Source organism: Cibotium barometz, chromosome 6 (genome assembly GCF_041138505.1).
Source record: "Cibotium barometz isolate CiBa-2024 chromosome 6, ASM4113850v1, whole genome shotgun sequence".
In the NCBI taxonomy this organism is placed as follows: domain Eukaryota; kingdom Viridiplantae; phylum Streptophyta; class Polypodiopsida; order Cyatheales; family Cibotiaceae; genus Cibotium; species Cibotium barometz.
Window position 1 is genome coordinate 35,643,808 of NC_141051.1, and position 72,089 is coordinate 35,715,896.

The 72,089-nt window shown below is 42.2% G+C and overlaps 1 protein-coding gene across 1 annotated transcript; it reads left to right on the forward strand.

Moving 5' to 3' along the window:
• The first annotated feature begins 26,187 nt into the window (after positions 1-26,187).
• On the forward strand, positions 26,188-30,096 carry LOC147637682 (G2/mitotic-specific cyclin S13-7-like). Its single transcript, XM_086799512.1, has 12 exons — positions 26,188-26,670; positions 26,789-26,855; positions 27,066-27,204; positions 27,294-27,353; positions 27,469-27,523; positions 27,635-27,904; positions 28,310-28,447; positions 28,561-28,650; positions 28,774-28,995; positions 29,099-29,197; positions 29,589-29,767; positions 29,873-30,096. Exons 1-12 carry the CDS (start codon positions 26,656-26,658, stop codon positions 30,003-30,005), a joined length of 1,467 nt encoding a protein of 488 aa, XP_086655638.1. The 5' UTR covers positions 26,188-26,655; the 3' UTR covers positions 30,006-30,096.
• The last annotated feature ends 41,993 nt before the right edge of the window (positions 30,097-72,089 follow it).

Below are 72,089 nucleotides of genomic sequence, written 5' to 3' on the forward strand. Positions count from 1 at the left end.
CCAATTCCTCCGACTTTCTTTTTGCCTTTATCCATAGCACTACTCTCAGTGCTTACACTCTCATGCCTCAAACGTCCTGACCATGGACGTACACTGCTGCTATCAGCTTCTGCTGGCCCAGACATAGTAGTAGAACTAGAACTTGCTTGTGATGGCAAGTTCACAGGCACATCAGCCTCAAGTGACTCAATAACACCTTCATCTTTTGCCTTGTACCAACTAGCAAGCTCATCAAACACCACATCACGTGAGATGACCACTTGTCTAGTTTGTGGATTATAACACTTGTAGGCCTTTCGATCCTGTGCATATCCAACAAATACACATTTCTCTGCTTTAGGATCCAACTTCCTTCTTCTTTCATCAGGCACATGCACATAAGCTATGCATCCAAAAACTTTAAGATGTCCAATGTCTGGCCTGTAACCTGTAAGCCGCATCTCTGGCGTGCTTCCATGAATGGCTGCTGTAGGTGTTTTGTTCAATATATAAACTGCAGTAGCACATGCTTCTGCCCAATAGTAATCTGGCATGCTCTTTTCATTAAGCATTGCCCTTGCCACTTCACATATAACTCTATTCTTTCTCTCAGCCACACCATTCTGCTGAGGTGTATACCTGCATGTCAACTGTCTTCTTATTCCATGCTTCCTCAAGAAATGCTCAAAAGCTTTTGAGGTGTATTCACCACCTCCATCTGTCCTCAGACATTTAATCCAACAGCCATACTGCTTTTCTGCAAAAGCTTTGAAATCCATGAATTTTTCCAACACTTCACTCTTCTCTTTCAGAAAGTATATCCATGTCATCCTGCTGAAATCATCTATGAATGTAACATAGTATAAATTGCCTTTGATAGATGGGTTTTGTGCAGGACCCCATACATCACTGTGTACTATCTCAAGTGGCCTGTTACTCATATTTCCTTCTCTAGGGAACCTCAACCTTGCCTGCTTCCCAAACTGACAGGCTTCACAAACATGCATATGTCCATCATATTTGAACCTAGGCAAACCATTGACAATGCCTCTTGTTTGCATGTTCTTTAATCTCTGTATATTGACATGGCCAATCCTCTTGTGCCACATATCAATGTCCTGTACCACATTCCTGCTCTTTGAGAACATGGCTGATTTTAGCTCAGGAATTCCAGCATCCACCTTAAACAATCTTCCTTCTTTCTTGCCTTTAGCAATCACTCTACATCAATGTTTAAAATCTTCAACGAAGCATCCATGCTCATTGAATCTAACCTGTAATCCTTGTTCTACCATTTGACCAAGCTTTTAGTGATCGAAGGCACATACAGCACATCTGACATAGACTTTGTCTGACCATTATGCATGACCAATGGTACACTTCCAACATGTGTAATGACATGCTGGGTATCATCACCTGTTTCCACATAGCCTTTGACATCCATTGGCTTCATGTGCTCAAACCATTCACCATGACATGTCATATGGTTTGATGCTCCTGATTCCATATACCATGTATCTTCATTCTCAGCATTTGTCGTCATAGAACCCACAACATGCTTCATGGCAAACAAATGATTTGCGGTTCCATCATTGCTACTTGATGCATAGTTACCACCATGTTGTGCATAGTTTCCACCATAATGACCACCACGTTGTGCTCTTCCCCCTCTCAAATCATTCTGTTTGCGGAAACAATCTCTCGCCATATGACCATATTTGCCACAATAATGGCATTCCACATCTTGCATAGAATTTTGTTGGCCTTGCCAACGTCCTCGACCACGGGGGTTACCACGACCTCTTTGAGGTGCATATACACGACCACCTCGAGCACCATAAGAAGGCTGAAAATTCTGTTGTGGAGGCCTATCCTGCCATCCATGACCATTACCACCACGTCCACGTGATGCAAATCTCCCCCTGCCTCTAAAGCCTCTCTGCGAGTAGAAGGCCTGATTTCTGCCATCATCATGGCTAGTAGATGCATCCAGAAATGAATCACTGAGCTTGATTTCCTCAACCAACAAGAGTGAAACCAACTCATCGAAGTCGGGTAGACCTGTACTCCTCACTGAGATAGATGTATCAAAGGATTTGTATTCCTTGCCAAGACCACGCAAGGTAATATCCACCAAATCATCATCAGGCATGGGGGCATTTATTGTGGCCAATGCATCTGCAAACTTCTTGATTTCTTGCACATAATCATGTATGCTCCTTTTATTCCTTTTCACATTGTGTATCTGCTGTCGCAATTGAGACTTGCGAGCACTCGTATCTGTATCAAACATCTTGACCAAAGTATCCCATGCATCTTTGGGATTCTCAGCATCCTGCATGTGTATGAGCATAGCATCAGAAATGCATATAGACAAATAATGCAGCACTTTGAATGCTCTCTCTGACCATTGCTTATGAGCAATAAGCTGCTGTTGTGTAGGTTGCCGAGGTAGCTCAGGCTCTGGCTCAACACCTGTAATGAGATTCCAAAATCCTTTCCCTTTCAAGAAACTCTTTATCCTGTACTTCCATGCCTGGAAGTTCTTCCTATCCAGCTTTTCACCAACAATCTGAACTGGATTGTCCGACATGTTGCTCAATGCGTACACCTTCCGCACACTTCAAATCTGTAAATGAGCCTTCCTCAGCTCAACCACACTCCAATGAATGTTCCAGATACTCCAAGATAGCCAACAAACTCCAAATTTGATGTAGAAAATCAACCTGTAATCATCCAAGATGAACTGACTCACGCAGTGTGGGATACCCTGTATTGACACGCCTTCCAAGGCTCCAAAATCGCAATGTAATGGTGCAATCAAGTCTAGGCAACTTGCATTGACACCTAATGAGCCTCAATGTTGAGTATCAACTCCATCTGACATGTGTAATTATCAATTTTTGAAAACCCCTTTTTCTGTTTTTGGAAAAACCAGAAAAACCAGTAATGATTTGGCTCTAATTTCTTCAATATTTAACCAAATTGAGCAACCAGGCATTCATTGGCTTAGCAATAGTGTCCATCAACTCCATGTAAGAGGAATTTGTCCAATTGTAAAACACCAAAGATTAATTGCTCGATTCAAATGCTCTGTTTCTCTGCAACCAGTGGACAGCCTGTTTTAATCAGCTCATTCCCAGCTCAATTAGGCATCATTGACCAAACAAATCACATAGCCCTCTTCTCCAAGATGTAAAGCATCCAATTGCTAAAACAATTGTGGAAGTAATCAAGCACATAACTGAAATTTGACCTCCTTGTGTGAAAAATACCAGAAAACTGCCCTGTTTCCTCTGTCTGGCTGTGCCGCCTGCTGTAGAGCTCTTTGGGAGTGGTTGTAATGCTCGATGATGAGGTAATCAAGTCCCCAACACTCCTAGGTATGTGTGCAATCCACCAATGCTTTGATTTTTACCAAATACATGCTCCAAATGATTCAATTTTGGGCTTCTTTTTCACTGTTTTGTGAGAGCTCAAAAACCAGAGTTTTCCACTCAATTAAATGCATTCAAATTGCTCCAAAAATTGTTCAAGGCTTGCACATGGGTTGCTAATACATCCCTCTTTGACAAATGCATATGTCTTTTGCCAGAATCACACGTATTTCCACCATACATCAATGTTGTCAAGCTTTAATGGAAAGCTTCAAAAACCAGAATTTTGCTTTGCTTTGATTTGCTCTAAAATGCTTTGCTTTTGCGTGTTTCACCTGCAATCCGCTCAAGGATGTTTAGAAGACCTTACCCGGTAGGCCAAGCTCTTAGATGTGATAAGATTCGGTGTGCTCCAAGCTTCACAGCTCCAATGGCAAGCTTCACAGCTTCTTTTCACAGCTTCTTCTTTTCCCTCTTCACTCACTCACTCATAAACCCTAATAAACAGCACAAGGCTCTGATACCATGTTGAAAGATCGGTAGAGGAGGAGGAGACACACACACAGGAGCAAACCCTAATGTATATTGCAAACCCTAACCATAGAGGGAAGCCATGTCCACACTCACACAAAGCATAATGCACTAATCCATAATCCACACAACACACAATGAGTTGTGTCCACACTCTACTAACCCTAGCTAATGTCCACACACTATGACCAGCTGGACGCGCGGTCATTTATGTCTCACACATGTTCCTACCTAATCTGCCAGCACATAGCATAGCTGGCTCACACTGACATCGAGCTTGAATCTCAACATGTTTCAGGTGAATTGTTGAGATTCAAGCTCGATGTCAGTGTGAGCCAGCTATGCTATGTGCTGGCAGATTAGGTAGGAACATGTGTGAGACATAAATGACCGCGTGTCCAGCTGGTCATAGTGTGTGGACATTAGCTAGGGTTAGTAGAGTGTGGACACAACTCATTGTGTGTTGTGTGGATTATGGATTAGTGCATTATGCTTTGTGTGAGAGTGGACATGGCTTCCCTCTATGGTTAGGGTTTGCAATATACATTAGGGTTTGCTCCTGTGTGTGTGTCTCCTCCCCCTCTACCGTTCTTTCAACATGGTATCAGAGCCTTGTGCTGTTTATTAGGGTTTATGAGTGAGTGAGTGAAGAGGGAAGAGAAGAAGCTGTGAAGCTGCCATTGGAGCTGTGAAGCTTGGAGCACACCAAATACTATCAGATCTGAAAGCTTGGCCTACCGGGTAAGGTCCTCTAAACATCCTTGAGCGGATTGCAGGTGAAACAGGCAAAAGCAAAGCATTTTAGAGCAAATCAAAGCAAAGAAAAATTCTGGTTTTTGAAGCTTTCCATTAAAGCTTGGGAACATTGATGTATGGTGGAAATACGCGTGATTCTGGCAAAAGACATATGCATTTGTCAAAGAGGGATGTATTGGCAACCCATGTGCAGCCTTGAACAAAGTTTGGAGCAATTTGGATGTATTTGATTGAGTGAAAATTCTGGCTTTTTGAGCTCTCACAAAACAGTGAAAAAGAAGCCCAAATTTGAAGCATTTGGAGTGAGTTTTTTGCAAAAAATCCAAGCATTGATGGGTCACACATATGCCTAGGTGTCTTGGGGACTATTATCCATCATCAATTAACCCTACAACCACTCCCAAACCCCTGATTTGCAGGCGGCGCAGCCCATACAGAGAAAACAGGACAGTTTTCTGGTATTTTTCACACGAGGAGGTCAAATTTCACTTATGTGCTTGATTACTTCCACAATTGTTTTAGCAATTGGATGCTTTACACATTGGAGAAGAGGGCTATGTGATTTGTTTGGTCAATGATGCTTAATTGAGCTGGGAATGAGCTGATTAAAACAGGCTGTCCACTGGTTGCAGAGAAACAGAGCATTTTAATTGAGCAATTAATCTTTGGTGTTTGACAATTGGACAAATTCCTCTTACATGGACTTGATGGACACTATTGCTAAGCCAATGAATGCCTGGTTGCTCAATTTGGTGAAATATTGAAGAAATTAGAGCCAAATCATTACTGGTTTTTCTGGTTTTTCTGGTTTTTCCAAAAACAGAAAAAGGGGTTTTCGAAAATTGATAATTACACATGTCAGATGGAGTTGATACTCAACATTGAGGTTCATTAGGTGTCAATGCAAGTTGCCTAGACTTGATTGCACCATTACATTGCGATTTGGAGCCTTGGAAGGCGTGTCAATTCAGGGTATCCCGCACTGAGTGAGTCAGTTCATATTGGATTACAGGTTGATTTTCTACATCAAATTTGGAGTTTGTTGGCTATCTTGGAGTATCTGGAACATTCATTGGAGTGTGGTTGAGCTGAGGAAGGCTCATTTACAGATTTGAAGTGTGCGGAAGGTGTACGCATTGAGCAACATGTCGGACAATCCAGTTCAGATTGTTGGTGAAAAGCTGGATAGGAAGAACTTCCAGGCATGGAAGTACAGGATAAAGAGTTTCTTGAAAGGAAAAGGATTTTGGAATCTCATTACAGGTGCTGAGCCTGAGCCTGAGCCTGAGCTACCTCGGCAACCTACACAGCAGCAGCTTATTGCTCATAAGCAATGGTCAGAGAGAGCATTCAAAGTGCTGCATTATTTGTCTATATGCATTTCTGATGCTATGCTCATACACATTCAGGATGCTGAGAATCCCAAAGATGCATGGGATACTTTGGTCAAGATGTTTGGTACAGATACGAGTGCTCGCAAGTCTCAATTGCGACAGTAGATACACAATGTAAAAAGGAATAAAAGGAGCATACATGATTATGTGCAAGAAATCAAGAAGTTTGCAGATGCATTGGCCACAATAAATGCCCCCATGCCTGATGATGATTTGGTGGATATTACCTTGCGTGGTCTTGGCAAGGAATACAAATCTTTTGATACATCTATCTCAGTGAGGAGTACAGGTTTACCCGACTTCGATGAGTTGGTTTCACTCTTATTGGTTGAGGAAATCAAGCTCAGTGATTCATTTCTGGATGCATCTACTAGCCATGATGATGGCAGAAATCAGGCTTTCTACTCGCAGAGAGGCTTTAGAGGCAGGGGGAGATTCGCATCACGTGGACGTGGTGGTAATGGTCGTGGATGGCAGGATAGGCCTCCACAACAGAATTTTCAGCCTTCATATGGTGCTCGAGGTGGTCGTGGTTATGCACCTCAGCGAGGCAGAGGTAACCCCCGTGGTCGAGGACGTTGGCAAGGCCAACAAAATGCTATGCAAGATGTGGAATGCCATTATTGTGGCAAATATGGTCATATGGCGAGAGATTGCTTTCGCAAACAGAATGATTTGAGAGGGGGAAGAGCACAACGTGGTGGTCATTATGGTGGAAACTATGCACAACATGGTGGCAACTATGCATCAAGTAGCAATGATGGAACTGCAAATCATTTGTTTGCCATGAAGCATGTTGTGGGTTCTATGACAACAAATGCTGAGAATGATGATACATGGTATATGGACTCAGGAGCATCAAACCATATGACATGTCATGGTGAGCACATGAAGCCAATGGATGTCAAAGGCTATGTGGAAACATGTGATGATACCCAGCATGTCATTACACATGTTGGAAGTGTACCATTGGTCATGCATAATGGTCAGACAAAGTCTATGTCAGATGTGCTGTATGTGCCTTCGATCACTAAAAGCTTGGCCTCAGTTGGTCAAATGGTAGAACAGGGATTACAGGTTAGATTCAATGAGCATGGATGCTTCGTTGAAGACTTTAAACATGGATGTAGAGTGATTGCTAAAGGCAAGAAAGAAGGAAGACTGTTTAAGCTGGATGCTGGAATTCCTGAGCTAAAATCAGCCATGTTCTCAAAGAGCAGGAATGTGGTACAGGATATTGATATGTGGCATAAGAGGATTGGACATGTCAATATACAGAGATTAAAGAACATGCAAACAAGAGGCATTGTCAATGGATTGCCTAGGTTCAAATATGATGGACATATGCATGTTTGTGAAGCCTGTCAGTTTGGGAAGCAGGCAAGGTTGAGATTTCCTAGAGAAGGAAATATGAGTAACAGGCCACTTGAGATCGTACATAGTGATGTATGGGGTCCTGCACAAAACCCATCTATCAAAGGCAGTTTATACTATGTTACATTCATAGATGATTTCAGCAGGATGACATGGATATACTTTCTGAAAGAGAAGAGTGAAGTGTTGGAAAAATTCATGGATTTCAAAGCTTTTGCAGAAAAGCAGTATGGCTGTTGGATTAAATGTCTGAGGACAGATGGAGGTGGTGAATACACCTCAAAAGCTTTTGAGCATTTCTTGAGGAAGCATGGAATAAGAAGACAATTGACCTGCAGGTATACACCTCAGCAGAATGGTGTGGCTGAGAGAAAGAATAGAGTCATATGTGAAGTGGCAAGGGCAATGCTTAATGAAAAGAGCATGCCAGATTACTATTGGGCAGAAGCATGTGCTACTGCAGTTTATATATTGAACAAAACACCTACAGCAGCCATTCATGGAAGCACGCCAGAGATGCGGCTCACAGGTTACAGGCCAGACATTGGACATCTTAAAGTTTTTGGATGCATAGCTTATGTGCATGTGCCTGATGAAAGAAGAAGGAAGTTGGATCCTAAAGCAGAGAAATGTGTATTGTTGGATATGCACAGGATCGAAAGGCCTACAAGTGTTATAATCCACAAACTAGACAAGTGGTCATCTCACGTGATGTGGTGTTTGATGAGCTTGCTAGTTGGTATAAAGCAAAAGATGAGGGTGTTATTGAGTCACTTGAGGCTGATGTACATGTGAACTTGCCATCACAAGCAAGTTCTAGTTCTACTACTATGTCTGGGCCAGCCAGCAGAAGCTGAGAGTAGCAGTGTACGTCCATGGTCAGGACGTTTGAGGCATGAGAGTGTGAGCACTGGGAGTAGTGCTATGGATAAAGGCAAAAAGAAAGTCGAAGGAATTGGAATCACAGGATATGAGTCATCTAGTTCTGAGAGTTTGGATGAGGAGCTTGGCATACCTGTTTTACGCACACCTGGTGCTAGACAGGACAGATATGTGCCACCACATGCTAGAGTTACAGGTGTACAGAGTGACCCGCAGGCATTGCGGAGATCCTAGAGAGTCAGATATCCTGTTGACAGATTGACATATAGAGATTTTGCTATGCACTATGCATACATGACATCTATGGTGAAGCATGTGGAACCTACATGCTATACAGAGGCTATTGGAGAACATGTATGGGAAAAAGCAATGGATGTGGAGATGGACGCATTGGTCCATAATGATACATGGGACTTGGTTGTACTACCAAAGGACAAGAATGTTATTGGATGTAAATGGGTTTACAAAGTGAAGTGCAAATCTGATGGTTCTATTGAAAGACATAAAGCAAGATTGGTAGCAAAGGGTTATGCACAGACCCAAGGATTGGATTATGATGAGACGTTTAGCCCAGTGGCTAAGATGGGCACAGTGAGAGCAGTCATTGCTATGGCTGCAGCTAATGGCTGGGAAATGCATCAGATGGATGTTAAGAATGCATTTCTGAATGGAGATCTACAAGAGGAAGTATACATGGCACAGCCAGAAGGGTATGTACACCCTAGATATCCTACTCACGTATGCAGGTTGAAAAAGGCATTGTATGGTCTAAAGCAAGCACCATGTGCTTGGAGTGATAAGATGAGCAGATATCTTATCTCACTTGGTTTTCAGATTTCTACAGCAGATTCTTCACTCTATGTGAAGAAGACACAGCATGGGATTGTTTTACTAGTCATCTATGTGGATGACTTGATTATCACAGGTGATCATGGTGCAGATGTGATGCATGTCAAGAAAGCTTTGAGTGGGCAATTTGACATGAAAGATCTTGGTGAGTTGAGATACTTCCTTGGAATTGAAGTGGTGAAAGATCATGCAGGTACTTGGTTAGTACAGCGCCAATATGCATTGGATATGTTGGCAAAGTATGGCATGACAGGGTGTAAGCCTATGAGTACACCATTAGAGCAAAATGTGAAGTTGCGGGCTGATTATGGCGAGGAATTGGATGATCCTTCTATGTACAGGAAGATGGTTGGTAGTCTCATATACATGACTATCACACGCCCGGATTTGAGTTATGCGGTGGGGCTAGTTAGCCAGTTTATGCAGAGCCCCAGGAAACCACATTTGGATGCAGTGAGACGCATCATGAGATATGTGAAGACCACAGCACATTATGGTCTATTTTATGAGAGTGGTAAAAGCTTGGACATACATGGCTACACAGATGCTGATTGGGCAGGTAGCGCATATGACAGGAGGTCTACTAGTGGATATGCTTTTACACTTGGAAGTGCCGTGGTGAGTTGGAGTAGCAAAAAGCAACCTACAGTTGCTTTGTCCAGTACAGAGGCTGAGTACAGAGGAGCAGCCATTGCTACTTGTGAGGCTATATGGTTAAAGAGTCTCTTGGCAGATTTATGTGAGCCTCTTGATGGGAAAGTTGTCATTCATTGTGACAACATGAGCAGTATACAGTTGGCAAAGAATCCAGTGTTTCATGCGAGGACCAAACACATAGAGGTCCATTATCACTTTGTCAGAGAGAAGGTGCTGGATGGTACAGTTGATCTTCACTATGTGAAGACTGATGAGCAGGTGGCTGATATCTTCACGAAGCCACTTAGCAGGGAGAAGTTTGAGTACTTCCGGACTATGTTGGGAGTACATGGGATGAGCTTGAGGGGGAGTGTTGAGAGTCTTGATATCCCAAGCTCATCTACATCTTCATCGGCAGTACATCATGAGCTTGAGAGGGGCTGTTGAGATTCAAGCTCGATGTGAGTGTGAGCCAGCTATGCTATGTGCTGGCAGATTAGGTAGGAACATGTGTGAGACATAAATGACCGCGTGTCCAGCTGGTCATAGTGTGTGGACATTAGCTAGGGTTAGTAGAGTGTGGACGCAACTCATTGTGTGTTGTGTGGATTATGGATTAGTGCATTATGCTTTGTGTGAGAGTGGACATGGCTTCCCTCTATGGTTAGGGTTTGCAATATACATTAGGGTTTGCTCCTGTGTGTGTGTCTCCTCCCCCTCTACCGTTCTTTCAACATGAATTAGCTTCCTAGATTCTATGATGGGGATGTAATATTTGAGTTTCCTGCCACCATGGGTTCTGGAGCAGGCATGGATGGCACGGATCATAAAGGACTAGCCAATGAAACTGAACGTTATTTTGTTTTCAAGATGTCTACTAAAGGACCAGTCGCAGGTGTCAAACTCGCAATAGAATGAGGCATTCAGGGAATGATGATCTAAGAACATTTGACCACACTATGAAGCATTCAGGGAATGATGATCTAAGAAGAGCTTGGATCCAATTTGACCACACTAGTCGTATCATGGATTGGGTAACAATGGCTTGTCACATTTATGATCCAGGGTAGTAACAATGGCTTGTCTAGTAATAATGGCTTTTGAAAAAAATAGTTCTTTGTTAATACCTCTTTTAGCATATTGACTTTTAGTTGCATCCTATAGGAGATTCTAACTATTGCAACTTGCAAGAGTGCGAACAAAAATTCATACATGATGGGCAAGCATATCAGAGCAAGTCCAAGCCTTGAAAGGCTAATTGAGAGGGCAAGTTTGCATACTCCAAGCCCAGCAGAAGTGGTAAGGACAGTAAAGAGTACCACTTCAAGTACACCCATGTACAAGGCCCCAACTCCTTTGGCAGGTGATCAAGAATCAGCCCAACACAAGAGATAACAATGTAATGTAATTGATGTGGATGATGATGCTAGTCATAGACCTAAGTACAACGTGCACGTGAGAGATAGGAATTATTGGGAGACGGCGCATGAAAATACAATTTCGAGATGTGTATGGGATGTGCAAAATGTTCTAGGGTATCATTTTATTGAAACAATTTTCGTGGGGTAATTTTATTTGAGCTTGTATCATTTTTTTGGGATGTATCATTTTATTGGAGTAATTTTATTTTTGGGATGTATCATTTTTTTGGGATGTATCATTTTATTGGAGTAATTTTATTTTTCTATCAAGAGAGATAGATAAGAGAGACATAAATAGAGAGAGAGAGAGAGAGAGAGAGAATAAGAGAGAATAAGAGAGAGAGAGAGAGAGAGAGAGAGAGAGAGAGAGAGAGAAATATAGAGAGAGATAAAATGATGTACTACTTGCCATATTTGGGAAATTGCTCGCCCGAATTTTCTCCCCAAAAAAATCCTCCATCGGCCCCTACCTTACAGCACTCTTTAAAGCACAACCAGGAGCTGCAAAGAAGGAGGAGAGCCAAAAGGAGGAGGCAAGCAACAAAGAAGACACAGGGCATAGGGAGGAGACAAAGGTAAGACCCCAGTAGGAAGGGAGTTCTGGATAGTCTGGAAAGAAGAGAATTTTTGAGTTTGAGGAAAAGCAAAAGGGAAAGACAGTAGAAGAGAAAAGTAACAAGAAGCTAAAGGAGGAGTTCACCAATATCAACAAGTCAATTTTTACATAGAAGTTGAAAGAGCAACAGGAAACGGCAGCTTCGGAATGCCCGCATCTTGAATACGCAAAATAGGAGGCCACATACACAGAATTCTTGCAAACTGGGACACGCACAACCCCTGCAAGTGGAAGCACAAGCTGAGCTCCCTGCACCCCATCCTACAAATTTTTCGAAGTCCTTCAACACAAACTCCGTGCAGGGATTCCTCAATTACTTACAAAGGTGTATGGAAAACGGACTAAAGGAGATCACCAAGCTACAAGCAGTGGTGGTCAGGGAACAAGATGGAATCATCCAGGCCATGAGGATCCAGCAGGAGCCTCTGCTACTACTAGAGGAGTTAAATAGAAGAAGGAGAGAAGTAGACAAGATGGAGGAAATGTAGAGACAGTTGTTGAGGCTTCAGAAAGAGGAAGAAGAGACAAAAAGAGAAATGGCAATAATAAAAGGGTATCTATCCAGGAATGAGGAGGCCAACAGGAAGCTAAAAAAAGAGATGGATAGAGCCAAGGAAAGACAAGCTAGGGCTGAGGTCTAGATCCTCTTGATCAGATAAGAGCACATCAGAATCATAAGAGAGGTGCAAGCCAGGGCGGCAGATAGAGACAAAGTGGAGCTAGTTAAGACAGAAGCCCGACTAATAGTGCTTGATGCCGAGGGGTTTCCAAACATCTATGAGCTAGAAGCAGATAAGATGGAACAATGGGAAAGCCACGCCATGGAGGACCTAAAGGAGGTGTGGGGTGAATATCTGAAGAAACTAATAGCACAGCAATGCAACCCCCCACACCTACTACCTACCAAACAGATAGTTCCTTTCCAGAAGCAAGATGAAAATCCGGATGGAGGATCCAAAAATATGGACACAGGAAAGCTGACAGGAGCCAACCTTACAAGAGCCCTGAAGACTGCTGCCCATAGCCAAGGAGACAAGGAGGCAGGACACAGCGGGGCGCAGACACTAGCTAAGAGAAAGAGCTACAAGCGCAAAATGAGCAGCTAAAAGTGGAACTAGAGACATGGAAGAAAATATTTACTCAGCTCAAAGGTGATGGGAAGAAGGTGCAGGAGCAGTCTAAGGGGATGGGGTGTGAAAGATGTAGAAGCAGTTGGGTTGGAAATTCGAGAAGGCCTTTATCCGCGTCGAATTCTATACCTGAGGGTAAGGGGTATATCCCCCTAACCTGAATCGATGCACGGATAGGCAAGCTGACAGGGCCTGAGGCGGAAAAGACGTACGCTTTCCTAGCGAAGCACCCAAAGCTAGCGGCGGCACACTCCACAGGAGGATTGGATGGAGGAGAGGCTGCTAGAGGAGGCTGCCACTCTAGTAGAGGTGGATAGCCTCATAAAAGGGAGAATAGCCCGGCTCTATGAGGAGGCAGAGGAGGCGTGAGTCTATGACCTGGGTCTCCTTGCCAATCTGGCCCCCTCAACCACTATGGCAGGGGCTGGTTTTGTACAAAGGATCATCAATGGATATAATGGGAAGAAGGTGTAAGAGAAGCCTAAGGGGATGGGAAAGGAGTTGGTTTTTTACAAAGGATCATCAATGGATATAATCCCCCATGATAAGCTATGAGAGCATGCCTAGGCCACCATAAAAAAATTGGAAGAGAGGGCTAGCAATGAGGCCGCGCTAAGGGCCCAAATTGAAGAGCTAGAGGGCTTGGTGGAGGAGTTCAAAGAGCAACAAAGACAGGATGGGTTGACAATTAAATCCCTCAAAAAGGAGATTGAATCTACAACCCCTGCCAAGAACACAAGAGGAAAAGGAGGAAAAATGAAGGTCAATGAGCTGAACGTCACCCTAACGATAGCTCATGCCAATCTAAAGAAAAGACAGGATCAGGTGGATGTCACAAGGAGAACACACGCGGAAGAGCTGAAGGCATCTAGATCTAAACTCAGGAAAAGACAAGAGCAAGTGGAGACCATGAGGAGGGCCCATGTTTCCGAAATGCAAAGCAAGGAAAAGATGGTTGAAGATTTCCAAGGGTGGGCCAAAAGGGAGAAGAAGGAAAAAGAAGCCCTATAGCGAAGGCTCCAGGAAGAGAGGACAGTCTAGAAGGAAACAACCCTTGCTCACATGAAAAGCTTGATTCAGGCTGCCAAGCAGGCACGAGTCATGCAACCGTCTAACTAGGATGAGATGATAAAGCCTTTGAATCTTGCCAATGGGTGGTACCCGAGAGAGATACAGAGGATAGAGAAGAGAGTAGAGAAGAGAGTAGAGAAGACAAGTGAGGGTGTGATACGGGATTGTACTTTGGGCTAAGCCTCTGATCTGGTGATACAAGTGATTGTCTATGAAATTATCCATTATCTGTACTATATAAGTCTGTTTTATTCCTCATCTATGTTAAGCTTTTTCTTATTTATGATATGCCTTCTCACTGGGATTTGTACTCAGATTCATTCCTATCTGGACATGACTCCTATCTGGAAACAGGATCACGAGTCACATCACGAATCTTGGACAGACAAAGGAACCTCCCTCGAAGATGGCATGACTGACTCTCTTTAGCCTAGGTAGATTGGCAACGTAACGCATTAGCGTTACGTTAGCTTGTCGCATTGGGCACAGTTGCATTAGTTGCATCGCCTTCGAAGCAAACTACGTGGTCCAGAACCACGCAAGAGGCAGGGTGAGATCTAGTTCAAGAGGATGTACACGTGGACATGGTTGGCATGATAGGCCACCGCAACAACAACAATAGGATTCACAACCATCATTTGATGCACGTGGTGGTAGAGGTTTTTGCCATCATGCTAGAGGGAGATCTGGATCTCGTTGGTGGAGGCCATTGACAACCACAACATCAGAATATGCATGGCATTGGGTGTCATTATTGTGTTATACTTGATTATATGGCTATAGATTTCTACAAAAAACAAAATGATCTTCGTAGTGGTAAAGTGCAACATGGTAACTATGCATCATCTAGCAATGAGAGACATATAGATTATTTGTTTGCTATGAAGCATATGAGGGGTACTATGATGTCACATAAAGAGTGATGAAACATGGTATATGGATTCAAGTGCATCAAACCACATGACTTACCATGGAGAGTGGTTTGATAACATGCCATGGCTACACAAACTCAGGATTATGTTGCTATAGGTGATGATATGCAACATTCTATTACACATGTTTGGTAGTGTACCATTGAGGATGCATGATACACACAGCTATGGATGAGGAGATGGATGCTTTGGCACATAATGATACAAGGGATTTGGTTGAATTACTAAAATGAACGAATGTTATTGGATGTAAATGGGTTTACAAAATCAAATGCAAGTCTAATGGATCTATGGAAAGATATAAGGCAAGGCTGGTCACTAAAGGTTATGTATAGACACATGGTCTTGATAATGATGAGACATTTAGCCCAATGGCTAAAATGGCTATAGTAATATTTATGATTTCATTGGCTATATCTGAAGGTTGGGAATTGCATCAAATGGTTGTTAAGAATACATTCTTGAATGGAGAGCTAAAGAGGAAGTACTTATAGAACAGCCATAGGGTTATGTACACCCAAACTTTTCCATTCAAGAATACATTCTTGAATGAAGAGCTAAAGAGGAAGTACTTATAGAACAGCCATAGGGTTATGTACACCCAAACTTTTCCACATACGTATGCAAATTGCACAAAGCATTATATGGATTGAAGCAAGCACCATGAGCATGGAGTGACAAGATTAGCAAGTATATCTTTTGAGCATTTGATTTCATGTGGGAAATTTAGACTCCTCACTATATGTGAAGAAGATAGATCATGGTATGGTGGTGACTTAATAGTCATGTAGATGATTATGGGAATGATATTTCCAATGTGAAAGTAGCATTAAGCAGCTAGTTTAACATGAAGGATTTGGGAGAGCTGAGATTCTGTCTTAGCATTTAGGTCATCAGGATATCACAAGGTATTTGGTTGGTGTGCAAAGGCACTATGCTTTGGACATGTTGGCAAAGTATGGCATGATAGAATGCAAACCTATGATAGTACCATTGGAGAAAAACATAAAGCTAAGGTCTGATCTTGGTGATGAGCTAGATGATGTTACCATGTACAAGAAGATGGCTAGGACCTTGATTTACTTGACCATTACTAGAGTAAATTTATGTTGTGCAGTGGGACTAGTCAACAGTCGGTTTATACAGAGTCCTAGGAAGCCACATTCAGATGTTGTTAGAGGATCATGAGATATGTGAACACCACCACCCATTATGGTTTATTCTATGAGCTTGGAAAGGATCTGATGATGTATGAATACACATATGCAAATTGGGCAAGTAGTGCTTATGATAGGAGGTTTACTAGTGGGTATGCATTTAGCATGGGAAGTGCTACAGTGCATTGGAAGCAACAAGAAGCAACCCACAATTACTTTTTCTAGCACAAAGGCAGAGTATAGAGGAGCAGCTATGGTTGCATGTAAGGTGATATGGTTGAAAAAGCTACTTGGTGATTTGGGACAGCATCATGATAGATGGAGATATTGTCATACACTATGACAACATGAGCAGTATACACTTGGGTGGTAATCCGGTTTATCATGTGAAGACCAAACACATAGAGGTCCACTATCATTTCATCAAGGAGAAAGTGTTGGATAGACAAATAGGTTTGACATATGTAAAGACTGAAGAGCAGGTTACAGATATCTTTACCAAACCACTTGGTAAAGATAAGTTTGAGTACTTCAGAGATAGACTTGGAGTACATGAGATGGACATGTTGAGCTTGAGGGAGAGTGTTAAGAATGCAAGCTCATCAAGAATTGGTGGATAGCATTAGTGTGTGGACACTTGATGACTAAACTTGCCATATGTGGGTCTATGTATTGAAGAGAAAAGTATAAGTGTTTGCATGTTTTAAGAAATTCTTACCATTGGTTGAAAATGCAAGTGAATCTAAGCTTGTTACCTTATGTACTAAGATTCAGGGGGAGAATACATGTCTCGTGAGTTCACCTCTTTCTTTTCATCACGTGGGATTACTCTTCATCAATGTACTATGCCATACACACCATAGCAAAATGGTGTTGCTCAAAGGCACAACTCTCATGTAGATGGCCAAGTGTATGCTTAAGAGCAAAGATTTGCCCAGTAAGTTTTGGTTAGAGGTAGAAGTTTTGGTTAGAGGTGGTCATGTGTGTAAGCTACATATTGAACCATTTCCATATCAACAATTTGAAATATGTAACTCCGTATAAGGCATGGAATGGTAGGAAACTAGAGTTTTTGGTTCATTGGCTTACATGCGTGTGCTGGAACAAAAATGCCGCAAGTTGGATGGAAAGGCAATAAAATGTATCTCTATTGGGTATAGCAGTGAAGAAAAAGGATATAGATTATTTCATCCTACAACAAACAAGATTCTTGTGTCTTGGGATGTTGCGTTTGATGAGTACGAAAATTGGCCCCTTTTTTCATGCAAAAAATAGCCAACTATTGGCCCATATAATGTGCTCATACTTTGCTGTCTTTATTCCAAAGTGGCCCATATAATGTGCTCATACTTTGCTGCCTTTATTCCAAAGTGGCTCAAATGATATGGAGCCTTTCGTGGCTCATTCACATGCTGAAAATCAGCAAAATTAATACTTGATACATGCTGAAAATCAGAAAAATCACCCACTAGCACATCCTAATGTTAGGAAGCCCATTGATCAAGACACCATACATGATGCATTGACCAATGAGACTACGGTTATTAGAGAGGCAAAATTATCTCCAAAATGGTTGTATAGACTTTACAAGATAACAAAATGTCTAAACCTATGCCTGGTCACACACATGTAGGTTCTCGCCATGCATCGGCGCATATTATGAATCATGCTTCCATTGCCACTGCACGCAATGAAGAGCCACTTTGTTATATTGATGCTCTTGATGCATTCAGAGTTAGATTTTGTCCATAAAAACAACACTTTGCAAGTTATCTGACTTGCCACTTGTTGTTGTGGCAAGCATGGTATCGGTACTAAGTGGGTCTACAAGTTTGATATGGTAGCATTGATTGCTGCAAGGCTCGGCTTGTTTTGTTGCAAAAGGGTATGCCCAATGAGAGGGGATTGACTATGAAGAAGCTTTTGCACCTACTTCATGTATGACTACCATTCATATTATTGTTGCTTTAGAGCAGCTCATCATGGTTAACATGTGCATTAGTTGGATGTCAAAACCGCTTTCTTGAATGGTGAATTGTATCAGGAAGTGTATGGTACACAACCTCTAGGTTTTGTTCCAGGAAGGGTCAAAGAACAAAGTATGCCATTTACGGAAAGCCCTCTATGGTATGAAAAGATACATGCTCATTTGATTTCTCTTGGGTTTCACAATAGTCCGACACAAAGCACACTCTATATTCACAAGAATGGAGATGATTTGTTGATCTTGATTCCTTATGTTAATGATGACATGCTTTGACTAGACCCAATGAGAAGCATATTACAGAATTTAAGGTTGATTTACAATGCTCTTTTGATGTCACTAATCTTGGCCATGTGCAGTATTATCTTGGCATACAGTTTGCTCATGTTGAGGGGGATTGTTATTTTGCGCCAGTTCAAGTACATTGAAATGTTACTTCAATGATTTCAAATGGTTGACTGCAAACTTGTTTCTACTCCTGTAGAAAGCAGGTTTAGGTTTTCACTTGATGATGATGGAGAGTCGTATGATGCTACTCTTTATCATCAGAAGGTTGTTGGATGCTTCATATACTTATGTAATACTCGACCAGATATTCAGTTTGTCGCCTCACAGTTGAGCAGGTTCATGCATTGCCTTGGCACTAAGCATTGGCAAGCATGTAAATGTGTCTTTCAGTACCTTAAAGGCACAATGACTTTGAGATAGTGCATCCCATCTTACCTTGTATGCTTATACAAACATCGACAATTGGGTAGGTTTCACTAACATGTGTGTCAAGTAGCCGTAACTATTTTCTTCTTGGTAATTCATGCATTTTATGACTCGGCAAGAAGCAGCCCTCAGTGGCCACTTCTAGCTATGAACTTGAATATAAGGCACTCTTTATAGCTACAGTCGAATGTGTTTGGCTCAGACACCTATTGTGTAATCTTGGTGTGAGACAACAGTCTCCTACAATTCTCAAGGATAGTCAAAGTGCATTGGCAATTGCGAGAAACCCCATCTTTCATGCTCACACAAAGCACATTAAGGTGTATTATCATTATGTCAGAGAGAGGCTCCATGCTAGAGAGATTGACTTGGCATATGTGCCTATGCAGCATGACAATGTGGCAGATGGTTTTACAAAGCCTCTTACTAGAGAGAGAAGTTTGAATCCTTTCGCCAGACTTTAGGCTTACTTCCATTACATGATTTATCTACTACATCCCTGTTTCCATTCACATCATTCAACACTTATAGTGTTCCTCAAGTAATTTTGGTGTGAATGTTCCCTATACACAGGAACTTTTTACTTTAGTGCTGGCTAGAGGTTTTTCCCTCTTGTGTGACCAACACCCCAATGTGGTGGTACTTAGTACTTAGGGATATCCTTGTACATTCATTCTCATTCACGTATATTGAGATAATGTTCTAGCTTCTCTATGTTTCTTCTCTAAGCCTACACTCTGTGTGTGTGTGTGTGTGTGTGTGAGAGAGAGAGAGAGAGAGAGAGAGAGAGAGAGAGAGAGAGAGAGCTAGAGAGCTAGGAACTTCCTAACCCAACATACTACATGTACTACATAGCACCAAGAGATCTATTGTATTGCATATATACTACCTTATATGTACCATGTAGAAAATTTTTAACGCTTAGATCTCTCCTTGACACACGTCAAAACACGCTTAGATCTCTCCTTGTCACATGCCAAAAAACGCTTAGATCTCTCCTTGACACACGTCAAAACACGCTTAGATCTCTCCTTGACACATGCCAAAATATGCTTAGATCTCTCCTTAACACATGCCAAAACATGCTTATCATTCAAAACCATTTGCACCACTTCAATCTTTCCTTGCGTCCCAAATTACTTAAGCAATCCCAATATATACTCTAAAGTCTTCTCCACACTGTCTTGCTTTAGTGCATTAGAATGACTGGAATCTTCTGCTTCTTTTGCTATTTCAGGACACAACTATTTGAGCCACCTTAATGTGCTTTCACCCAAAAGTGAGGTAATATTAAGACTTTTTTATAAAAGGAGTGAAGTAAGTTATTGTTGTCATGTAATCTCTCGAATGGGCCACCAATACCCTGATTGTAAGATCTTTCGCACAGTTAAGTCTCCTGAGAAGTGACCACCGGCTACACCCATATGTGCCTCTTGCAAAATGTATAGATACTCATCCTCTCGGGCACAACGCCTAAGAACGTCATCCTTTCTATCTCCAATATCACATTGTGGTCATGTAGTCTCTCAAAAAGTTATCATCTCTAGTATTAGAGTGTGGTCATGTCATCTCCAATATCAAATTGTGGTAATCTATCAGCTAAATATTTAAGGAATATCGAAAGAGCCAGAACGTGAATTTAAGTCCTCAAACTTGCCCTAATAAAAGTGAGGGTAATATCATGACTTTTTGATGTGAGGAGTGAAGTACATTATGGTTGTCCATAAGCCTTTTAAAGGACCCACCTCCGAGATAACACAAATAGTTGTTTAAGAGCATAGGGAAAGCATATAAGACCTGGTTAAACCTCAAAAAATTATAGAGGAATGTCACATGAATGATAAAGAACACTTGAGGTTATCATCACATAGCTCTATAAAACATATATTTAAGGTAAAGACTCTAAAGTGATGTGTCGTGAGTAATAGTAGACCCACAAGAAGCATGAAAACTTGTGTGAAAAAGATGTGGTTATAATATGTTTGGAATAGTAAGGTTAGAGGTAGAACAAGCAACATTGAACCTTAGAACTTGAAGGAAAATATGAGCATTGAAAAGCTTGAATGAGTCCTAAGGCTCAAGGAATGGCATATATGAAGAGACTAAATAAGCCCATGTGAAGGAAGATTGAGGAAAAGTAAAAAATTACATTTTTCCTTATTAAAATTAGCTCTCTCTCTAGTTCACGTAATATTTATCTTATAGTAGACTTTAGTGAAATTCCCTACTCTTGTTTTATTGATTCCTTGGGTGTATGTCAAAGCAGTAGTGATACTTTTCGAATACTTACATCTTCTTGGTTACCTAGCCCATTTAGTAAGCATGGTTAAAGTGCTTAAGTTTTCAAAAAGCTCAGAATTAGATCTAGGATTTTTCAACACTTGCAATGAACTTTTAAGCATAGAAATAATAGATGTATGCATTTTGTTATTCTCCTTATCACATGCTAAAACATGCTTAGATCTCTTCTTGACACATGCTAAAACACGCCTAGATCTCTCCTTATTAACAAATGCCAAAACATGCTTATCATTCAAAACATTTTGCACCACTTCAGTCTTTCCTTGCGTGCCAAATTGCTTAAGCACTCCCAAAATATACTCTACAATCTTCTCCACACTTTCTTGCTTTAGCGCATCACTATGACTGGAATCTTGTGCTTCTTTTGCTATTTAAGGACACAACTATTTGAGCCACCTTAATGTGCTTTCACCCAAAAGTGAGATAATATTAAGACTTTTTGATAAAAGGAGTGAAGTAAATTATTGTTGTCATGTAATCTCTCAAAATTATCATCTCCAATATCAGATTGTGGTCATGTAGTCTCTAGAATTGTTAGATATCATCTCTAGTATTAGAGTGTGGTCATGTCATCTCTAGTATCAAATTGTGGTAGTTTATCATCTAAATATTTTAGGAATATCAGAAGAGCTAGAACATGAATTTAAGTCCTCAAACTTGCCCTAATAAAAGTGAGGGTAATATTAGGACTTTTTGATGTAAGGAGTGAAGTACATCGTGGTTGTCCAGAAGTCTTTTAAAGGACCCACCTCCAAGACAACACAAATATTGGTTCAATTCTCAAATATTTATAAGCCAATGAACTATTTCACCACCTTAAAGCATCTGATGAATATCTAACCCTAATAGTTGTTTAAGAGCATGGGGAAAGTATATAAGACTAGGTTAAACCTCAATAAATTATAGAGGAATGTCACATGAATGATAAAGAACACTTGAGGTTATCATCGCTTGTAGCTCTATAAAAACATATATTTAAATTAAAGACTCTAAAGTGATGTGTCGTGAATAATTGTAGACCTATAAGAAGCAAGAAAACTTGTGTGAAAAGATGTGGTTATAATATGCTTGCAATAATAAGGTTAGAGATAGAAGAAGCAACATTGAACCTTATAACTTGAAGGAAAATATGAGCATTGAAAAGCTTGAATGATTCCCAAGGCTCAAGGAATGGCACATATGAAGAGAGTAAATAAGCCCATGTGAAGGAATAAAGAGATTGAGGAAAAGTAAAAAATTGCATTTTTCCTTCTTAAAATTAGCGCTCTTTCTCTAGTTCATGTAATATTTGTCTTATAGTAAGCTTTAGTGAAATTCCCTACTCTTGTTGTATCGATTCCTTGGGTGTATGTCAAGCAGTAGTGATACTCTTCGAATACTTACATCTTCTTGGTTACCGAGCCCATTCATAAGCATGGTTAAAGTGATTCACTTTTAAAAAAGCTCAAAATTAGATCTAGGATTTCTCAACACTTACAATGGACTTTTAAGCATAGAAATAATAGATGTATGCATTTCATTGCTCTCCTTGTCACATGCCAAAACACGCTTAGATCTCTCCTTGACACATGCCAAAACATGCTTATCATTCAAAACATTTTGCACCACTTTAGTCTTTCCTTGCATGCCAAATTGCTTAAGCACTCCTAATATATATTCTATAATATATCCTCCACACTTTCTTGCTTAAGCGCATCAGTAGGACTAGAATCTTGTGCTTCTTTTGCTATTTTAGGACATAACTAGAGTATTAGAGTGTGTTCATGTCATCTCCAATATCAAATTGTGGTAATTTATCATCTAAATATTTAAGGAATATCAGAAGAGCTAGAACGCAAATTTAAGTCCTCAAACTTGCCCTAATAAAAGTGAGGGTAATATTAGGACTTTTTGATGTAAGGAGTGAAGTACATTATGGTTGTCCAGAAGTATTTTAAAGGACCCACCTCCAAGATAACACAAATGTTGGTTTAAACTATTTTAAAGGACCCACCTCCAAGATAACACAAATGTTGGTTCAATTCTCAAATATTTAGAAGCCAACGAATTGTTTCACCACCTTAAAGCATCTGATGAATATCTAACCCTAATAGTTGAGAGCATGGGAAAAGCATATAAGAACAGGTTAAACCTCAATAAATGATAAAGGAATGTCACATGAATGATAAAGAACACTTGAGGTTATCATCGCGCGTAGCTCTATAAAAACATATATTTAAATTAAAGACTCTAAAGTGATGTCATGAGTAATTGTAGACCCGCAACAAGAAGTAGGAAAACTTGTGTGAAAAAGATGTGGTTATAATATGCTTGGAATAGTAAGATTAGAGGTAGAAGAAGCAACATTGAACCTTAGAACTTGAAGGAAAATATGAGCATTGAAAAGCTTGAATGAGTCCTAAGGCTCAAGGAATGGCACATACGAAGAGAGTAAATAACCCCATGTGAAGGAATAAAGAGACTGGGGAAAAGTAAAAAATTACATTTTTCCTTATTAAAATTACCTCTCTCTAGTTCATGTAATATTTCTCTTATAGTAAGCTTTAGTGAAATTCCCTACTCTTATTGTGAACCACAAGATCTCTCCCATTTTGATTAAGCTTTAACAAGGACTACAAATATATAGTTGAGTTTGAATCGATAAATAATCTAAATAGGTGCAAGAATTAGTTAGAGTCTTGATCCTTGTGTTGAGCTAAAGTTAGCATAAGGACCTAACTATTTATAAATAACAAGATCTCCATAAAGGTAGCATACAATGCCCAAATTAGGCATCTTCTCGTAGTCCTTCTTGCAATCGTATTCCTTGAAAGAGATATTAATGGTCTAAGTTATGTTAGCCAATTCAGTAATCTTTGATGGGAGACTAGAAATAGAAACCCTTTATGACTTGAAGGATTGATGTGATGATATTATTTGAAGTTGATTAGCTAAATTAGATCCATGATCTCTGATCTCGGGTCTAATCTTGACCCAGTCAAAGGGAAAATGGACAAAAGGAAGTATCACCTTGAATTAGATAAAGAACAATCTAGTTGTGATGTGGAGATGTTGTTAAGAAAGTTCTCCAGATATTGTCCTTGAAGCTGTTTTGAGTATGGCTTACTTGTCATGATTATGAAATAAGGGAAAGACTCAATACTCTTGTCATTAGATGAGAATCTCGTTTAGAAAAGGAAATGGAAAATATGAAACCTACTTGCAATGGTTTTTTTACGAATTGATGCAATTGCTTGAGAAACATTGCTTATTTTTTACACTAAATACCATGGCCCATGTTATTGGATTACGTTAAGCGCCTCACATGGATGTGAGCGACTTCGGAGGTCGTGACCCTCCACGGAAGGGTGTAGGGTGTGCTCCTAGCATGCTTGGGTGAGGAGCATCAGAGTGGCCTCTAAGTGGACAAGATTGGTGACGATCCATTAAAAAAAGGTGACAGAGAGGTGGACAAGCTCCTTTGTAATCTTGTGAACCCAAACACAGTTATGAGGGAGATATTTTAATGATGATTCCTTTACGACATACTTATTATAAATTTGAAACTGGTCAGGGCCATCCTCGAGAGGCCTAAAGTAATTGGCCGTGATTTTTGGGGCCTAAAGGAACCGGCCATGTGCATGCTATTTTCATATATAATATGATGATGTTTAAAAAAAATATTTTCTTCTTAAAGAGGGATGGGAGTGTAGTCTGATTTAGGTGGGAGTGTAGTCTGATTTAGGTGGCATGTGTGAGTGAAAGCTAAGCCCATGGTAATTGGATGGGCCAAGCTCAACCAATGGATTTGGGAATAAAGGGAAGGAAAACACAAGTTACTCACTAGGTTAGAATTTATAGGTTCATAGGAGGAATCACTTGTATTTCTCAACGGGGTAGCTTTTCTAATTGAGCCTCGAGGAGCCATGAGGATACCCAATCATCGAGATATAGGGGAGGCTTTGAGTAAGTACACTTACCCCAATAGAGTATACGATATTGATGGGATAGGGGTCATACACACACATTTACTTTTAGATAAAGACAAGGAGCCCTTGTGAATGGGAAAAGGGTGAGAGCAAGAGAGAGAAGACAAGGCTCGAATAAGTGGTTAACCCCACTATGCTTGGTAAAAAGCCCTTGATTGCTGAGAGCAAAAAGAGTAAATGAGGGAAAGAGAATGCAAGTTGACCTCGCTGCCCACAAAGAAGAGTAGAGAGACGAGAAAGAAAGGGTTCTCTCAAGTAAGGTCTATTGATGGCGTTAAAATTTATGTAAGGTTCTCTCAAGTCATCCATTGTTTTTCCCTTTTTCAAAATATGGTCCTCTTATTTGTATCGAGGTTTCAATGTGATGTTTTAAACATTTGATGAGCAACATGTTTCATTGCATCAAGAGACGTACTGGCACCTATTTTTCTTAGGAATGATATACGGATGTGCACTATATTTTGTAGAGGTGAACACAATAGCTCTTAGCCATAGTGGAATGAATGATTTTGTTATGGTTTTTCAACAAGAGGGCATAGTATTAGGTTCGATCCCCGGCTAGACACCCGATTGTTACTTGACCTAACTTTGTAGAGGATATGTCCTCATGGAGTATGTTGCTCCCTTCTAGCAGTGACCAATTTTTTTTAAAAAAAAAGAGGGCATAGAGTGTGAGGACTGAGGAGACTTAGAGAGTGAAAACAACAAAGGATGATCCTTGGAAGTTGGAGCCTGAGGGGAAGGACGGAATTTGGAAACAGGGGAAGTCATTGTTCTGTTAGGAAACAGGGGAAGTCATTATATATTATATATTATTATTTATTATTATTATATATGCTATACATGGAAGTGAGGGGCCACATGTGATCAACGGCTCGATGGCAAAGTACAACGCCGTATCCATAGTGGAAGCCTGCACGCCTGACACGTGGATAAAAGCAAGCGTAGAAATTTCTGAAGCATGACAAAAGAAGGTCGGGAAAATAGAGGAATAATATAATTGGGAGCCGTTGAAAGAAGGATCTGGACCGCAGGTGGTGAAGATCGAACGGTGGAATATCGCGTTACTGTTAACGATGGTGTGATGTATCCGTTGTAGAGGCCAACAGTCCAGTAAGGGGGTTCGTCTTTATTTTCAATCCTTCATCATCATCGCTGCAAATTGGGCTTTACCTACACTGCAGCAGCGCAAGCAAGCAAGAACGCACACACAGAAAGGCCGCAGCGCAACATGTACCCATGAACGGAACCTCACTGAGCTCGCAAATTATATAGCTCTGCGCAATCGGGTCCCCGGAAATCAAATCTCTTTCATTGCCCAAACCGATTTGGCTTCATGGGTCATTGTTGCGAGGCGCAATTTAGGTTTTCTGCAGGCCTTCCTTCTTCTTCATCTCGAAGAATGTCTTCCTCTGTGAAATTTCCTGCACAAGACGCCTGATATTACCCAATCCGCATTCTCCCTCTCTCTGCACGCTCTTGCAGCGCAATCCGGCCAGGTTTCGGCAGCAGTTACAAGCAGCAACAGCAGTAAAACCGACTCATACAAGAAAAAGATCGCCCACCATAGACCATCCTTCAACATGTATGAGACCAGGGTAAGTCGCGTTGTGTGCAGCATTTTGGGCTTTCCCTCCAGTCTTTGAAAGCAAAAAGAGAGAGCTTATTCGACCGTCGTCACAAAGTTTTTCGCCCCATTTCTGTTCCTGTATACAGCTGCAAACTACTGTTTCCCAAGACGAGAACAAGCGAGCTGAAACAAAGATGCTTCTGCTGTCCAAAGGTGAAGATTTCGATTGGCTGTAAAACCCAAAACTCAAATCTCCTTATTTATGGGCGGTGTTTGATGGTGCAAGTCCTGCAATGCAAATCGCTTCAATAGCTTCAATCTCCTTCGTCACGTTTTGAATTCTTTTTCTTTCACAGGACTTTTGAATTCTTTTTCTTTCACAGGACGCTTCGCCAATTCACTTTCATTTCTGTGTTGCTGCAGGAAGCACCGCAATGGCCCATAACGTGAAGGGTCATCTCGTTCAAGCGAGCAACCGCAGGGCTCTCGGCGACATCGGAAACCTAGTCGGGGCCCTCTCAGCTCGATGCATCGTGAGCAAGGATGGCTTGCAACAGCAAGAGTAATACGCCTTCTCCCTTAGCTTTCTCGAGAAGCACATCAACATGGCAAAGCCGTTCCCCTAACATCCTCTCTGTGTTTTTGCATCAGAAACCCAGCCATGGTTGCGGATGCCGAGCACATGGCGAGAGCAGACCGGCCCATCACAAGGTCTGTATTCTCTGGCAATTACCTTTCCTTTCATCGCCAGCACAGAGTGCTGTTGCTAATCTGATAATTGAGCTAAACACATTTCTACTAAAACATACTCACTGCTGCTCTGCAGGAAATTTGGGGCCAATTTAGCCAACAACTTGCAGCTTCCCGCACAGCATGTAGCGGTGAGTAGAACTCTGAAACTGATTTGGATGAAATGAAGGTTGGATTTAAATTTGTTACTGCCCAAACTCTGCACCAACTCGTATTTTTGAATTTCTTTGGTTTTTTTTCAGCTCTTGCCTTGCACTGCGAAAGGTCTTGAATCAGAGTCTGTGGATAACGAGGTGCCGGTGTCATGGCGCACAAAGCAGCGGCGGACGATGGGGCATCCATCTGCAGTAGGCCGCGAGCTCTCCGCTGCAAAGGCCGTGCATCCTATGGAGGAAAGCATGCCTGGGCCCATGTACGGCCATCAGCGTTCAACAAGGGTTCCTGCGAACCGTGGTTTGCTTGCTGTGAAGAAAAAACAAACCCTTACCGCAACTCTTACGGCACGAAGTGAGGTCTAGCACCAACCCACAATCCATTTCAGCTCAGATTGATGTTAGGTTTTTTAGCAAGATGTGTACGGTGGAGCAGCAGATTGATCCTGATGTAACAGACCGTAGGGAATTCAGATTTTTAGTTTGAGTTTGGTAGAATGTGGATTCATTTGATAAACATGCTAATATATCAAATGTGGGCACTCGGTACAGAGTGCAACATATGGTTGTGGGTTAATGGAAAAACAGAGGTTCAAAGCTGGAAAACGGGAAGTCCAGTATTTAATGTTGGGTTCAGAGAGTCTATGAGATTTATGCTGGTTTAGCAGGAAATGAAGAGTTCAGATTTATTGTTAAAAAAACAATTATCCAGATTATATGTTACTTCACCTGTATTCATTGCTTCAGTTTGGGTCAATCTGACAGGCAGCATGTGGAGGATTTGAAGTGGAGATGGAAGAGGCAGAGGAGCCCTTGCCCGATATTGATGAGGATGACGTTGGCAACCAGTTAGCTGTGGTGGACTATGTGGAAGACATATACTGTTTCTACAGAAAAACAGAGGTGAAGTGATTCAACATAACATCATGTTCGTTGTGGATTTGATAGTATGTTGCAGGTTTCAGTATGAATGGGGGCACAAACTCACTCTGTGCCCTTTCTTTCCCCTTCTGCAGATACAGTGTTGTGTGTCCCCAGATTACATGGGCCGCCAGTCCGACATCAATGAGAAGATGCGGTCAATACTGGTTGATTGGTTGATTGAAGTAAGTGTTAGTCTAGCACCCTCATTGCTTACAGTCATCAGTATTCTATTCAGATCATGATTAATATTAACAGGTTTTCAAAAACCTGAAATGATGCAAGCAATGGGTGATGTCTGCTTGCAGGTGCACCTGAAGTTCAAGCTCATGCCAGAAACCCTCTTCTTGACCATCAATCTCATTGACAGATACCTGGCTTACCAGACTGTTATGAGAAAAAACCTGCAGCTCGTGGGTGTCACTGCCATGCTTTTGGCCTCCAAGTATGAAGAGATCTGGGCTCCCGAGGTGAAGGATTTTGTGTTCATCTCTGACAAGGCTTACACGAGGGAGCAGGTTCTTGAAATGGTAGGCAAAACCATTTGGACCCTTTGGAGTACCTCAAAAAACAGGGTGTAATATGAACCATTTCATGCGCAAAGTCTAAGCTGGCTGGCTGTCTTGGGTGCAGGAGAAACAGATGCTCAACAAACTCAGGTTCAACCTCACAGTGCCCACCCCCTATGTCTTCTTGGTGCGCTTCCTCAAGGCAGCAGGTTCAGATACTCAAGTGAGTATAGCATGTAGGATCTTATCGCAAATGGGCACGCCATACACACCCATGTACTTGTATGTATGTGGTAAGCTTCTGTGTGTGTTTGGCATGCCCGTGTTGCCAGATGACATCAAATTGTATGTGTCTGTTTGTGATGCACACATACATGTTGCCAAGTAACATCAAGTTGACCAACTTGATGTTACTTGGCAACATGTATGTGTGCATCACAAACAGACACATACAATTTGATGTCATCTGCCAACATGGGCATGCCAAACATACACAGACACTCAACAAGAGCATGCCAAATACACACAGGCACGTACAGTTTGATTTTACTTGGCAAACATGGCTGCATTTTGATTGTGGGAGGGGGCGGGGGGGCGGGGGGGATGCACTGCAGCTGGAGATGCTGGCATTCTTCTTGACGGAGCTCTGCCTGACAGAATATGGCATGCTGAAGTACTGCCCTTCTCTTCTGGCTGCTGCTGCTGTCTACACTGCCCAGCAGACGCTCAAGCGGTCCCCTTGCTGGAGCACCACTCTGCAGCGCCACTCGGGCTACACAGAAATGCATCTAAGGTATATATATCTTGAATCAAAATTCTCTCTGCTTTGGTGAATTTTAAAATCTCACATTCATGACATATTGGAGAATCTCTAATTAGATTTTCTGTAACTCTGCAGGGACTGCGCCATGAAAATGGTGAGCTTCCACCGGACAGCAAGTGATGGGAACCTCACTGTGGTGCACAAGAAGTATGCCAGCCCTAAGTTTAACTCAGTCGCCATTCTGGAGCCAGCAGTTTTGCCTATGTAGTTGGATTAAAGGGAGGATACTTCCCCCCTCCATATCCTCCCTCTCTCTCTCTCTCTCCCCACCTTGGGAAAATTGATCACATTCTTTTTTACATGGATTGCAAAGCATTGAGGGAAAACCTCAAATTCAAATTTATGAAGCTTTACCTGTATAAATTGGCATCTCATGCCAAGTAATAAAGCCAAGGAAACAAATTTGTTTGATAGATTTCAATGTCCCCCCCCCCCCCCCCCCCCCCCCCGAATCCCAACTCTTCTCATCAAAATGGGTGGGTGTTTATGATTAATTAAACTGGTGTGTTTGTTATCAAAATGCCTCGTGCCCGAGTGCATCATGCCCGATTGCACTAATTAACTAAAACAATGCTTATCGTGCAACACCTGCGATGCGAGCAGGTGTTGCACGATAAATAAATAACAATGCTAATAAATAATTCTTGTGCATTCTTGTGCATTCTTGTGAAATCACTAATGACACTCGGTATGGCACTAATTTTAAAAAAAAACAATAGTCGCTCAGGAATGCAGAGCAGAAGTAATCTGTTCACCACGCAGAACACACCCACACCCATGCAGAGAAGTATCTGTTTCCCCTCACCCCCATTAATGCTAATAATTCTTGTGAAATCACTAATGACACTCGGTATGGCACTAATTTAAAAAAAAACAATAGTCGCTCAGGAATGCAGAGCAGAAGTAATCTGTTCACCACGCAGAACACACCCACACCCATGCAGAGAAGTATCTGTTTCAATCCATGCCAAGTTGCCCCTCACCCCCATTAATGCTAATAATTCTTGTGAAATCACTAATACAACAACAACTCCATAAATAATAAAGAAGGTAGAAATAACTACTATGAGGTGAATTTGGAAAAAGATCTGCCAGCCATGGGTTTTGTACCCTCAAGTAGAATCCTCGGGCGGCGGTTTTAGCCGATTTTAGGTAGATTTCGAGGTGCCTCAATACGTGGCACCCCATTTGATCAGGTTTAAGCCGATTTTAGGTAGATTTCGAGGTGCCTCAATACGTGGCACCCCAATTGATCGGGTTTTAGTCGATTTTAGGTAGATTTCGGAGTACGTGCCACAATACGTGGCACCCCATTTGGTCGGGCCCACAGCCGGTAGCCGGCCCCGAGTGTAGACGCATATGTATAGACATCGGGTTGTATACGTGTGCAAACATGGGTTTGTCACGGTTCCAATGCCACAGTTAAGGCACGTGCTTGGGATGAGGGAGGTACTAGGTTCGAATCCCACCTCCCACAAGTCTGTCTATACACGTGACGTCTAGACATGCGTCTATACATATGTTCACACAATTTTGCATAGACCAATGTTTGGACATGGCACTGGGACTTAGAAAAATTTCTAAGTCCCAAAGCCGGATGACCGGCTACTATCGGGGTCAACGGGGTGCCACGTATTGAGGGAGGTACTGGGTTCGAATCCCACCTCTCACATGTCTGTACACATGACGTCTAAACATGTGTCTGTACATATGTTCGCACAATTTTGCACAGACCAATGTTTGGACATGGCACTGGCTGGGACTTAGAAAAATTTCTAAGTCCCAAAGCCAGATGACTGGCTATCGGGGTCAACGGGGTGCCACGTATTGAGGCACCCCGAAATCTACCTAAAGCCGTGTTAGCCACCCTAATACGTGAGTATGTTCCACTTGATTTGATCAAACAGCTAAGTTTTGCAGTCTAACCATTGAGCAGAAACCGAGGAAAAAACAGAACTCTAGCATTGCTGGAAATCCAGTCTTCCCAGAAGCATTTAAATGTGATCATTAGCGAATAAGGCACTAAAACGTTTCTTTCCTAGAATTTTTTGTTTTATAAGGTTTTAGGACCTCAATTTTGTGATTTTCTAATGCTTGTAAATCTTCCCAAAAATAGTTATCCAGATTTTATCCACCTCCTCACAACGCGTGTCTGTTTGTAGTCCTTCGAACTGCATGCACACTATAGCTCTCTGTAGTACAAATAGGGTTTGCTCTTTCTCTTTACGATACACACACGTCATCCTTACACAACCCCAACCCCGTGTAGTGTGCATACACTACACGGGGTTGGGGTTGTGTAAGGATGACGTGTGGAGGAGGACAGATGAAGGAGGCTGCTGGGGTTGTAAAAGGTGAGGCTGGGGCAGACAGAGACTGGGAGGAAGTTGAGGCAGGGGGGGGCCGACAGACCCGGGGAGGAAGGTGAGCGGGGTGTGGACAAAGACCGGGAGGAAGGGTGCTAGGGTTGTGCAAGGTGAGGCGGGGGCGACGGGAGGAAGGGTGCTGGGGTTGTGTAACGTGAGGTGAGGGCGGACAAAGACCGGGAGGAAGGTGAGGCAGGGACAGAGGAAGTATAAGGTGCTACACAAAAAGTTTCCTGAATATCACAATGTGATCTCCTCACTCTCAACTTCTTCTTTTACCAAGTCAACTAGAAATCCATCTATTCAATGAAATCCATGACCCCCTCAAACCTGGGTATGCCCACAAAGCATGCCATGGGTACCAGTACAACAACCTTCCATATGTGAAGTCTCATTTTACTATTTTAAAACCCATCTTCTAACCAATACAACATTTGGGGCACTTTCAAGATGTGAAACTTCATTTTGCTATTTTATAACCCAAAAGAAGTGCCCACAATAGAACTTTCTATTGAAAAAAAGCTTGACCTTTTTTAGGAATGTAATAATTTCACCTTCTAGATGTGATCACATTAAGTACATTCTTATTGCAAGCGATGCAACAGTTATAAACTAAGCTAGTTTTGGGGTGGTCCAAAGGGGCCCCACCACCAGTCCATGTCTAATCCTCTAGCCAGGCACAAGTGTTACATGTAGTGCAAACTTGTAACAACAAGAGCCAAAATTTGTCTTACCAGCTTCTTACTCTCATTTTTCAACCTCTTGCTTGGCCAGTTGGATCAAAGTTGTGTAAAGAATTTTAACAACTTTGGTGACCACCACAAGTGTAGAAGAAAGAAGGAGTTCCTAGTCACTCTAACTAATCCATTCTAAATTAATCAGTCCAATTTTCTCTTTCCAATCAAGAAGCTACTAAAGGGAGCATCAACAACCTTGAGAGCAACATGAGAAAACACCTTTAATCAAGAATTTGCTAAAGGGAGCATTAATAACCTTGAGAGGAGCATGAGAAAAAACCTTATCAAACCAGGTCATACCCTTCTAGATCCCTGTACATCTTACCCATGAGCATCAACAACCTTGAGAGGAGCATGAGAAAAAACCTTTAATCGAGAAGTTGCTAAAGGAAGCATACCCTTCCAGATCCATCCACTATTTGAGTAAGTAGCCAAACAGATTTTTGAAGTTGGAATCTAGGAAGAAAGGTGAGAATTCTAGCTTTGGCATGAATAGGATACCCAGACCCCCTAACTCTTTACGAAGACAAACTTCATGCAGAGTATCTTTTGAGGTCCTTCTTTTTTTTTTTTCCCAAAGAAATCTTTTGAGATGCTTCTTTTGAGGTCCTTATTTTTCCAAAGAAATCTTTTGTGACACGTGACATCAACAGCTTCCATAGTGAGCTTTCTTGAAGTCCAAAATGGGGTAGAGAAACATGATGTATGCATTCAATATGGAGTTAATTACCTCAATTCTAGAATGGAACAATACTAATCAGTGGATTCACATTCCAACCAAGCTATGCCAATACTCCAAATACAAAGTATAGTAAGGGATTCCTAAGCTAGGGTGCTCCCCAACAATGGCACCAAAGATGTACACTGCCCAAACTGATGTTCTAGGGCCCAAAGCTAGTCAAGCTAATTTCCTAGTCTAAGGTATACATTAGCAGCATTATACAAGTCGTAAGCTCGGTTTGGACTATCTTTAGCCATTACACAAGTTGTAAGCTCAAAGATTTCCCATAATCATTTACATGCATTAAAACTCCATGTGAGTGGTAGAAGCCTGTTTTACAGTCCACGGAGGGAGGAGAACTCTGGATCACCACCCAGGCATAGAGGGAATGAGAATAGGCATCCTCACCACCAGACACATGTAGTGGCCTACTTGCCCACACATGTCTAGCCACCCGCGGGACTACACTCGGGCGCTCTCTCCCCTAAACCCCGGCTCGCTCGCTACCCACGCTTCAGTGGATGGTCTTTGAGGCCGGTCAAGCTCCTCGTAATAGCCGCTATGAGCTACATAACATTACTTCCCCCTTACGAAGAGTTTTCGTTTGTAAAAACAAACTGTGAAAAGTTCTTGGTTAGTGTACTCAAGCGCTCCCACGAGGACACCTCATCCTCGCGATGTTTCCACTTAACAAGTGCCTCTATGTACACAGTGTGTCTCGTGTTTCGATCTCTGAATCCGAGAATCCCAGACACCTCATCCTCGTGATGTTTCCACGTAACAAGTGCCTCTCGGTACACAGTGTGTCTCGTGTTCCGATCTCTAAATCCGAGAATCCTCTTGGGTTCATGTAGAATACATGGTGGTTCTATCAACTCTACCAAAACGCTTGGACAAACTACATTCTCCTTATGGTCAGCATTTTTTCGCAAACTATTGACATGAAAAGCATGATGAACAAACTCTCTGGAAACTCAAGTTTGTATGCTAATCCACCAACCTTGTTAAGGATTTTAGAGAGACCACAGTATCTAGGTGAAAGTTTTTTACACTTTCCCGTCTTTAAAGTCTCTGAATTTTTAGGGACTTTCAAATATACAAAGTCACCTTCTTCAAAGGCTACTTCTTTGGACCCTTATCTATATATGTCTTTGCACGATCTTGTGCGCTATATATGATATCCTTTGCTGCCTACAACATATCTTGCATGTCTTCGAGGAACTGCAAGTTAAGATAAGGGAACATGATATTCCCAAGACCACATTTAGGACTTGTTTTGGACATTAGGAGTTCCTAGTCATGCCTTTTGGCTTGACGAATGCTCCAGCGACATTTATGACACTGATGGGACAAGTTTTCACATCCATATTTGGGAGAATTCATAGTAGTTTTCCTTGATGACATACTCATATATAGTAAGTCAAAAGAAGAACACTTACAACATTTGCATTGAGTGTTTAAACACCTTAAGGAAAACAAGCTATCTGGGAGGAATTTAAGTGTGAATTTTTTGCTAAGAAGATCCAATATTTAGGCCATATTGTCTCCACGGGTGGTACGCTTATGGATCCTGACAAGGTGGATTCCATTGTTAGATGGCCTAAATCTACAATCGAGGAACTGTAGATTTTTCTAGGTATGTCGGGGTTCTACCAATAGTATGTAAAGGAATACACGAAGATCGCAGTCCCCTTAAGGACAAAGGATAAAACTATTTGTTGGGGGGATCCTCATGAGTAAGTTTTAAAAAGCTCAAGGTAGCCATCACAAGCCATCACAAGTGATGGCCCCAGTATTGAGTAATGTGGACCCCAATGAGCCGTTTGTTTTGGAGAGAGAAGCTAGTGGGGAGGCCATTGGGGTGGTTCTATTGCAAAAGGGACACCTTGTTGCATTTTAAAGCATGAATCTTGACCATGCCTAGCGTAACTACTTGGCTTATGAGGGAGAGTTACTCGCTATTATTCATGCTCTAGAAAAGTGGCGATAGTATTTTGTATGGCACTACGTTTGAGGTCCGGACATATCATGAAAGTCTCAAATAGCTTTTAAGTCAGAGTGAGTTGAAGGGTAGAAAATATTGGTGGGGGAGATCCTATAGGAGTTTAACGTAGTAGCGGGATGCACTGAGCTGCATGCTGATGTGGTGAACGAGTTGAGTTTCACCACCTTCAAGAGTAAAATCTTGGAGTCACTACGTCGTTTATGTGAGCATGATTCATATTTTTCAGAGATATGGCTCGTTGTATGCGGTCGCACTTATATACAACAACCATCTCCCTTGTTAAAAAGGAGTACTAATCCGGAGAGATTAGTCAAGGTTTCTGTGGGAAGAGGAGACAAGTCTCTTGGGTTATGTACAGAGATGGAGAGCTCGGGGTGGACCCTTCATAACATTTGACACTAGTTCACTTGGGGGTGATAAACTTTGTCGGGGGATAGGTATAGACACTATTCCATTGACGATGAGTATGTGCTCTACAAAGGTAGAGTTTGCGTACCAGCTGACTTTCGGGCCCAAATTCTTATAAAAAGTCACGATAGTTTGAGTGATGGTAATCTTGGGATATATAAGACCTATGCACTAGTAAAAGGACATTTTTATTGGCCTAGTTTGATTAAGGACGTCCAGGACTTCTTGCTAAAATGCAAGAAGTGTCAGGTCAATAAACATGAGCGCCTCAAGGTTGGAGGTTTACTGCATCCATTGGATATTCCCAAAGGGAAATGGGAAAGTATTTCCATGGATTTCATCATTGGTTTACCTAGAATGAATCAAGGAAATGATTCGGTTTAGGTAGTGGTTGATCAATTAACCAAGATGGTCAAGTTTATATCTATTAAAAAGATGGTGAAAACGCCTGAGTTAGCTAGGTTGTTCATCTCTACAAACTACATAGCCTTCCCATAGATATAGTCTCTGATAGAGATAGAAAGTTTGATAGTCAGTGTTCAAAAAGTTGGACACTACTCTGAGTATAAGTACGACTGATCATGCAGTCTGATGGTCAAACAGAAAGAGTCAACCAAGTGTTAGAAGACATGCTTCGTGCGTATGTTAGTAAAAAGCAATCCAATTGGGAGGATTACTTGCTGCATTTGGAGTTTGCTTATAATAGTTTAAAACATTCCATGTGATTGGATTTAGTCCATTCATGTTGAGGTATGGCTTTGAGCCAAGATCTCCCATAGTCGTAGGGCTAGAGAAGGAGAAGTTGCATTCGGTAAAGTGATAACCTGATCTAAGATCAATCTTAGAAAAATATTTTGCACCATTAAGTGGGTAAAACAACTCGTCGTTCATGGCATTGGGTATTTGTTCTTAATCGTAATTTGATTAAGAGCATGGTAGTCTATGCACATCTGCATAGACCCATCTTTCTTTTTTACCAAAAGAATGGGTGATGCCCATGGTGAAGAACTCGAGCGTATCATTAGGGCGAAAAAGGCTTTAAAAAGGTCCTTTCTTAAATTTTTCATTGAGGAACTGACAAATAACAAGTTGCCACATGCACAAAAATATGACATTCTTGTCTCCTCTATCTTGGAGGTTTCGAGCTTATTTTCAAATTCAAAACGGCCATCTTTCTCTAACTTAGCCAAAATACATTGAAAATGAGGTGAAGTAGTCAGTTTCAAGGGTGGAATAAATCTGTTTTTGCGTGAGGTCCAAAAAGCAAGGTGCATTAACTATCCCTTTTTGGCAATTTTAATTCCTCTCACATTACAATACTCACCAATTCTCTCAAATACAATTTTCTCTACTTTTCTTCTGCTTTTCAAAGCTTTAATGGCTTCTTCTCGACGCCCTACTCACACTATTACTTCTTGTATATTTCATAACATAAAAGAAGATGGGGTTTGGAAGCATTGATTTTGAATGTCAATGATTGGGTAACAATGCTTCCATCTTGTAAGAGCTCTCATAGAGTGAAGAGAACTAAATGAAAGGACATTAGAAACCATTAGAAAGGCCACATCGCTGCATTCAAGGTGATAGAACAGGGATGGTTTGCAAAAGTTCAACATGTTTACATGGCCAAGGATATGTTCTTGAACCCTGCAGTGTAACCATTTATGCATTCACACTGTAAGTTTTGTGACCCAATCTAATATTTTTATATGGATTGTTATTACCTATAGCAAATAATAAACATGTAGCTATTTGATTTCCAGTCATGTTTGCATCAACGTGTTGAATGGAAGCCATGTGTATTAAAGGCCTTAGCCTAAGGGTCCACATTTTCAGAAATTTTTGGATTAAGGTCCAAATAAGGTTTCAATGGGCCAATAGGATTAATCCAAGTGTTGGGATGACAAAAATGCAAAGAATAAAAGAAAATACCCCAAAAATGAGTAAATGCTCACATAAGATGGAGAGTTGACTGAGTACAAGGTTTATTAGTTAAAAATTAAGGTTTATTAGTTAAAAATTAGAATATTTTGGTAAAATGATGAAGAGAGGGAGAGTCCCATCAAGTAGGCACCTTTTTTATCATCATTACTTGGCTTTTTTAATTCAAAAAAATGAGATATTTTTATCTCTCCTCTCTCCTGATGCAAACTGGATCAAAAAGAGAGCCAAACTGATCCAAATCTTGTCCAAATTTTTATCTCTCCTCTCTCCTGATATTTTTATCTCTCCTCTCTCCTGATGCAAACTGGATCAAAAAGAGAGCCAAATTGGATCAAAAAGAGAGCCAAACTGATTCAAATCTTGTCCAAATTGGATCAAACTGAAGCTGAAAACCTCTAGAACCCAGTTAGACTTGGTTAGTGGCCTCCCTCACCTATAAATAGACCCTGATTCCTTTGTATTTTCATCTTTGAGTAATTACATGATGCCAGTATTATCTTCATTTTTAGTGTAATAATTTCTATTATCCCTCTATTTGCCTCTTCTCTTGGGAGCTTTGGAGCTTCTCTATTATCCATCTTCTCTTGGAGATTTCCCTCCCCCTCTTGGTGGCCAAGGACTTGCTTGAGGGCTTCACTTCTATCCAAAGAATCAAGCCAAAATCAAGGGTAAGCTCTAATTTAATGGTTTTTTTCTATTCCTCTCAATGATTTTCTTCTTCTCAACCCCTCTAAAGCTTGAGAAGCTTTCGATGGAGTGGTTTTCTCTTGAAATCAGGTTTTCCAATGATTCACAATGTTTAATTAGATTAATGCTAGTCTTTATGCTTAATTATAATATTTTCTTTAAGAAAATCTCTCTTTTGGAAAGATTACTCATCTTTATGATTAGATCCTGTTAGAAGGATGATTCTCAATGATAATCTCTTTATTTTAATCATCAAAACTCTAGGCTTGATAAGTTAAAGAAAGAGATTTATATTTTCATGATTTTAATCTAGTAAAAAAGATGGTTAATTCTTTTTAACTTGATTATGAGTAAGAAAAATCATATTAACTCATTCTAAATTGAAAGAGGGTTATGCTAACATTTTTAGAAATGAGGAATGGTTATTTTAGAATAATCAAGATACTTATTCATAATTATTCTTATAATTATGATTATAATTATGTTAAGTATGCACAATTTAATTTTAGTCTAAAAGAAGAGTTCCTATCATATTTTCATTACAAGTATTCATTTTAACATAGAAAATTGAACATTCTCACAGCGAAGCTATGGTAAAATTTTTCAAAAAAAAGATAAATCTTATTTTTATGCATAATTTTAATAAAGCAAAAAGAGGAATTCCTATCATATTCTAGGTATAGATATTTTATGCTAAAAGATCATTTTGTCATTTTTATGGAAAATATTTTTATAGTATTTATGCATAATTGTTTAATTAGAGAAAAGATGAATTTTTGATATATTTATTTTCATGCATAAAAATTTAGATGCAAAAAGAGGAATTTCCATAATATTAGAGATTCAAACATTTAAATGTTAAAAGAGGAATTTTTGGTATATTCTAAGATATGGATATTTTTATTTATTTAAAAGAAGAATTTTCATTGTATTTTAAGTAGAAAAATGCATAAATTAATTTTGATGTTAAAAGAGAAGTTTTCTCCATAATTTCATGTAGGAAATTTTGGTATATTAAGGTTGAGGATCAAATTGATGAAAAGAATATTTTAGATATTTCTATGCGGATAAATCAATAAAATGATATATACTCACAATTGGATTATTGGAAGAAGAGTTATTTTTATAAAATCCTGTTATTCTCGCATAGAACTATTTTTTAATTCTATTGTGGCCAGGAAGGAATGAATTTTCAAAAGTTGGAATTTTTCCTTATTACGGTTGGAAGTCACCATTAATTTTTTAATTAATTAGAAGAAAAATCCTTAGGAATCAAAGTTAGGATTAAACCGATTAATTTATGGTTAGACCACGACCATGAGTATGGTGGGCCAGTAAGATACTTGCCCATATCTTGAATCTAAATCAAGCAAAACCTCGTAACCAATTCCAAATCTTCGATATGAAGAATAGACTACCGGATGAATTAGAGAAGTTTTCCTTAGACCGAATTCATCGAGAAATGAGTTGGAACTTCATTGAATTTGATGGATAGATTATCCTGATACGAGATTCGTGATTTTCATTATGAAAATTTGGATTGTGAGAAAAAGGATTTTGTGGAATCAAACTCAATGGGAAATTCTTACTTGCATAGAAACTCTATTTTTGAAAAGGAGTGTTTTACGCCAGAATGCCGGGGGAAGTATTTGGCTTATGATTTAACTAAGGAGAGATTCGTTACACAATAGCTGGCGGGGAGTTGTCAAAGGACGTTGCTCGAGGGGCAAAGCCTGTCGAGGTCTTGACTAGCCTCGGTATGGTTAAAATGGTGCGCTTCTGGTACGATGGGCGAGGACCGACGAAGCGGTCCCTGAGATATGTGCTAGGACACCTAAGTAGGATCCTAGAGGGTTCTGACCAGGTGATGCACGGGCTCGCGGTTGCTAGGACACCCATGCATATGTCAAGGAAGATATGGATGGACTGGAAAGGAATTATTTATGTGAACTCGAATTTGATATTGGATCTCATTGTTGGTTGACTAGCTGGTCTTCAACGGAGGGTCCGGATGATATTTTTGTAAAACAATGGATTGGATATTTTGGAGGATTATGATCAGTAATACTATGGTCTCATTAAAAGATTGCCTTAAAGATAGCCGAATCTATGAAAAAGGCAATTTCATATTGGGTGTGTAAGTGGTGTGACTACCTTGAATTTTGCTTGAAGCGCCGGCTAGGGGGCCTGGGAAATCTTTTCCTTGGTACACGGGACAAAACATAACCAAATTTTTATATAAAGGGATCCCACAATACAGTGGTTGGGCGGTTGTCTAACCCATGGGCTAATTAGGCTGGATCGGTGGATTCCTGCGATACAATTAGATACGTCAAGTTACGCTAGTTAGAATAAGTCCCTAAAGATTCTTGTTTTGTGGGAAAGAATCAGCGACGGATGTGCCTCGCTTAAGGGGGAAAAAAGCGGTGATTTCTATGAACCAAGTGCAAGTCTCTTCTCCTTGATCTGGCCATGCGACCTATGGGTTCAGTCGGATCAGATTGGATAGTTAAGGCCTTGACCCGTTAGGTAAATCTCCCGTTAGATAATTTTCTTGGTGGAATCGCCCGTGCCTTCCGGGCGAGGGAAGTTTTTTCAAGCTCGATTTCGGAGGAGCCACCGGGCTAGTCTCTTGTCCGGATATTTGTGGGCGAGGCCCCAAGTGGGAAGCCCTACCCTGCGCGAGAGGCTAACACTGCTTCCGCGCCCCGGGGGGGCATCGCGGGGGGGCATCGCGAAGAGAGCGGGGATCTCACACAAAGACTATGTGGCTGAATAGAAGGTTGGCTAAAGAAGATTTGGACTCTGTTCTTGGAGACATGTGGAAATCAAGGGAAATATTTTATCTAAGTGACACTATAAGGTGCAAGGCAAGTCCCAATTCATTTTCCCTCTTATACCAAATAGCCCGTGAATCCTTGGTTTTAGGGTATGATTATAGGAGGAGGAGGCAAAGTCTTGGCAGCAGCTAGATCCCGCTCGACTCTGAAGAAAATTTTCCAGAGTTTAAAATAGAGATCAAGGCTTCCCCTTTTCAAGAACCTATATAGCTTGTTGTTAATGCTAACTGGACCTTGAAAGATTATAGATTCAAGATCAATGATGATGCCATTGGAAAGAGGGTTGAAAAATTAACCTCTTGTATCAAATGTATGCCCCCAAAGGAGGAGCTTCTTAGAAACCCAAAGGCGAGATGATGAACATTGGGGACTTTTCTTAGCAGTGTTAGCTTTGTTAGTTGGGTTAGTGCAGTTTGATGGGGAAGCAGCATGCAAAGTGGAAATTTGAGCGCGAGGTGCTGTTGTCCATGGTGGTGGTGTGGGAGTTTGAGACATTTGTGTGGTTGGCATAAGTAATAGCCTCTTTTTTAGGGGGATGGATTGGTAGGGGTCAGGTGTGACTGAATGATAGTGGGCAGTGGTGGAGTGGGGAGTTCTTGGCCTAGGAAAGCAATGAGGATTGGCTCCTCATCTGTCATGAGAACATTAACTTAGCCCGAAAGCAATTGTAGGGTCGCTGTCCGTGCATCCTAGTCAATGTGGCATCGGTTATGTCCCATCCACCCTTTCCTAGGAGGATCTCTTCACACATTGTTCCTGCATGCATGACATAAAACTTTCCTTCCAAGGGATTATTTCCAATGTGAAATAAAAGTGTAACTGTGCCAATGCAATGAACATGCTATGAGGAAACTATTATAGTAGCTGAGGTTTCTTTTAGTGTGGGTTCCCCAAGGGAATGTCAAGTTTCATGTGACATCAAACTGTAACTATCCCTTGTATCAACAAGAACTAATTTTTGGACAAAGCTTGTCGGGGTGGTCATTCCTACCACAGCAGTGTTGGCTTCACCTCCCAATCTTCTTCTTCTAAGTTGACCACTTGGGCCATGTTGACCATGATATACTTTTGCCTAATCTTGGCTTGCCTTGCCTTGCATTAGCCTCTTCTTGCGTAGTTTTTTTCACATCCTCATCATGGTCCTTCTTTCATTGTTTTTAATCATGGATGGCTTTTAAGATGGCCTTTATGAGAGGTCCATAGTAGCGTTTTAGTTTTCTACCATTGAAGTAACCAACCATCTCAACACCATCAAGTGTTTCAATGCGCACAATGCCTTGTGGTGTTATCTGAGAGACTAGGAAAGGTCCTAAACCTCTAAGCATGAGCTTTTTCTTATGTGTTTTGGTACTAAATAAGAGGACCATGTCTCCCTCATTCATCTATTTATCCTTGAGCTAGTTGTCAACAAACCACTGTTTGCACCTTAACTTCTCTACAATCATGTTGCAGACTACAAAGAGGCATGTTTCGTTGAGCTTTTCAAGCTCTAATAAGCAACAACTTAAGGCATTTTTTGTGAATTTTTTGTGCACTGTGACACGTAGACTAGGGACTAAGAACTCCATGGGCATGACCGCTTAGTACCGTAGGTTAAACTAAAAGGGGTAGTTGGTTTTTGCCTTCTATGAAGTTCGATAAGCCCAAAGTGCAACCGATAACTTTTGTTCCCAATTGTTGCGGCAGCTGGCCTCCACGATTTTGGTAAGAATGGTACACAAGATTTTGTTTGTACTTTCAACTTGGCCATTCGCTTTGCGGGTAATATGGGGAGGACTTCTTGTGGGTGACAGGAACTCTTGTAAGAGGAATTTAATTACCTCATTAATGAAATGTGTCCCGTTTTGTCGCCCGAGAGAGGGCAACCAAAGCGTGTGTTTCACTGATTCATAGAGGAATTTAGCCGCCGTTGAGTCAACCTTATAGGTTTCGCAAGTTTATACCCACTTGGTGCAATAATCTGTGTGGCAGCAATTATATATCGAGCTTGAGTGTATTTGGCTTCCAGACTGACGGCTCCTACAAAGTCTATGCCCCATTTCTCGAATGGTTATAAAGACACAATGGGGTTCAGGGGCATGTGATCCTTGAAACGAGGAATTGCGACACGCTGACGTTCATCACATCGTTTGACATACTCAATAGCATCAGCCATTAGAGTGGGCCACCATAACCCAGCTATGAGAACCTTGCAAGCAGTGATATCTACTGCAAAGTGTCCCCCCAACCAACATAGGCAGTGTGAGCCTGTTCAAGGAGGACAACATACTCATCTTGCCAAACACAATGTCTTAGGATTTTGTCTTTTCCCTACTTGTAAAGTTAGCTTGCGATAAGCTGGCAAGGGATTGCTTTTTTGATTAAACAACATGCGTGGTTCTTGTTGAGGAGAGGATCAACCGGTAAGCCGTTGGCCAAGAAGTGAGTCACTTCTTCGCCCCATTCAGGAATCAAGCAAAGAATAGGGTGGCAACTAGTAAATTGTCGTCTACTTCCACTGGCTGTTCACTATTGGGGATCCTTGGCATGTGTTCTGCAAGAACATGATGAGAGCCTTTCCTTACCATAACGGTGAAGTCGAGCTCAAGCAAGATAAGAAGCTAACTACCTAGTGATTCTGACTATCATACATGGCTTATTTACCAGGTACAAAAGGGCTTGATGGTCTACAAAGAAAACAAACTTGGTCGCCAAAAGATAATGGTGAAACTTCTTAACCATGTAAACCATCTCTAATCCCTCCCTCTCCGTTGTGGTGTAATTCGTCTCAGCTTCGTTGAGTTGGCGACTGGCAAAACTAATGGGGAAGTCCATCTTGCTTGCCTAGTTGGGCTAGCACGCATCCTATAGTAGAAAATGCTGAGGCATCATTGTGGACATGGAAGATGAGATCCCAATTGGGGGATCTAAGGATTGGAGCACTTGCCAAGGCTTTTTTGAGTGTGGCATGAACCTGTTGGCGTTCTTCAGTCCACTCAAAAATAATAAGGAGTCCGTAAAGGGATCGAGCAATATTAGCATACATGAAAATCAATCGCCGATAATAGTCGGCATGTCCCATGAAGCACTCAACACCTTTAAAGTTTATGGGTGGGGGCAGCTCGAGAATGAGCCGCACTTTGCTGTTTATCGGTTGAAATTCCCTTCCTGGAGACAATTTGTCCTAGGATCACACCGTGTCTCAAGCCCAAAATTGACATTTTAGAGGGTTCAACGAGATGCGATATAACCTGCATCTTTCTAGTACTTTGCGCAGACATGCTAGGTGCTCCTTCTAAGAGGAATTGACACAAAGGTCATTCATGAAAACCTCAAGGAACTTCCGAAGATATTCCTTGTAACCCGTGACATGAGGTGTTGGAAGGTTGCGGGGGCATTGGTCAACCCGAAGGGCATGACACGGTATGCATATGTACCCCACTCAGCAAAGGCCGTTTTGTGTTGGTCCTTAGGAATCAATCAACACTTTGTTGTATCTTGAAAATCCATCGACGAGGAAGCTATAAGCTTCCTTTCCCGATACTGTTTCTAGCACGTGTTCAATGAATGGTAGGGGATAGTGGTCCATAATGGTAGCGGAATTGACCTTTTTGAGGTCAACACACACTCTGACTTTTCCATTGTTTTTCACGATTGGTGTCACCCACTCCGTATATTCGATTTCATAGATGAATCCGGCATTGATAAGTCTTTCAATCTCTTTGCGGACCATCTTGGAGTACTTAGGGTTCATGGGATAAGCACGTTGTTTGACCAACCTAGCTCCATCAACCATGGGAATGGTATGCTGGACTACCTCCGAGGGTACTCCTTTCATGTCTGTGTACTTCCAAGCAAAGCAATCATGGAACTCAACCAATAGAGTGATGAGCTCAATCTCTTCTTCCTTTGAAAGGGTTTCTACAAAAATATCAGCCTCGGGTCTTCGCCCGGTCCTGCTAAGTTTACTTCCTTGACCTTAGCTTGGACTGTCATATGAGGTCCCAGGTTGCCCACTACTGTCCCAGGTTGCACTATAAAAGCTGTACATTATGCGATATTGGTAAGTTAAGTAAGTTTTAGGCGCCCAAGTGTGAATAAGGGCCAATTGTATACAAGGCATTTTTTCATAATAAATGGACACAATTCCCCTTTGTGCTATTGAGAGCTCTTGTTTGTGTCTTGAGAGAGAGATTGAGAAAGATCATTCTCTAGCACTTGTGCCTCTTCTATACTTGTATATTACATGCTTGTGTTGAAGAGTGAGAGAGAGTGATTGCCTTATGTGGTGGTGCGAGGACTGGAGCTTCTCTAGCCTCAAGGGACACAAGTTTGAAGCATTGGTAAGTGTCCTATGAAGAATTAGTAAGTTCGAAGCATTGGATGGGAAGTGTCCTACGACAGTTATGTTCTATTGCTCTTCCCCCTTAGGTGAATGCATGGAGTTCCCTCTTGGAGGTGTGGTAGCCCATAACATTTTGGCGCCATTGCCAGGGAAATACCTTTGTTTCTTCCATCCTCTTTGAGTTTCAACTCCAATTACATAAGATTCATCATTGCCTTTGCATTTTGGTAGTGCATTGTGTAGGAAATGAATGGACAAGATTTGACTGGAAGTGAAAAATTGTAAGAAATCGATTGTGTTTATTGTGTATTTGTGTGGTGGAGTGGTCTTGGAAGAGAGCTCCACTGTTTTTCCTAGTTAATTTTGATGTTTGCATCATCGGAATCATCAACGTGAATGAGAAGGGTGGTGTTCTGTTTTTCTTTCTTTTCAAAAAATTTACAAAAGTCGTGAAAATAAGGAGCCATTGATTTTGCCTTGAGCATGTATTACATTCCTTAGGCATGGAACAACCATTTTGGAAGCGATTGGATAAGAATTTTGCACCCAAAACCACCTCAGTCGACGTAGGAAGTTCCCACGTTGTGTGGACAAAAATAGAGGCTGATAATGTGTACATACTGTGCAGAGTATTGAGCGTGTCAGGAAATATGTAACTAGTTTGGGTCAACTTTGAGTTTTATTTGAGATAAAATTTGCTGAGTGAGGGAAGTGAAAGCACAACCATCAATATTAATGAAATAATGGATGCAGCCCTTGAGTTCATTTTAGAAAGGTATTGGCACCACATGTATTAATGAAGCACACGAGAAAAATTGTAGAAAGGGTCCTCTTGGGTGGCCATCCTCTAGAATTTTTTGAGACACTAATGTGTATGGAAGTGTTGACTTTCAGGTTCTAGACCGCCTACTATTCGGATGGCAACTTCGAACCGCTGAAAGAGAGAGACGGCCGCCGCTGGAGTGTGTTGCTGGGGTTACAGGGGGAAGAGGGTGAGTGCTGGCTAAAAAGCTGCTTCCACATACAGGTGGTGAATGACAGAGAAAGGGGTCCTCTTAGTGCACCAACTGTAGCGAAGAGAGAGGCTGGCGTAGTACAGGGGAGCCGCCGTGACCCAAAGATCGTTGTGAAGTTAGCCACCTCTGTGCACAGGCGATGATAGAGGAGGTCTCTGTTTTTGGTCGCCTAGGGAAGCAAGGAAACAGATGTTCAGTGTGTGGTTGGCGTGGCTGGTAGCACACAGGCAGAGAAGTTTGGTGGGGTACGTAGTGTGGTGGCCGCCAATTCTCTTATGCGAGTGACGCTAGAGGATATAGGAGGTTAAATTGTTTGTGTCGCCGAATATGCTGTCGAGCACTGCTGAATAGCGAAGGTTGACATCAACTGCAGTCGACGGTAGAAAAGAGGAAAGCATCCATCACGTGAGGAGGAGGCGGAGAGGACACTGTTTTTGTTGCAGAGAAGCTGACAACGAAGGAGGGAAAAGGGGGCAAGAGACGGGGTGGCTGGCGACGACTGAGGAAGGAGCCGCCTCTGGAGAGTGAGAGAGAGGAAAGGAGGCCGCCTATGGTGCCTGGCGTGGGGGTGCGAAGGTAGAAGAGGGAAATTTTGGGCGTGGAGTGTGGGCCGGCTAGAAGAAACCACTCCCGCAAACAGGTGTTGACTGCTACAGCTGCTGGCGATGACGAGAAGGCTGGATATATTAACACTGGTGTTGGCTAGTGGTGGCTGGGACGACAGTGAGAGGCCGTGTGGCACTGGTAAGGGCAGAACAATGGAATTGCTTTATTTGGTTTTGATGTCGGCAGTAGCTGAAGCAAGCGAAGGAGTTTAGTAGAGCCGGGCAAGTCGGTGTTTGCGCAGCTACTAGAGGGAAAGTTGTCTTGCTTTTGTCTTGGCAAAGGTTGGTGGTGACGGAGACAAGCGGTACCTTGTGGTGTTGGGACCACCAATTCGAAGTGGTGGCACACTGAGAGAAGGATTGGGCTGGCAGCAACTACAGGGCAGCTAGGAATTCAGGCAGTGAAAGAACATGGGAGCAGTGTAGCAGTGAAGCGGGGAGTGATGATAGTATTGATGCTGTAGTCTCTGGTAACAAGGGGGTTGATGTGCATAGCTGTGTAGAACTGATTGAAGTGAGAGAGAGAGAGAGTAAGTGGTTCTTTTTGTGGGTTACTACCTCTTGGAGTTTCAGGCAAGAGGTGTTGTTTTAATGTTGATCAGCTGTGGCTGGTGTCTGGGATATTCAACCTTGTAAAGGCGAGGATATGTACTAAAATATAAATCTTGTTCATGCTCTTGGGTCTGGTGTTCTGGTGTATTTGTATGCGTGTGTGGAAGTGTAGCACCCTATAAAGGCGTAAATATCTTTATCGCTTTCGTGCTATCACTTTTTGGTGCCTCCACAGAGGAGAAGATTTCCTCTGGTTTGTGAAAGAAGACAGGGGTTGTGTGAAGAAAGATTTGGGAGATGGCTCAAGATTTTCCAGAGTATTGGGGATTACCACAGGAGAGTGCAGTCAGGTTTCTGGAGAAGATGGAATTTACAGCCTTGATGAAAGACAGGGCAACCCCGGAGATCCTCTCTCAGATTTTGACTTATTGCTTGCAGGGTGATGCAAAAACATGGCTACAGATGTTTGTGACTACACACAGGAATGTTCATCAACAGGATCCTGAGTACTGTGTAGTCAGAGCTGCATTTTTGGCAAAGTTTGCTCGAGTGAGGAGTCCAAATGAAGTATGGAAGGAGTTGTGTAACATTCAGCAGAAGGATGGTCAGGACGTGGATTAGTATCTGATAGAGTTTGGTAGACTATGGAGTCTATGGTGTGAGGCTTTGATTCCTGAAGTACCCCCGCAGATGATAAAGAGAGACCGGTTTGTGGCTGGCCCTCCGTCTGAAAGTGGAGCTGAAGAATCTGGATAGCTTTGCTGTCAGAGTAGCTCGAGAGAAGGAGTGGAAGGTGAAGCGTCTGAGGTAGATGGGAATACAGGAAGAGCCGAAGGAGTTTGTGAAGATGCCAGAGATTGAGAGTATACATCCTATTGAAAGGAAAGCTATTGTTGTTCCTGAACAGGACACTTTGAAGAGGGACATACATGATGCAGTGGAGCTCATGAAGTCTCTAAGTTTGAATTGGATGGAAGCAGGTGGAAAGGGAAGAAGCCGAGGTGCACCAAATAATAGAAGAGACAATATGTCAACAGGTGAAGGAAATATAGGAGGAACAGGGAGAGGACGGGGCTACTATTTAAGTAATGTCCAATGCTGGAACTGTGGGGAGCGGGGACATATTAGCCCTCAATGTGACAAACCGCCCAGAGCAGGTGGTGGAATGTATCCTGTGATGCAGAGGACTAATGATAGATCGGGGGATCATAGTGTTGAAGTAAAAGATCCAAATCAACCCTCTACCAGTGGAGTTAAATGGGAGGATAAAAGAAAGGGACCGGCTCTCAGCTTGATAGGAGTGGAGACCATTCCAGAGATTATGCCTGTGGCAAAGAGAACGAGAAGTACAATGGCAGAACCTGAACCATCTTCTAAGAAAGGTAAACATGTCCAATTTGATATAAGCCCTCAACCAGAGAAGAAGAAGAGGAAGCCAAGAAGACATTATAAAACTTCAGATTTGCATATTGGTCAAGGTTAGGAGGAGTATACATTGATGGGAGATTTAAAGGGAAGGGTAGCCAATATAATGGCAGAACCTGAACCATCTTCTAAGAAAGGTAAACATGTCCAATTTGATATAAGCCCTCAACCAGAGAAGAAGAAGAGGAAGCCAAGAAGACATTATAAAACTTCAGATTTGCATATTGGTCAAGGTCAGGAGGAGTATACATTGATGGGAGATTTAAAGGGAAGGGTAGCCAATATAACTTTTGCCCAATTGCTTGGATTGTGTCCGAAGCTTAAGAGAGAGTGGAAGAAGTTGGCAAATCCGAGGAAAACGAATGAGCAGGAGCCCACACAAGGCGAAATGGAATTGATGTCTGTGGAAGACCTTCCTGATATTTGTCCATCAGTTGATGCTTGGTGTGGAAGTGTGAGTGTTGGAGAAGCATATGTTGATGGCGGTGCACAAATCAGTGTAATGACTCAGTCCTGTATGGAGAGATTGGGGTTAAAGCTGAATGCTAGTTCAGATTTTATACTCTGTTTAGCCAATCATGCAAAAGTGAAGTGTCTGGGTATATGTACAGAAGTGCCAGTGAGACTGCTTTTGGTGTGGTTTGCAACATAAATTGCCATATTATGCCAGCTGGTTTGGGAGCTTATCCACTAATTTTGGGCAGACCTTGGCTCAGACAGGTGGGTACCATCCAAAATTGGAGAAGGGGAACTATAACAGTACATAATAAGAGAGGAAGAGCCAGGAAGTTCAATATGAGTAGTAAGAAATGAAGAGTGAGCCTGAAGAAACAAGTGCTGATGAGTATACAGATAGTGAAACTGAAGAAGAGAGTTCTACTTCTGATGATGAGAGCCAGGTATCATTTATAATGAAGGAAGAAAATGAGCATGTGATGCAAGCTGAAGAGGAGTTAAAGAAGGAAGAAGAGGGCAGACTTGAAGATATGGACAGTCTGCTGATGCAGCCTCCATCACCCAGTACAGAGAAAGAGAAGATGTTATTACAGGGCATGCTGAATCCTAGATTGCAGCCAGTGGAGAAAGAAGAGTATATGAAGGTAATACATAAATTCCCTCATTTGTTCATTACTTCATATGAAGAGATCCGAGGATTCAAATGTGAACCAATGCCTATAGTATTGAAAGAGGGTGTGAGGCCAGTGTTTCAGAAACTGAGAAGGATAAATAGAGAGCTATTGCCTGTATTAAGAGAGGAGTTGAGTAAGTTGTTAAAAGCAGGGTTAATTTATCCAGTAGATCACTCAGATTGGGCAAATCCAGTGGTCTTTACTCCAAAGCATATAGGTGGGTGGAGAGTCTGTATTGATTACAAGCCTTTGAATGCTGCAACAAAAAGCAATCACTATCCTCTGCCGTTCATTGATGATATTTTGGACAGGGTAGCTGGATATGAGAGGTATAGTGTATGCGATGGCTTCTCTGGGTATTTTCAGATCTCAATTGCTGAGGAAGATCAGGCTAAAACCACTATCATTACACCGTGGGGTTGCTTTTGTTACCGAGTAGTACCATTTGGTTTGAAAAATGCACCCTCGTGGTATCAGAGAGAAACACTGATAGATACTTGCACCTCTTACAGATCATTTTGTGAGAGCTTTTTTGGATGATATATGTGTATATAGTTCTCAAAAGAAGCATGGTAATAAATTGGAGCAAGTATTTTCTAAAATGGATGATGCAGGTGGACAGCTGAATCCAAAGAAGTGTCATTTAGGATATTCAAAGGTGAAGCTGTTGGGGCATATGATATCTCAGAATGGAATTGAACCTGATACAGAGAAGATAAAAGCTCTTGTCTTATTATCTGCACCATCAACATCCAGGCAGCTGCCTGCTGCTCTGCTGCAGACTTTTGTCCACAAGGTAAAATATATGGCAAGATTTGTTCCTTTAATGTCTCAATTACTTTACCCTCTTCAGCAGGCTATGAAGAAAGAACCATTGCAATGGAATGAAGAATGCGAGGAAGTGTTTGAGAAAGTGAAAGAAGTATTGGGAAGTATTTCCAGTGTAAAGGCTCCGGATTTCTCTCAGGTCTTTTATGTGAATCCATCTTTTGGTCCGAATGTAGTTGGAGCAATCTTAATGCAGAGAGGAGATGAATCCAGATATATGAGCAAGTAGAGTGAAGACAAAAGCAGAGAGGAAATACACTGAGGCTGAATTGGTTTTGTCAAGTCTGGTGTATGCTTGCAGGAAATTTAGGTCATATCTACTAATGAGACCATTTGTGGTGATGACAAACTATACTCTACTCCCTCAGCTGGTGAATGGTACTTCACTCTCTCAAAAGGTATGATGCGATGGTTAGTGGAGCTTCAAGAATATGATTTCTCAAAAGGTATGATGCGATGGTTAGTGGAGCTTCAAGAATATGATTTCTCATTTTTGATTGAAGATACTTGCAAGGCAACTTTGGCAGATCTTCTAACATACAAAGACGGCCCGATCTTGGTGAAGGAAGTAGATTCAAAGATAGAAAAAGAGGAACAAATTATCATTCCTGGAGCTCATATTTTATTCTTTGACGGTTCATATAAGAGGAGTATACATCAAGCCACCGGGGGGTATATAATCGAGGATTTAGAAGGCGGGCTAATTCTAAAAAATGGAATACATCTGGAAGCTGAAAGTAACAATGAGGCTGAATACACAGCATTGTTTCAAGGGCTGCAGGCTGCTTTAAAACAGAAAATTCAAAAGCTAATCATAAAGGGAGATTCTCTATAGGTAGTAAAGCAGGTCTTGGGTAGCTGGCGAGCAAAGAATCCGAGATTAAAAGAATGTCTGGCTGATGTTAGAAAGCTGCTATATCAATTCACAGCATGGAGTATTCAACATGTGCGGCAGGAGGAAAATCATATTGCACATGAGTTGGCTCAGGAGGCAATTAATCAAGATCCAGTAATTGCAAAAATCGAAGAGCCATTATACAGAGGGAGGGAATACCTGTCCAGAGTGGTGGATTACTTACTCTTAGGTCGCTTGCCTGAAGAGCTCAAAAAAGGCCAAAAATATCATTTTATCAGGAAAAGTAAGCATTATGTCATGATTGGAGATGAATTATACATGCAAGGAGCTGATCAGGTATCAAGAAGAATTCCCTGGAGGGAAGAAATTTATTATATTCTATCTTCAAGTCATTATGCATTTAAGATCACCTTGCAGAAGGTGTTACTGGAGGGTTATGTATGGCCTTCCATCCAGAAGGATATTCAGCACTGGTGCAGGTCTTGCCATGAGTACCAGAGAATGGGGAAGAGAATCTTAAAAATGGAGCCGAGAAATATCATGCTGATATATGACATTTTTGAAAGATGGGGAGTAGATGCAGTTGGACCACTTCCTAGGACAGCCAGAGGAAAGTGTTATGTGCTTACTGCGGTGGATTACCTATCAAAATGGGCAGAAGTGAAGGCAGTGAAGAGAGTGGATAGTAAAGAGGTGGCTGATTTTGTGTATGAACATATATGTTGCAGATTTAGTATTCCTCTGGAGATATTATCAGATAATGGACCTGAATTCCGAGGAGAGGTAGTTGACCACTTATGCAGAAGATTGAATATCAACCACAAGTACTCCACTCCTTATCACCCTCAATGCAATGGCTTGAATGAAAGATTCAATGGTGAATTTAAGCTGATGATAACCAAAATGACAGAAGGCCATATCAAGAATTGGGATATAGAGATGAATCGTGTATTATGGGCATACAGGATTGCAGTAAAATCTGGTACACAATTCTCACCCTTTCATTTAGTTTATGGGAAAGAAGCAGTCATGCCTATTGATGTGGAAATTCCAGCTTTGAAGTTCCTGGTTGAAGAAGGACATGAGCCTATTAATTGTTACAGAGAAAGATTACTGGCCTTGCAAATATTCCAGTTGGACAGAGAGCTAGCATTTGATCACTATGCGGCTATGCAATTGAAAAGACAAGAGAGAGAGAATGAGAAGGTGAAGCAGAAAGAAATTGAAGAGGGTGATCTGGTTCTCAGGTATAATACCAAGCTAGATAGTACTTTTCATACTGCATTCCAGACAAAGTGGGAAGGTCCGTATAAAGTTGAGAGAAAATTTGATAATAGGAGTTATCAGCTTGCTGATTTGAATGGAAAGAAGCATAAAAGGAGAGTGAATGGTTTACGACTGAAGAAATATTTTGCTCGATTGATGTTAGTCTTGAAAGAAGAAGATCAGGAAGCTTATGATGCGTGTCTGATGCGTGTCAAGAGGTTGTGGAGAGTACAGAGGAAGATCTGAATATTTCGTCCCTGTTTGTACAGCTGCTGGACATGAATGTCTCAGCAGAAGTAGGGGGTTGCTAAATATGTGTGGACAAAAATAGAGGCTGATAATGTGTACATACTGTGCAGAGTATTGAGTGTGTCAGGAAATATGTAACTAGTTTGGGTCAGCTTTGAGTTTTATTTGAGATAAAATTTGCTGAGTGAGGGAAGTGAAAGCACAACCATCAATATTAATGAAATAATGGATGCAGCCCTTGAGTTCATTTTGGAAAGGTATTGGCACCACATGTATTAATGAAGCACACGAGGAAAATTGTAGAAAGGGTCCTCTTGGGTGGCCATCCTCTAGAATTTTTTGAGACACCAACGTGTATGGAAGTGTTGACTTTCAGGTTCTAGACCGTCTACTATTCGGATGGCAACTTCGCAATGCTGAAAGAGAGAGACGGCCGCCGCTGGACAGAACAAAAAAGAAGCGTGTTGCTGGGGTTGCAGGGGGAAGAGGGTGAGTGCTGGCTAAAAAGCTGCTTCCACATACAGGTGGTGAATGACAGAGAAAGGGGTCCTCTTAGCGCACCAACTGTAGCGAAGAGAGAGGCTGGCGCAGTACAGGGGAGCCGCCGTGACCCAAAGATCGTTGTGAAGTTAGCCACCTCTGTGCACAGGCGATGATAGAGGAGGTCTCTATTTTTGGTCGCCTAGGGAAGCAAGGAAACAGATGTTCAACGTGTGGTTGGCGTGGCTGGTAGCACGCAGGCAGAGAAGTTTGGTGGGGTACGTAGTGTGGTGGCCGCCAATTCTCTTATGCGAGTGACGCCAGAGGATATAGGAGGTTAAATTGTTTGTGTCGCCGAATATGCTGTCGAGCACTGCTGAATAGCGAAGGTTGACGTCAACTGCAGTCGACGGTAGAAAAGAGGAAAGCATCCATCACGTGAGGAGGAGACGGAGAGGACACTGTTTTTGCTACAGAGAAGCAAACAATGAAGGAGGGAAAAGGGGGCAAGAGACGGGGTGGCTGGCGACTGAGGAAGGAGCCGCCTCTAGAGAGTGAGAGAGAGGAAAGGAGGCCGCCTATGGTGCCTGGCGTGGGGGTGTGAAGGTAGAAGAGGGAAAGTTTGGGTGTGGAGTGTGGGCCGGCTAGAAGAAACCACTCCCGCAAACAGGTGTTGACTGCTACAGCTGCTGGCGAGACGACGAGAAGGCTGGATATATTAACACTGGTGTTGGCCAGTGGCTGGGACGACAGTGAGAGGCCGTGTGGCACTGGTAAGGGAAGAACAATGGAATTGCTTTATTTGGTTTTGATGTTGGCAGTGGCTGAAGCAAGCGAAGGAGTTTAGTACAGCCGGGCAAGCAGGTGTTTGCGCAGCTGCTAGAGGGAAAGTTGTCTTGCTTTTGTCTTGGCAAAGGTTGGTGGTGACGGAGACAAGCGGTACCTTATGGTGTTGGGACCACCAATTCGAAGTGGTGGCACACTGAGAGAAGGATTGGGCTGGCAGCAACTATAGGGTAGCCAGGAATTCAGGCAGTGAAAGAACATGGGAGCAGTGTAGCAGTGAAGCAGGAAGTGATGATAGTATTGATGCTGTAGTCTCTGGTAACAAGGGGGTTGATGTGCATAGCTGTGTAGAACTGATTGAGAAGTGAGAGAGAGAGAGAGTAAGTGGTTCTTTTTGTGGGTTACTACCTCCTGGAGTTTCAGGCAAGAGGTGTTGTTTTAATGTTAATTAGCTGTGGCTGGTGTCTGGGATATTCAACCTTGTAAAGGCGAGGATATGTACTAAAATATAAATCTTGGTCATGCTCTTGGGTCTGGTGTTCTGGTGTATTTGTATGCATGTGTGGAAGTGTAGCACCCTATAAAGGCGTAAATAGCTTTACCGCTTCCGTGCTATCAACGTGATTTTGCCTTGAGCATGTATTACATTCCTTAGGCGTGGAACGATCATTTTGGAAGCAATTGGATAAGGATTTTGCACCCAAAACCACCTCAGTCGATGTAGGAAGTTCCCACGTGATTTTGCCTTGAGCATGTATTACATTCCTTAGGCATGGAACAATCATTTTGGAAGCAGTTGGATAAGGATTTTGCCTTGAGCATGTATTACATTCCTTAGGCATGGAACAATCATTTTGGAAGCAGTTGGATAAGGAATTTGCACCCAAAACCACCTCAGTCAACGTAGGAAGTTCCCACGTGAAACTGCAAGAAAATAGTTCATGATGTGAACCATTTTCCGACTTCACACTGTGAAACTCTCCTGGCATCAATGCTGCAATTCAACAATCATTTTGGAAGCAGTTGGATAAGGATTTTGCACCCAAAACTACCTTAGTTGACGTAGGAAGTTCCCACGTGAAACTGCAGGAAAATAATTCACGACGTGCACCATTTTCTGCAACTTCACACTGTGAAACTCACCTGGCATGAATGCTGCAATTCACGAGATTACCTTGCCAAAAATAGGTAGCCTTATCCTGACACCTCTGACACCACGGGGTCTGACAAAATTAAGAATCGTGAAAGTGCAAAAAATCATTCACGACGTGAACTATTTCAGAGCACTTCATGGCGTGAAACATTTTCATTTCACGACGTGAACCATTTTAGAACCCTTCACGGTGTGAACCATTTTCAGTTCACGACATGAACCAATTGCTTTTCACAATGTAAAACCTTTTCCCTTTATGGCGCGTGAACTATTTCTGTAATTTCACGCCTTAATCAAAACCAACTCACGAACCTGGTATTGTCGGATTAAGGCTAAGGAAGTCTTAAGAACATTGAAAATCATAACAACGTAACGTAGAATTCTAAGTCCAAAGCAAAAATTTTAAACACGTTGTGTGGACAAAATAGGAGTTGGTAATGTGTACATACTGTGCAGAGTACTGAGAGTATCACAAAATATGTAATTAGTCTGGGTCAGCTTTGAATTTTATTTGAGATAAAATTTGTTGAGCACGGGAAGTGAAAGCACAGCCATCAGCATTGATGAAAATAGCGGCCGGATGCAGCTCTTGTGTTCATATTGGAGAAGTGTTGGTACCATGTATATTGATGAAGCATATGAGGGAATGGTAGAAAGGGCACTCTAAGCATTGTGGCCACCTTTTGAGCATAATAAAAATAATAAAAAAGCAAATATTAATGTGGCCATCTTTTTGAATAGCCACTTGGCTGCGTACGCTGCAGCCAACGCTTTCGCCAGCACACACCGGCGCGAGAGGATGGATGAAGGGAGAAGTTTCGAGAGTGGCCAGGGAGTGGGTTTTCTGAAAAAGGGAGAGCAGAGAGTGAGAGAGAGGGAGATGGGCTGTTTGTACAGAGGAGGAGATTTTTTTCGAAAAGGTGGTGGCCTCTGGGTGTGCGCAGGAGGAGATGTTGCCTTGTTTTTGGCTTTGGACACCTGCAGTAGCTGACGCAGCGAAGGAGGTGGTGACAACAAGTGTGGGGCGTCGACATCAGGCCGGTGGTTGGCGATACGAAGGAGAGGGTGTGGTTTTTTGTTCGTGTGGCTAGAGCAGCCGCAAGTGCAAGGAGGGTCGTCTGCAGTAAGGCATGGAGAGCAAGCAAAAAAGCCGACTGTGCGCGAGGAAGAAGAAAAGATAGCCGCCCAGGAAGCAGCGACGAATGAGGAGTCGAGGTGAAGAGAGCTGAAAGGTGGGGGAGCATCCACAGCAAGAAGGCAAGGTTGGGAAGGTGTCGACAAAAAGGTGCAAGGACTAGGCGACTTGCTGGAAGGAGCCGCCTCAGGTAACAAAGAGCTTTGGACATGTAGCTGCTTGTTGGTGTGATGCCTGACAGTGAGGAAGCTGGGCTAACTGTAGTTGAAGCAGTGAAGGGGAGGAAGCAAAGAGGTGAGGCAGCAGCATCCGCCAAGAGAAGGAAAGGGACCGCAGTTGGATTTTGAGAGGAGGTTTTGCGTGGTGATCACTGCGATAGCTGGTGGCGAGACAGAGAGAGGAGAAACGAGGTGGCAGTGAATTGGGGGACGTTGACAAGCTGAGGGTTGCAAAGGGCGAAGTGGTTGTGTTTCATGTGGGCTGGTGTGAAGCGCAGAGAAGTGAGGCGTTGGTGATTTACGTGAGGTACTCTGTGTGGTGGCCACCTCTTGATGCAGAAACGGGGGGAGGAAGTGTGTTGGGCTGTTTTTGTTTTGCGTGCCGACGGTGGCTGGTAAGAAAGGTAGGAGTATAATTGTGGCGAGCAAGTGGGGGGCTGGCGCAGCTGCTGCTGCTGACGCTGGAGAGAAAAGTTGCCTTGATTTTGTCTTGGCGAAGGCTGGTGGTGACGGAGACAAGCGGTGGTGTTGGGACCGCCAGTTCGAAGTGGTAGCACGCTGAGAGGAAGATTGAGCTGGCAGCAACCACAGGGCAGCCAGAAGTTCAAGCAGTGAAAAAAACATGGGAGCAGTGTAGCAGTGAAGCGAAGAGTGATGATTGAATTGCTTCTGCAGTGTCTGGTAACAAGGAGACTTGCTGTGTTTAGCTGAGCAGAACTGGCTGAACACTCAGAGAGAGAGGGTGTGTGTGTGGTTTTTGTGGATTTCTATCTCCTGGAGTTTCAGGCCAGGGGTGTTGCTTTCTGTTGATTAGCAGTGGGGCTGGTGTTTGAGATATACAATTCTGTAAAGATAAGGATCTGTTCTAAAATATAAATCTTGTTCATGCTCTTGGGTCTGGTGTTCTGGTGTGTTTATATGCGTGTGTGGAAGTGTGGCACCCTATAAGGGCGTAAACAGCTTTACCGCTTCTGTGCCATCAACGTGAAAGTACATAAAGTCGTCGACGTGAACTGTTTTCTAACACTTCACGCTGTGAACTATTCTCTACCATCTCATGGAATCTGACTTAAAATTTAATTAGGGCAGCAAAATAGCTTATCAACAGAATCTGACCAAAATTTAATTGGGACAGCAAAATAGCTTATCAAATCATATTCACATGCACTTGAGGTCTACAAAGCTCATTGGAGACAACCTCACTCATGATGACAGTGCATCAAATCACCCAGGATCTTCCTATCAAAAGAGTTATCAACAGAATCTGACCAAAATTTAATTGGGACAGCAAAATAGCTTATCAAATCATATTCACATGCACTTGAGGTCTACAAAGCTCATTGGAGACAACCTCACTCATGATGACAGTGCATCAAATCACCCAGGATCTTCCTATCAAAAGAGTGTGGGTTCAGGCCACTCTGTAAAGCACTCAGTATAAAGTGTCTTAAGGAATCTAACCATTGTCGAAATTAGTAGTGAGGAATCCATGGAAGAAGGGCTGCAATACTTTGGGTTTGGGGAAGAGGAGAAACCACCTTCCCCTACCAGAGCTAGCGGTATCATTGATATAGCCCAGGGATTTTTTGGTCTGATGAAGAAGCGTAATCTATGGGCATCGGTCCGTCAACCAATGTTGGACTTAGTCCAAGGCAAGAAGTACCTATCCAAACTTCAAATTCGAGGCTGCCAACAAACACTAGAGCCCCCCAAATGAGAAGAGACATGGAAAGCGCAGCCAGGACTGGTCAAGTATTCTTTCCAACCTCAAAGGAAGTAGAACTAGATTTGAAAAGGATTGTGATAGAACGATAGCTCTACGAGAATTGAGCTTAAGGAAATAAGAGCTTGATACTCGAAGGGCTAGAGTTGAACAAAAGGAGTTGGGAAGTGTAAACTTACTTCAATCATAGGATAAAGTGCCGAGAATAGTCATGGGTATAAGTGAGGGAGAAATTCCAAACTTAGAACCCATCAATGAAGAGCCCAGAGCGGATGAAGGGTTTGTAACCCTAGATGAAGGGGATAATCTACCAAGAGAAGCGGGTGAAGTGGAAGACTGCCTGTACACCAAAAAGGACATCGCGCAGATCAATCATCCCACATTTCTATAGGACATGGAAGTCTTAATTCTGGAAAGACATACAGAGGCAACTAATGATGAGCCATTCCTGAATGAAGTGGCCGAACCGTCCCATAGACCAAAAATGCCTAGAAGAGCCAACATAGGAAGAGGACAAGGTCTAGGGGGGAGTAGTTCTCAAAGACCAAGGTGGATCCAACCATAGATCTTAATACAGCCACAAAGGCAGATCTGTTGAATACGGCTACGGAAATGGGCCGAGGAATGGTCAAGGAACTAGGCACTACTCTAGAATCCCGACCCTCCCAAATGAAGCCACACATCATGAAATATCCCTGCCCCCTCCGCGCAACGAATTTTGGGGTGCTAGCAATGGAAGTAGCACTTCTTGCACAGGGCAGAGCCTCTCACTCGAGGCCTCGCCCACGGATATTCGGATAGGAGACTAATCCCTCGGTTTTTCCAAAAACAACTTCCCTCGCCCAGTAGACATAGGCGATTCCTCCATGATATTTTATTCTAATGTAGTCAAGGTCTTCACTAACCAAACTAATCCGACCGAACTCGTAAATCTCATGGTCATATCAAAAGGAAGAGATTTGCACTTGGATCATAGAGACCAACGCTTTTTTCCTCGTCAAGAGGCACATCCGTCGATTCTTTTCCATAGAACAAGGACTATGTCGGGATTTACTTCATCTATCGTAACATAATAGAATTGAGTCTCATTTCAGTCTAACCTAACAACATCCAATCCCATGGGTTAGCCAACCGCCCAACCATTGTAGTGATAGGATCCATTTAGGAATTTGGTTATGTTTTGCCCCGGGTACCAGGGAAAAGAGTTCCCAGGCCCCCTAGTCGGTGCTTCAAGCAAACTTCAAGATAGTCACACCACTTACATACCCAATATGAAATTGCTTGTTTCATAGATTCAGCTATCTTTAAAACAATCTTTTAATGAAACCATAGTATCACTGATCATAATCCTCCAAAATATCTATCTTGAGTTCCAATTTGTAATCATTCCTTCATCGGTATACCTATGGCATCATTGGCCAGAACGCTCACCACTTGTTCACCCAAGGGCCTTTTCAATAGTTCCTAGCTCATAGTACCCGGAATTATAATCACATAAGAAAAATCCAGATGGACTCTCCGCTGAAGATCATCAAGATCAACCAACAGATCCATATTAGAGAGTCATGGACTCATCCGTTGAGGACTAGCAAGGCCAATCAACTAGATCCATACCCGAGTTTAGAAAACAACTCTAACTCCTTATTCCATTTTCTTCCCCCAATGCACGCTGGGTATCTTTGGCGACCCAGAGCCCTAGCATCGTATGGTCACAACCCTCTAGGCTCCTTCGCAGGTCACCTAGCGTTTCACTCATAGGCCGCTTCCTTGGTCCCTCATCCACCGTCAAGACCTCGACCGACCTTGCTACGCGAGATGTCCTCCATTGACTCTCCATCAGCTGTAACAACTTTATCACTTAGGTCTCCACAATCTCATTCACAAGATGGTCAAAAAGCTTTCCCATTATTCTTGACATAAAACAGTCATTTAAAAACAGGTTTCATAAATACAGTTTCTAACGAACTCTCATCTTTCCACATTGTACCACTTCATTTCTCATTATTCCACATTCTTCTACATCAATTCACATTACTTATTCCGCATCCAGCCATATGTAGTCCCATCATCCTTCATCCATTCTCATCCAAACACATCATATTACATCTCATCACATCATATTACATCTCATCACATCACATCTATCCACTTCTATCCTGATCACATCTATCCACTTCTATCCTGATCACATCACATCACAACATATCCCATTGCATCTCATCCATTCAGTTCACATTTCATAATGAGGTGATTGATTACTTACTTGTGCTGGATTCCTAGTAGTCCACCATAAGTCATCACCTTATTATCCATAGACTAATGGTTAAGTAGAGAGTACAAATAAGATTTTGTGTGATATCTTGACCAAAACATTGGAAGCAAGTTGAACGGACTGGGAGCATAAGCTAACAACAGCCTTATGGGCATATCAAACATCATATAAGGTAGCAATGAGATACACTCCCTTCTATCTAGCTTATGGTGTTGAGGCAATAATGCCTATGGAATACCTAGTTCCAAGCCTAAGGATTGAAGTGCAAGAATGTCTGATGGAAAATGCATTAACTGAAAGGCTAATCGATTTAGAGAAGCTTGATGAGACCAGACTAATTGCATTGCATGGACTTATGGTTGAAAAAATACGAAGAATACATTAGTTCCACAATAACTTAAAACAAAAAGAACTGGAAACGGGGGGACCTTGTCCTCATGTATGGTGTAGGGAGCACCAAAAAAAAGAAACTAAAGTATAAAGGCCTAGGACCCTTCTGAGTGTCCGAGATACACCTCATGGGTTGGTTAGAATTGAGACAATTGAGGGTGTACAGACGGAGGGTTACGTCAATGGGAGAAAACTTAAAAAATATTTTGGACCACTGACCCAAGAGATTCTCTTGCAAGAACATCTTTTAAAACAATGGAAGGAGCTTGCTAAAGAAAAAATCCAGCAAGCTCAAGAAGAGGCTAAGGCAAGGGAGGCCAAACCCAAATAGATACTCCAGAAGAGAATGTTGCATGTGAACATGGCTTCGCTAATCCTCCTTGATGAAGAGGAACTAAACATTGAGCTAGCGCACCTTAGGGTGGGACTCTCTACGGGTAAATGTCATGCAACGAGCATTGCATTGATAGATACGAGATCAAGTCGTAACCTGGTCTCAAATGAGACATGGGTAGCCTTAGATAAACCGTACCTTGAAACCACCAATGCACAAGTACGCAGTGTACACTTGACAACTACGAAAGCTGAGGGATTTTTAAGTGTTTATGTTTCCATCATCAGAAATACTTCATTGGTGTTGGGAAGGTGTTTATCATGCCTGCAGGTTCCATATGGAGGAGGAAACATTTGGTCCTAGGAGACGATCTTGGATTTGCGCCAGTAATAACTGTAATATCCAATGGGAGAAGAGGACAACAATACTAAACTAGGGCAACAACGTCATTTCCGAACCCTTATGGATCTCGATAGACATAGGGAAGCAGGCCATGATTGAGGATATAGAAACACCAAGCACGGTGACATCAGCTCATGAAGCAAAAAAGGCATCAATTACGCAATCCCTATGCAAAAAGCAACCCATCACTGGGTACATAGCAAAAGGCATCAATTACGCAATCCCTATGCAAAAAGCAACCCATCACTGGGTGCCTAAGGGTCAACTTGGAAACCAGCTCTACAAGGATGAGAAGAGCGTCAATAAAGGAATCAACAATAAGGGTTCAAAAGGGAGACAAGGGACAGAAATGGTCTTCACAGGTAGGCGGTACTCCAAACAAAATAACACTCCACAAAGCATTTGTAAGCAATGGGTTTGAAAGGACTTGCTAATGGCACAAGATTAGTACCAAGGCAATACAACAGTATGGGTGCCCAAACTCCACCCAGTGGTGGCCACCATTTAGAAACACCTCCAAATACAAAGAAAAGGGTAGTGAAGGCATTCAGAACCAACTCCCAACTAAAACCAATGCTAAGAGTGCACAAACATTGGTGTGGAGGAAGAAGCCAACCCAACAAGATGGGTTAAATATAACCAAACCAATACCTGTAACCACCTCGGATCAAGGAGCTAGACAAGGACATTAAAAGAAGGAAAAAGAAGGTGCAATAAATGGTTACTAATACAAGCCCCACTCCACAAGACTCAATAGAAACACTGTTTAGTTGGGTGGAGGGAAGAATCAAGAACTCTCACACGGAGTTAAAACGCCTACAAAAAACACCTACCCAGAAGTGCCAAAGTACCACCTTGGTTTCCATGGCAATAAAAAGTACCACCTTGGTTTCCATGGCAATAAAAAGATGAAGGTATTCATTAGTCACAAAATGGATACAAGGTAAAAGTGGGTATCATTCACATCTTGAATGCATGGTTGCGTGTCTAAGCATGAAGAGAAATACAGGGTATCAACCTTGCACACACATGGTCCAAAAAGGTTCATGCCGTGAACTGATCCAAAACAATTCACACCATGAACTAATCTAAAATGCTCCACGCCATGAACTGGTACAAAACAGTTCACGCTGTGAACTGGTCCAAAGTGCTTCACGCCGTGAAACGGTTACTTTTTCTAGACCAATCGTAGGAATACACGTGGCATTCTTCATTAAGGCAGCCGCCAGGTCCAACGGCGGTTGCGCCATAAATTCAAAATTCTTTCCTTTTTTTGTCATTTTGCAATCGTCGATCATCGTGCACACAATGTAGCAATCGAGCCTTCCTTGCATTGCCTTCCTCCTCACTTCTTCGAGTCATTAGGAAGTGAATGGGGTCTTCTTAGGCCCTTTAATTTGCCCAAGCCTAATCAAGGTGATTAAGGAATAGCCAAATGGGGGGTTGCCATGTGGATTGAAATGTTGGGTTTTTAAGAGAGGTGTAAGAGTGGTCAAAGGGTGCACTTTTTCCCCAAAAGGGGGGGGGGGACAATTTTACAATTTTTGGACCTCCATAACTTCTACATACAAGCTCTGATTTGAGCGGAGATTATAGATCCGTGATCTACGCATCAAGAGCTTTCCATAGATATATTACATGATATGGTTTTATCCGCTAGATTTTAAATTCCATTTTCCTCCCAAAATTCAAATTCGAATAAAGTAGCCGTTTTGAAGCTTCTAATTAGAAAATATTTCTTCTTAAGAGAAAAGGTTTGACTCCCTTAAACTGCCAAATAAAAGGGTCCAAGAAGCCTTCCATTGAGGTCCTAATGTCAATCGACACATATGGGTTGAGGTGGGAGCTTGGGACTTTCTTTGTGTTTTCTTTTTTTTCATGTATTCAAATCATTGATTCATTGAATGCCTTGGTGGATGAACACTGTCTTTGCATTTTGAACAATGTTTTTTCATTTTGAAACAATGTCTTTGATTGTCAAACAATGTCATCATCATTAATTTCCCTCGTGATTATCCTTGCACAAAACCCCGCTCTGTGGTGCGATCAAATAATGCATTGATAAAATTTATAAAAAACAAAACCTAAATACTTCACGGCCAAAAACCTATAAACTCACGGCAGCTACAACCAAAAAAACCTACAAACTCATGACTATGGCCAAAAACCTGCAAACTCATGGCTATGACCAAAAAACTACAAATTCACAGAATTACAACTCATGGAATTCCATTTCACACGTAACTAACATTTCACGGAATTCCCATTTCACGGAATTCCCATTTTACGTAACTAACATTTAACAGAATTCCAACTCACAGAGTTCTAACTCATGGGATTCCAACTCACAAAACTAACTCTCACGGGTTTACCCCATTTCATGGGATTACCCCTCCGGCCTTCACTTTCACGGCTTTAACACCTGCACTTTCACCGTACTTAATTAGACCCTGTCATATCACAGCTAATATACCCCGTTAATTGCTCACACCACTAACACACTTCCCATCACAATTAACCTTCTTACCATCAAAAAAAAGGAAAAAAAAAGAAGAGAAAAAAGACAACAACAAGGCATGGCACATGCCCCACTAGTCTATGGACTGATATTTTTCTCCATGTATACGGATGTCGACCTTAGACCCAGAAGCTGCAGAAACCCCCGCGGCGACACAAGCCAGTGCGACGGGATCCCCGATGAGCCAAAAGAAAAGACCAACACAGGGCCCAAAGATGAACTACCTGGGTCCATACGCCCAAGTCTTCCATGGTGCCATAATCAGCCAACAAAGAGATCCACACAATGCATGGAAAGGTGGATTTGCAGTACCACACAGCCCAAAGTGCCTCTAGATTCTGGAAGAGGTAGAAGCTAAAGACAAGTTGGAGAAGGTGGGCCTCGGGAGGATGGCACAAATTCTCCCCCAGAACATAGACATAGAACTATGTGCAGAGTATATAAAGACGTATGACAAAGCCAGCCCTTTGCCTGTTTTATAGCTTGGTCACAGAGTTGAGAGGGACTTCTTGAATGAAACCATCTCTCACACTCATCAGGTTAAGAGTGGTGCTAGGATTAGTTTTATGAGCCTTTCGAGTTGATCTAGGTCTCAGAGCGGAAAGTCTCTAAAAAGGTGATCGATACTGTATCCTACACACAATGGAGCTAGGGCGGGAGCACCTGCAGGGGCACTTGCCATACCCTTTCTCTTGGGACACTCAACCACTCGTGAGGTCCCCCACAATCGTAGCACTACATGGGTGGTCGTTTAGTCATCTGATTCATGTCCCTAGCTGTTGGTATCAAGGTTGCTAAAGTACATAGGGTATATTTGATCACCCTCCATGACATAGTGACTTAGGATTTGTGAAGGTGGGCTTGTTAGCTCTTGGGTTTCATAAGTGGGAGTTTCGAGGATTTCTCCCTCGTTCCCATCCTCAAAAAGTTTCGTCAGGGTCATCTGACGAGCTAGTGCGACTCTAGGTAATGGGGGCTAAGGTAGAAGAACTGGGGGTGGAAAGGGGATTTATGGTACCCTAAGGATTCATCTTTGGGTCACTTGTTGGCTAGGTTGAGGTGCGTCATGATGCAATGGAGTTGGCAACACGAGCGGGTTTCCCGAAGTGCTTGAGGCAGCAAAGCTCAAGCTAGAGCAGCCTTGTGGTGATAGCAGTTGGAGATTTCATGATTTCCCCACTTTACACAATATGTACAATAGAGGCTTGGACAGGGTCTCAGATGAGGACACTCAGTGCCAGTATGGTTTTCTGATAGGTCGGGCACACCATACGAGTTCCCTTCTAGGATAGAGATGTGGATGGCCCCCTCGATCCCGGCCTTAGTTGATTCTCAATTGTTGGGTCATTTGTTGCATTAGTACAGCGGCCAATTGCTCTACACTTTTTCCAGACGCAGACTCTTTTCCCTTTTTGTTAGGCTTTGTGCTGGTGGTCTTGAAGGAGGCTTCTGATGCACCTTCATGGAGTTGTCGAGAACATGTCCCCTTGAAGTTGTCCTCACACTTCAAAGCATTCCTACAACATTGTTCAAAGGAGGTATGGTCTAAAGAAAACAAGGAGTTATGCAGGGGCATATCGTCGAGTCCCTCCAGAAATCTCCCAATTAATCTCTTATCAGAGAACTTATCTTCGGCACTACAGTGTGAGTGGAGATATTTGACTCTATGAATGTAATCCTTGATGGTTTCACCCTCATTTTGCTTGATGTTATTCAGCTATTCAACGGGACTCCATTGGGTACCTGGATGACAATACCCCACTTTGAAAGCTTCTTTTAAAGCTTGAAAGGAATTTTTATCTTCCTTCTTCAAAGATCTGAACCGTTGGCCAACTTTGCAATCCAATGTAAGGCCAAAAGCACTTATCTTAGTCTGGTCATCTATGTGGCCAAATGCTTCATCAATCTAATTAAACATCTCCAGTTGAGTAATGGGGTTACTTGTACCATCAAATTTTGTGATCAATTTGGAGATGTTCGCTGGTTTGGTTCATTCCTATTTGGGTTTAACAGAGCGATGTCTGTGACTAACCCCCTCCCTATTTCCATGGCTAATCTTAACATATCAAGTGCCAACCCTATCATGGTAGCAACTGGCATTGCTAGTTGGGAATGGGTTGTGGAGGAGTGGGTCCAGGTGGATAAAAGACTATCGGAGGTCTTTGCCCTCTGGGGGGAGGACTGGTTGGTGGGTTGTGGCCCACATGGTCCCGTTTGGTATACTGGGTGTGCCCCTTAAGATGGATACAACTAATAGACAAGTAGGCCTGGTCATTCGGCGATGGGCCTGGGTAGACCCACCCGCTTTGGTATGATGTCTCAGGCCTTTGGAAAGATGGACCTGGTTGTTGGTGTAGTAAGGTTTCTAGAGCCCTGGATGAACCAGCCACCCCTGAAATGGGTATGGCTCTCCAAACTGGTAACTGGGTCTGGGTCTGGGTCTGATGGCTCTTGCTCTGGACGACTTCCACGCTAGGATCTAAGATGGAATAGGCCCACTTCCTTGCGGTTGATCCATATCGCTCACTCTAGGTTGCAGATATTTGGACTGTGTGTTTCCCAGGATAAAATTGCAAAGCCTGAATGTAAGGCTTTGCTAGGAATGTGTTGGAGAGATCGGAGTTGGTTCCTAGACAGATGGTCTGTCCATACACTGTGGTTCAAGTTCTATTTCCTCAAGGTCTGGGGTCCCTGGGGGATGTCTTCACTCTCACTAATACTGTCAAAGACAAGCACCGTTTGAGTCCATGCGGTATTTACCAATGGGTCCGATCTTACTTGTTGCGAAGGGGCGTCTCGAGAGCTTACTTCATCGAAAAGAGGGTTATTTTGCACCAACCTACCCGAGCGTGGGTGCATGGAAATGTAGAAATGCTGAGCGAAACCCTCTAAGAAGAATGTTTTTTTTAAAGGGGAATGGTCGTGCGCTTGTGTTCGAACGGGTGTACGCTTTTAGAATGGGAAGAGAATGGGCATTCGCCTCTCAGGGGAGAGGGAACGGATGTTCACCTCTCAGACTTGGCACGAACGTGCGCCTTGGATATGGAAGGTGGAATGGACGTTCACTTCAAATCAAAAGAGAACGGGCATTCAAAGTTGAGTGTGCTGAATGGAACGGGCATGGCAAATTAAGGCACGGATGTTCAAAATTTAATCCATGGGCATTGGCTTCCAACAAAAAGGAACGGGCGTGTGAGACTAGGTGCAAATTGAAATGGGCATGGCAACAAAGGCACAGGCGTTCGCTTGCAATATCTAGAATCAGAAATAAGACGCGGGTGTGGCAATGAAGGCATGGGCGTTCGCTTCTCAAGGGTGAAGGAACAGACATGGCAAGTATAGGAACAGTCATTGGAAAGTCAATTTTTAGAATTGATCTACAGGTTTGACAACCTCCCTAGATATTCTCTATCACTACAATATCCCTGTAGATTGAATGCACTTCATGCCCAATTAAATGCATTTAATCTATTTTTAATGCCTTTACCAAATTTAGGCAGCATATCTTACCAAATATGGTCTTCAGAGACAGATGGAATAGATGCGGCAAACTTGGAACGTCCGTGGCCTGAGAAGCGAACGGATGTGCGCTTCTCAGAAGAGTTGGTCAGAATGCTGTTTCACCTGGGATTTTTCTCCTTTGTCGATATCTTCCCAGGATTTTTTATGTTTTTGATTTAACAAGGAGCTAGAGCTAGTCTCTAGCTACTTATTGATGCCTATAATGAATAATTAAGCTAACAAATTGATATTAATTAGATGATTAAGAAAAAATGTAAACATGAAGACAAAACACAGAAAATTACAAATTGCTTGAATGCTAAGAGCAAGGTAAGATCACTCACATGCTTCTCCCGCTCTCGGTGAAGACTCGAATGCTTCGATGCTCGATCAACAATCCAAACTCCGGGTAATCATCATCAAAACACAAAACCAAACAAGGTTAATCAACCTACCGATGGATTTGCACTCCAACCGGGCTAAATCAAAGACTCTAGCTAATGAATCAAGTGAAGGACCCTAAGTTAAATGCCTTCCCCGTCTCGACAGCGGTGCCAAAAATGTTAATGGTTAACATACTACCTTACACACACAAGAGAAAGAAGAAGAGAAAGGTGCATGCAAGGCTCGAATCTGGTGAATGGCACTTAGCCAACCCTATGAGGGTTAACTCTTTGATGTGAACCCGTTAGAAACTCACTCCACACTCTCCTTGTGTCACCTAAAGAGAGATTCAAAGCTAGGTAGTGAGCAATAGGGAAGGAGCCATGGAGAGCTCAACCTCTACCTCATGCCATACGCATGCAAGTAAGTCATGGTAGATAGTAAGAAGAGGGTAGAGAAGGAGAGAAATGAGAGCATTACCATTCCTACTCACATACACCAACAATCAAAGCAAGCAAGCAAGTAGCCATAAACTCAAATGAGAGAGAGAGAGAGAGAGAGAGAGAAGAAAAAACTCAATTGAGAAAAATGGGATTGTCCCTTTTCATATTTCATCAAATGCCTTATATACATGAGCTTATATTTAAAATGTCAGATTGCCTAATAACAAGTGGAGGACCAAAACTAGTCTTCCTAGTTTTACTAGCTCTATGTACATCAAATCCTCATGACCGGCGTTACACATGCTGTAATCTCGATCATCCCATGTCTCATTTACAATTAGCGCATTGCCCGGTTACAAAAAGATGAGTTACAAAAGGCATAGTAGTCGCACGAAGGTCATGTTAAGCGGAGTGGTTAACAGGAGGTAAAAGAATCAAGAGTTTCTTGAACAGTGGATGCTGAAATATAGGGGGTTTCCTTAGATTTTGTGGATATTAAGGCTTCCTCCTTGTGGTTGCGTGTATTAACAAGAATGAGAGTTGGTAGGGGTTTATGAGTAGAATTTTCAGCCACCATCACCCATTGAGACACATCCTATTGACCAGTCAATCCGATTATACATCTAGTAGCCTTCATCCATGTGCGACCAATTATTGTCAATTCAGGTAATATTTTGGTAGGTATAACCAAGAAGTCTCCCATCAAGTGCTTGCTGCTATTACAATATGTTTCTATTTGTAGTAACCCAAGAGCCTTGGTACTTCTACCATGAATACCTTTCACCTTTAAAGAGGTGCTACGAGTTGATGTTTTCCAAATTGGTTCCATGCATTGAAGGAAATTAAATTCTGGCTAGCCCCCCTTGCATGGATTATGTAAGTAGGGATGTCACACCCAATGTGACTGGGCATCCTTATCTTATCTTGTACTTTGGGGGGCTATGTAATATCCACCCCTATGTGAATATACAAGAAGATTGAGCAAGATTTAAGGTGTCCCATGTTTTAGCTTAGGGTTAATGTTTTTTTAATCTTGCTTATGTCTAATCTCTTGTGTGTTGCCCCTCTCTAATTCCTACAAACCCTAATCTACTCTCCCCCTAACCCTAATCCTACACAGTGGTATCTGAGCTAGGGGGCCCTCTTGTGCGCACCCTCCTAGAGTGCCTTTTGATCAGAGCCCTTCCCTGTGCCATGCCATCTCTGTTTGTTGTCACATCACGTCCATCATGTCCGTATCAGAGAGCATCACATCTTGGTCAAAGCGTTGACTTTATTTTGTGCCTCCTCCGAGATCTATGATGTCGTCACCTTCAGCCCCACGTCTTGTACGCAGGTCCCTTTGTGGGCCCCGTGTCCCCATTAGCCACTTTCATGGGCGATGTTCGCCGGTTGTGAGCTTTCACCTCAGCACTCACCCCACCTCCACTGACGGCTCGCTCCGCCTGGCCACTCGAGTTGAGGAGGCGCCGCCTGCTGACCGTTGGCCACCACCCGTGATCCGGCTCCTAGAGTCGTTTCATTTGGAATCCCGCCGACCTCCGCCTCTGGCATGCTCTCATTAGGTCAACTGTGAACGTGCAAAATCAAAGCCGATCACACTATTCTATATGTTTTGGCTTCAAGATCCGGTTCATGGGAGGGTTTCGTTCCTTCATCCTCAACTAGGATTATTTTGAAGACCATCCTTTTGGTGTTTGTTTGTGTGGCATGACATCCTGGATTTCCATCATCAAGCATGATATTTTGTTGGGCTAGTGCAAGTCATTTTTAGCTCATGAATCCTTTCCCCATTGAGGGGAGGTTTGTTGTGAAAATTCAATGTAAAGAAGTGTGTGTGAGTAGGGGTATGTGAAACACCCCTTGTATGGATTATGTAAGTAGGAATGTCACCTAATGTGACTGGGCATCCTATCCTTATCTTGTACTTTGGGCTATATAATAGCCACCCCCCCTATGTGAATACACAACAAGATTGAGCAAGATGTAGCCCTTAAGGTGTCCCGTGTTTTATCTTACGGTTAATGTTTTTATAATCTTGCTTTTGTCTAATCTCTTATGTGTTTCCCCTCTCTTATTCCTATAAACCCTAATCTACTCTCCCCCCTAACCCTAATCCTACAAGAATAGCTTCTTGTCATTGCTATTGGATTTGCCTTTCTTTAGCTTCTTGTCGAGCTTGAGCTTTCTTTAATTATGCTTTTTTGTTGGCTACCTTTTTATCATTTGCAACCCACAAGGCTTCCTTGGTAAGAGGACCATAATATTTTTGAATTTACTACCATTAAGAAAGCCAACAATTTCAACCGCATCAAAGGTTTGAACATGCATGGTCAGACTCAAAATGGTCCTTTTCCAGTATATTTTAGTTTCTTTTTTTCGTTGCGGACTCCGTACATAAGTATAAGGTCTCCCTCACATTAATTTTTTCTTTTTTTTGTTGCGGACTCTGTACATAAGTACAAGGTCTCCCTCATTGATTTCCTTATCCTTGAGATTATTATTAAACCACTTTTTTGTTGGTCCTTTTCTATTAACATGTTCTGCACAACAATTTTTCTTTCTTCCTCCAGTTATTCAAGAATGAATAGCCA

What these genes read in the sequence shown, in the direction of transcription:
- LOC147637682 (XM_086799512.1), top strand. An exon ending in CTCTTACGGCACGAAGTGAG is followed by an intron (nt 27,905 to 28,309) that starts GTCTAGCACCAA and finishes TCAATCTGACAG; the next exon opens with GCAGCATGTGGAGGATTTGA. An exon ending in TACACAGAAATGCATCTAAG is followed by an intron (nt 29,768 to 29,872) that starts GTATATATATCT and finishes GTAACTCTGCAG; the next exon opens with GGACTGCGCCATGAAAATGG.